This window comes from Haplochromis burtoni, unplaced genomic scaffold (assembly GCF_018398535.1).
Source record: "Haplochromis burtoni strain Fernald_Lab_line unplaced genomic scaffold, NCSU_Asbu1 Contig_5, whole genome shotgun sequence".
NCBI lineage: Eukaryota > Metazoa > Chordata > Actinopteri > Cichliformes > Cichlidae > Haplochromis > Haplochromis burtoni.
The window spans coordinates 3324832-3395649 of NW_024582366.1; the positions used below are offsets into that span (position 1 = coordinate 3324832).

General features: G+C 41.0%; 1 protein-coding gene across 2 annotated transcripts; it reads right to left on the bottom strand.

Annotated features, from left to right (window-relative positions):
• Positions 1–9755: 9755 nt before the first annotated feature.
• Positions 9756–59572, bottom strand: LOC102296768 (arf-GAP with coiled-coil, ANK repeat and PH domain-containing protein 2). 2 transcript variants are annotated; one of them, XM_014333189.2, is made up of 26 exons: positions 59138–59571; positions 43117–43174; positions 39529–39648; positions 38796–38849; positions 37067–37125; positions 36024–36207; positions 33476–33520; positions 32461–32556; positions 28949–29023; positions 27720–27731; positions 26222–26284; positions 24112–24224; positions 23585–23636; positions 22517–22617; positions 22251–22356; positions 21797–22005; positions 20933–21002; positions 20664–20758; positions 20304–20506; positions 19557–19658; positions 18915–19007; positions 18515–18747; positions 17735–17844; positions 17533–17643; positions 17383–17444; positions 9756–12988 (listed from the first exon to the last, which is right to left on the bottom strand). In XM_014333189.2, exons 1-26 carry the CDS (start codon positions 59188–59190, stop codon positions 12909–12911), a joined length of 2559 nt encoding a protein of 852 aa, XP_014188675.1. In that variant the 5' UTR covers positions 59191–59571; the 3' UTR covers positions 9756–12908. The 2 variants fall into 2 exon arrangements, with proteins under 2 accessions (XP_014188675.1, XP_014188674.1); XM_014333188.2 differs by lacking the exon at positions 9756–12988 and having other exon boundaries at positions 12996–17444; positions 59138–59572.
• Positions 59573–70818: the final 11246 nt, after the last annotated feature.

A 70818-nucleotide genomic window follows, 5' to 3' on the forward strand; every position in this document is an offset into this window, starting at 1 on the left:
CTGTCTCCCACCACCTGCACTGGGTCCAGGGTGCATCCCAGAACAGAGCTGGCCTTCCTGATGAGTTTATCCAACCTCTTCCTCTCAGCTGCCGATAAACTGCTGCTCCAACATACCACACTGTAAAAAATGACAGATGCCACCACAGAGTCATAGAAAGTCTTTAGAAACGCTCAGTCGCCTCAGCAGGTGGAGTCTGCTCTGATCCTTCCTGTAAAGAGCATCAGTGTTGTGGCTACAGTCCAGTTTATTATTCAGGTGAACACCCAAGAGTCCAATATCTCACTGTCCACTCCCTGGATGTTCACCGGTAACAAAGTATTTGTACTTTGTTTCACCCCTCCTCTGTTAAGGTCAGAGTTCATTATTCAACTACAAAAGAGAAAATAGGCAAAAATGGCGTCCGTGGGAGAAATCCAAGGAGAAAACCACTGCTGACCAAAAAAAGGACAAAGGTTTGTCTCATATTTGCCACAAAAATACCTCGATGATCTCCCAAGACTTTGGGGGAAATATTCTGTGGACTGATGAGACAAAAGTTGGTGTTTTGGAAGGTCTGAGTCTCATCATAAAGTCCCAGCATAAAACTAACACAGCATTTCAGAAAAGGCCCATGGATGTAGTAGCGTGATGGTCTCGTGCTGCTTTGCTGCTTTAGGACGACGTGCCATAACTGATGTAACCATGAATTTTGCTCTCTGCAACATTTAGCCCTGAAACTCAAGCACACTGCAGCAGGATTGTGATTCACAACACACCAGCAAGTCCACCTCCGAATGGTTCATTCCTCTTTAATAGAATAGAATAGAATAGAATTCAACTTTATTGTCATTGCACATGCACAGGTACAGGGCAACGAAATGCCGTTTGCATCCATCCAGAAGTGCTTTAGAGATATAGATATATTACAATATATATAGATATGTAAGTATATTACAGAAATGGGTCTATTACGGTATGTTATAATGTACACGGTATGAAGTATGTTGTGAATATTCTATAAGTATGTACAGGCTGTAGTGAGTAACTGACTAATAACTGACATCATCATTTTTACTCAGTACATTTGTATTTAATCAGATTATCTTTGTGTAATATTAAACCCTGTTTGATAATGTGAAGCATGGATGTGTGACAAATGTGCAAAAAAAAAAAACTAAGAAATTATGAAAGGCTTTCATAGCACCATATGTGCAGTTGAGCAATTTCACAAAATTGCATAATTTTTCAGTGTCAGCTACAGAAACAGGCCGTGCTTGATAAGAGCTCACCTAAGTGCTAGAGTGCTGGAGTTTACAAGAAATCTTGTGTAAGAAGTGCAGTTGGCATGAACCACGACTCAGCGCAGAAAGACCGACTGAGCAAATTAACAGGTTGCTGCACAGGATACCCGTGTGGGTACAGCAAGTTCTGGGTCTCGTTGTCACGTGCCATGCCCGATCCACTAAAGTTTACCGTGTTGATACTCGTTTGGCCCTGCTGGACCCCAATAGGTGACTCATGTCAAAACAGTTTCAAGAGTTATACAATGCTCTCCAACATGGCTGGAAACCGTCAGCAACAGCTGGGCAGGACAAGTAGCAAGTCTCGGCTCTGCATTTCATCCCTGAGCAACACTTCACTGATTAATCACCCTCTCCGAGCACACTTTCCACAGCTGATGAGAACTGCATGAAGCTCCGGATCCTGATCTGCTGAGGTGGGGTTACCCCCACTCGTAACATGGGCTTTCCTCCCAACAAATACTCTGATATCAGGGAAGCAGACACATCACAGTGTGTGTGTTTATATGTTTACAGAATCAACAGGCCTCGACCCTTTTTCATGGATTGGTCTTTAATCTAATGGATTAAACAATAAATGTACTGTGATGTTGCTCTCCAATGGCTCGGGATTTACTGCAAAGACAGTACAAGAAGCATGGATTCATTAAGGTCCTGATTTTGGATTTTTCTTGCAGTGAATTTTGTTTAAATATCCGCACCAGTACCTGTTTACTGGGAAGAGCTTGGTTACTTTGCTCCCAGCTGCTTTTGGGAATTCAATGAGTATCTGGCCTCTTTCCTCCCACTGCCTAAACACTCACAGGCTGAGCACCCTTGCACCGAGTTCCCTGCAGCTGTCCTCTGGGTGTCAGAACAGCTGGATACCAGACCTGACGGTGATGGTGGTGCTGCGCTAGCAGCAGCAGGCGGCTCGTATTCCCCAGCTGCTGGAAAGCCCGACTGCTCACTGTGCCGTCTCTGGGGAAGCTTCACTCAGGATAAAAAAGAAAACTGAACTGAACATAATAGGAAGGAAAAAAAATCGAGCGGAGGCAGCCGGGTCAGCTCACTCTGGGAACGCAGGCTGTGGAGACATAACCTAAACAAGCACAAGCTCTGGAGAGTGGAGCGCAGACCTGCAGGCCGGTGAGGGTGGTGCATGGTACAGCACATCACTGCACATTGTCTCACACCTCAGACACCACCACCTCCTCCTCACCCATCCACCCCCTGCCCCCCTTTGGTCATTCAGAGGCGGTGGAGGATTTCGCGGTATGACCATGTGCTTATAACACTGAGCCTATTCATGCCGTCTGCTCATTCATCATCAGCATTTAGGGAATACAGGCAGGACTGTTTGGATTCTCAGCACAAGGCCGCTCAAAATATGAAACCTGAACCCCCCCGTCTGTTCAGTGTGAGCACGGGTGGAGTAAACATTTAGTGCTCATGCCTGAGGATTTGGAGACCACAATTGTTCTGTGCAGCACTGAAGTATTTCTGGCGGAACGATGGCTTTCCTTCAGCCTACTTCAGTTTGAGAAGCTTTCTTTTCTCAGAGGCTGCCAAGACGCATCTCTCAAACATTTTATCCTTCCAGGCAGCTTCACTGTTCAGAAACACAAAAGAATAAATGCGATCTACGTGACTTTTCCAGCCTCATGCTTCTTATTTTTCTGGTCTGTTTCCCAGAGATTTTATAAACCAGAGGTGGAGCCGAAGTGTTGCAACAGTCACCGCAGACTGAAATCAAGTCACTAGAAAAACTTAAGTAGAACAATTTCTTTGTGTGCATTGTTTCCACTGGGACATAATTTAAGAGCGCAACAAGACATTAAACATCTGAAGACTTGATCCCAGTGTCCACACTCACAGATCTGTCTGTTGTACATTGGATACTTTATCAGGTACACCTTGATGCTGTGTATTTGTAGCATAGATTCAACAAGGTGCTGCAGACATTTCTCAGAGATTTTGCTCCATAGCATCACACAGTCGCTGCAGATTTCAGATCATGCACCAGAAGCCTTTGATACAAGGCAAGATAGATCCATACTGTACTTTAATGTTGTATACACCACGTTCTGATCTAAATATCACAGCAGAAATCTTCTAACATTCTACTTTGGTTAGTCTGTGTAAATTTTAGCCACAGATTCCCATCCTTAGCTAACAGGAGTACCACCAGGCGTGGTCTTCTGCTGCTGTAGACCATTTCTGTGCATTTGGAGATGCTCTTCTGCAGATCTCAGCTGATTTGAGTGGATACGTTACAGTTGCCTTCCTGTCAGCTTGAAGCAATCTGGTCATTCTCCTCAGACCTCTGGTATCAACAAGGCATTCTCACTCAGAGAACAGGATGTTTTCTCTTTTTCAGACTGTGCTCTGTAAACCCTGGAGATGGTTGTGTGTAAAAATCCCATCAGACGAGCAAGCCTTTCCCATTCGGATGCTCAGTTTAAACTTCAGGAGCTCATCTTAACCATGCCTAAATGCACCGTGTTGCTACCATGTGACTGAGCGATCAGATATTTGAGCACCCTGATGATGCTGCTGCTTCTTTCCTGTTCATCGTCCTCTTGTTCCACAGCAAAAGCTCAAAAGTGATGTGATGGAAAGGAAAAACAGCTCAAAGAAGCAGCCTCAATAGTCAGTTGTTATTGTCATTAAAGTGTCAGATAGAAGAGACGCAATCACAGCCTATTGCTTAATTCAACACTTTGGGGATTTTTTGCATTGGAACTGAATGACTCACTCTACTGGCGTTTTCCACTTGTTTCAACAAAATAAGGCTTCAGTCACCACTGGTCCTGGTGACTTGTTAACATGAATATCTTCACAGGTTCAGTCCCTGGCAGCGTTGATGGCTCTTGGCCTTCTTAGCGTTTGTTCACATGGTGTTTTTATAGAGGGTAACGTCTCCAGCGGCGGCTCTTCATTTCCCCACAGGCGAGCAGACCGCAGACTTCCTGGAAAAGGCTCAGTGGCACGTTTGCAGATCAGTGAGCCTTGCACATAGGCAGGCATTAGGTGACCTTTAAAATCAAGTTATGTTTGTTAACTGCAACAAGTAGATGGATTAAGCATCTCTTGACGGCTTAATGGGAAAACACACAATGCTAAAATCTCCATCCACATAGCTGTGAGCTAGTATATTAGAGGTAAGGCCCTATGATCCCCTATGACAGACCTTCCCAAAGTGGGGGGCGCAGAGCCATTGAAGGGGGGGGGGGGGGGGGTATGAAGGAGAAAAGGAAAAGGAGTAGCCAGCACGGGGCTCCCACACAAATGCAAAGCAGGAGATGAAGCATCGCTGAATATGTTTCCAAACCAACTTCATTCTAAGCCTAGAAAATCTGGTGAAGCAAATCTTCCCTTTGGCTTCACCTTCACAAGTGCTGAGGTAGGTCTCCCTGCAGGATTGGTTTTCCCTGTGTAGGGAGCAGCGCTGGGCTGTTTGAATCACGGACAAACAGGATCCCACATTCTTGATTTTCTACTCCTGACATTTTGGAGATGTTAGCGCTTTATACAGTAAAGTTACAGCGGGATAATATCAGGCTGATCCTGCCAGGATTTGTTCCCTCGGTTCAAATCACGGACAAACAGCATCCCACAGCTGTTTATGTTTTTAAACCCATTTTGGACAGAGAGACATTTTTGAAAAATGTATTGACAGCAATGTTGATTATTATTACACAGGAACAAAAGAACTACACGTAAAATAATCACACCTCTGCCTTTGTAAATGAAGGGACAGTAACTGCATGTGTGTGTAAGCATGTAAACACTGCAGACAGAGACAAAATACTGTTAATCTGACTATCTGCCATTCTGCAATTCATCTCATGTAAACAATAACGTGGCGCACAGCGTGGCGTGAAAAAGGGCACATACCTTTGACGTTGCATGACGAACTCTGTATTCCTCGTCCACACATAAACCCAAAAAAGGGGGTTTTAAAAATCTCCGTTTTCGGTGATTCGAAACGCTGTTTACGTGTGAACGAAACAGCTGCGTTTTCAAAATCACCCGTGTAGGTGCGGACGTAAAAGAGTTAGTAGTTTATTTTCTTACTACCTGAAATTTATTGCAGATTACTTGTATTTGCTTAATTGTTTACTAAATGTTTGAGGTGTGAAATAAACGCAATGGAGCAAAATATGGGCGTGTGTGGTTGGAGGAGGTTTTTGTGCGTGTGCATGCGCGAGGGGGAGGGGATATTTTTCTTGTAAAACAAAGGGGGGCCCAGCAAAAAAAGTTTGGGAACCACTGCCCTATGAGCGCTCTCGGCTGGAAAGGAAAACTCCCTTTCCAGAGGAAAAAACCTCCCAGGTTCAGGGAGGAGCAGCCTCTGGGGGTTGAAGGGAAAGAGGAGAGGGTGAAAAGAGATAAGATAGAGACAAAACCCACAGTATGAGAGAGAGGATAGAGTTTAATGACATGCAGCAGGGATTTATAAATATACAGGAAGCTATCAACTGGGATTTTCCCACACTACCATCTCTGGGGTTTATCATCTAACCAAGCAGCAGTTCTCTGGGTGAAAATGCATCGCTGGCGCCAGAGGCCAAAGGAGGGTGGCCGGACTGCTTTGAGCTGACTCAAATAAGTCCTATTTTCCTTTAGTTTGCTGTGGTGGTGTGTTTATACCAGGACATTGTGGGTTTACAGAGACAGAGAGTGGGTGTGGGTAGGTAAACCAATTCAGAGCCACCTAAAAGAATGTTGTCTATACAAGAGATGAGTGGGAGGGGTGCTAATAAGAGGTGAGATGCAAAAGGGTCTGGTCAGTGATTATGGGGTACCAGGCTACAAGCTGACCATCTCCATCCCTTTATGTCCCAACTTCCCGCCCTCATCCCAAACCGGTCACAGCAGATGGCCCCGCCCCTCCCTGAGCCTGGTTCTTCCAGAGGTTTCTTCCTGTTAAAAGGGAGTTTTTCCTTTCCCCTGTCACCAAGAGCTTTCTCCCAGGGGCTCGTCTGATTGTTGGGTTTTCTCTGTATTATTGTAGGGTCTCTACTTTACAATATAAAGCGCTTTGAGATGACTGTTGTTGTGATTTGGCTTTATATCAGTTGAATCAATTGTAATTGAATCAAATCTATTGATGGCTGCTTCCAGCAGGATAACGTGCCATGTCACCAATCTCATTAATCACAAACTGCTTTCTTGAACAACACAGTGAGTTTGTACTCAAATGGCCTCCACAGTCACCAGATCTCAGACCAGTAGAGCCCCTTTAAAATGTGGCAGAACAGGAGATTCACATCATGGATGTGGAGCCAAGAAATCTGCAGCCACTGTGTGATGCCATCATGTTAATGCACCCTACTGAATCTTTACTGTAAATACTTGTCTTTACTGAGTGCACCTGTGCTATAGCTGTGCAGTGGTAGATTTTAATCCTGAAGAAGCTGCATAAAAAAAAAATGTACAGCTTGGAAACAACAGAAATGTCACCTGCAGCACAGAGTTACAGCCACTATCCACATCCACCTAGTCTAGCATGACTTCCAGGTAGGAATAAGAGTTTTGTGAGGCTTCTACTCCTTTCTGAAAATTAACTGCAAGGTTCACAATGCCCACTTTGGGAATATGATTCACAAATAAAGCCTGCTGCAGTCTCCTCCTACTCCGCAGCGACAGCCGAACAGCATATTTCTATCATTCACCACCGTTTCACCCTGCGTTATAAAAGGTGTAGGAGTTTCTCTGCACAGCAGGCTGATCCTTTAGAAGAATCAGGACAGCTGAAGCGAGGTGAACCTGGGTCAGCGGCAATATTGAAAGGGACTCGTGCACTTTGTTCCTCAGAGATGTTTAACCGAAGAGTGTCTGGTACAGTGGAGTTAAATGATGGTGGTGCAGACACTACTGAAGAAGCAGGAACATTAGTTTGCAGCAGACTAAACACATAGGTTTCCCTATCTCACACACACTCACACACACACACGGGTACGCCTATAAATCATCTGAAGTGGTGGGCATGACTGGCCTGCACGCCTTTCATTTAAAGCAGCTGCAGAAATAAACGTGCTGTAATTATTAAAGGTGGACCGAGACAGTAATGGACTTGTGTTGAGATTGGCACCCGGATGGATTTATGACTTCACTGAAGGGGCAACTGACAGCATGAAGTCTTTATGTGCTCTGAATTTAGGTGATAAAGTAACCAAACACACTGAGACTCGTGTGAGGATTAAAGCCTTCAAATCTGGTGCAAATTAATAAAGTTAATAAACTAAGAGACTCAGACCTGCACAAAGACCATCTGAGCTGCTTTTTCAGGTCAAGTGTTTAACCTCTGAGTAAACACCCAGAGCAGCCCTCCCTCTGCTGGACAGACAGATTAGACCCTTTATTTTGATTTTCCAGGGAAAACCAAATCAACTCGGTTTTTCAGTTAAGAGACTGAAGAGAGAAGAGAAATCACGATAGCTGCGTCTCTTACCATCAAAGGAACATCGACAGATGTTTATTAACAAGCTGTATCATAAACAGAGAAAATTATTTTAGGATTTTTGCCGTTTTCAACATATTCGTCGTCTTTTGAAATTCTTGTTTCTTTGACACTTGTTTTTTGTAAAAAATAAATAAATAACCGAAATCCAGCATTTGAAAATCAGAAAATTAGCATGTGTGATTATTTTTGTCATTGACTGGCACCCGCATTCAGCGTGAAGTACAAAGCAGCTGCAAATAAGCTGAAATTATACATCAGAAGACAAACGAGTCAAAGCCTCAGGGCCCCAGCTCTCCAAAATCAGTTTTAGACCCCCTTCATTATCTTGTAATCAAGCTGTCTCAAATCACAGATTATCCTCTTTACAGGAAGCAAAGTATAATAGGCCAAAGCAAAGACAGCGTCACGATAACGAGCGTACAACAGCCGAGAGGAGCGTCTCTGTCGTGCTCTTTAAGAGTCCCTGAGAAGGAAGAAAAGTCCTTTGGGCTTGAAGTATTGTTGTTATTTATTACATTTGTCTGTTTAAACTTTTTAAGGACATCTTCAATCACTTTATAGGTCCCTTACTAGTACTGGTTTGGACCTGCTTCTGTTTCTGAGCTGCTGTAATTCATCACGGCAGAGATTTGACAAGGTGCTGGAAACATCCCTCTCAGGTTTTGATCGATGTTGACATGATGGCTTCACACAGTTGCTGTAAATTCATAAGGAGAATCTCCGGTTCATTTGAAATCACTGTAATGTTATGGGGTGGTGTGTTATCCAGCCAGAAGGAGCCATGGGACACGCGGTCTTAACAGCTGGACGTGTTTAGCAACAACACTGAGGAAGGATGTAGGATTTAAACTATTCTCAGCTGGTACTCAGAAGCCCAGTGTGCTAAAACTACTTGTTGTTCCTAGAGTATTTAAAAGTAGAATGGGAGGCAGAGCCTTCAGTTTTCAGGCCCCTCTTCTGTGGAACCAGCTTCCAGTTTGGATTCAGGAGACAGACACTATCTCTACTTTAAGATTAGGCTTCAAACTTTCCTTTTTGCTAAAGCATATAGTTAGGGCTGGACCAGGTGACCCTGAATCCTCCCTTAGTTATGCTGCAATAGACGTAGGCTGCCGGGGGATTCCCATGATGCATTGAGTTTTTCCTTTCCAGTCACCTTTCTCACTCACTATGTGTTAACAGACCTCTCTGCATTGAATCATATCTGTTATTAACCTCTGTCTCTCTTCCACAGCATGTCTTTATCCTGTCTTCCTTCTCTCACCCCAACCAATCACAGCAGATGGCCCCGCCCCTCCCTGAGCCTGGTTCTGCTGGAGGTTTCTTCCTGTTAAAAGGGAGTTTTTCCTTCCCACTGTCGCCAAAGTGCTTGCTCATAGGGGGTCATATGATTGTTGGGTTTTTCTCTGTATCTATGAAGCGCCTTGAGGCGACTTTTGTTGTGATTTGGCGCTATATAAATAAAATTGAATTAAATTTAATTTAAAAAAAAAAAAATGCCCCACAGTACTAACACCACGAGCAGGGGCCTGAACTGACGACACGAGTAGGATGGATCAGTGCTTTGCATGACCCTACCATATGAATATTGTGTAAATGGTAGCCTCACTCTCCTCTTGTTAGCCGACAGGAGCGGCATCTGGTGTGGTCTTCTGCTGCTTAAGCCCATCGGCTTCACAGTTTAACCATATTGTGTTCAGAGATGCTCTTCTGCATATCTTAAATGTAAGAAGTGGCTATTGAGATTGCTGTTGCCTTTCTAGAGCCATCTACTACCACTGACTGGATACTTTTTCAGACCGTCCCCTGTAAAACCCCAGAGATGGTTGTGCAGAAAAATCCCAGCAGATCAGCAGTTTCTGACACACTTGGACCAGCCCCCCCGTCACCAACAACCGTGAGTGGAATTTAGGATTGTTGTCTAGTTTGATTTTAAAAGGAAAGATTTTTCTTTCTTCATGAGCAGGCTGTGAGTTAAGAAAACCTCTCTGTCGTACAATAACCTGTTAACAGTGTCAAACGGCTGTTTGATGATTTTAATGAAGTCAAATGAAGAACTCAAAGTAAAAGAACCAACACTGAGCTGAATCCTCAAGTCTGTATGTATTGAAATCCTTCCATATTACAGGTATAACGTACAGTACATGTATATTGGTGTACAGACAGGCAATTTAAAAAAGGGGGCTAAAATTATTGAACGATACAAAGAACAGCATATACAAAAGCTTATTTAATGATTCAAGTACCTTTAACTTTATACTTCAGTCCTCTGGAGAATTCAAAAGCATCTGTACAAAATGTACAAGAATTGTATCCCAAGTTTCATCAGCCCCAGGTTTCCTCTGCGATTAACATCTGACTGTATGTCGTGTAACTTCCAAAGTGAAGTGCAGGAGAAGCGAGGAACACAGAAACTAACAGTACAAAACTTCCATCAGTGAAGTTGCAGAAGTCGAATTTGAAGATTCCACTGAACTCACCCGGAGGCGTCTAAACTGGATCCATCAGGTTAATGTCTCAGCTCAACACACGAGAGGACGGAAACAACAAATGTCTCACAGCAGGTGCATTACTCACTAACACATCCGGTTACTCTGCATCGCTCTGAGTTTACAGGTCTGTCATTTTCAAAACATTCCCAAAAACCTGCTAACAAATTTCATTGAAGGGTCGGTGTAGTTTGCTCCTAATTAGCTATGAGAGACGGTGTGCACCATTTACATGTCTGAGTAAACCTCGGCCTCTGTGCTTCAGCGACAGCCGTTCAGTGGATCTATATTTAATCTCGTCTTCTGTATAGTTAGAGGCAGGAAACAGCACAGTGCTGAATTCAGCTGGTCTGAACACGCACACAGCAGATTAATTGGACAGAAAAGCACTGATATTGCTTATAGATTCATCCATGAAATAAGAAGATGCTCATTTTCAGAATTTTTAGTTTTCTGCTGCTTTTTAGTTACGCTGTCAGGGGCAAATGTGTACTTCCCAATGAGTTGCCGAGCGGTTTCTGGCAGTTGTGAGTTGAAATTGACCACAAATGCGTATTATATAAAGTTGCTTTGGTTGCTAGCGGATTGCCACAGTTGTTGAAGTCTGCACAGCAGATGCTAAGTACTTTTGAAGTGGTAGTAAATCTTGAAAAAAGTCTGACCAAAATAATGAAACGATGATAAGTCAGTGGTAAGGCACAACTTCCATATCTAGTTTGTGTCGCACTTTTTCAAGCTTCACTAAAACTCAGCGGTGTTTGCAGATGACTGTACACCGCCCATGCAAACTATAGGCGACAATTGCAATCTACTAGCAACCAAAGCAACTGCAAGGAGCTATCTGATGCCTTTGCGACCGCCAACAGCGACTCGTCAGCCGGTCAGAGAATTCACATTTTTCAGTAACGACCAAACCGAACAGCAACCTTGCACAGAGGAAAAAACAAAGCCAACAGTTGTGCGTTGATTGCACTGAATTTTTTGGTGTCAAAGACCAAGCGTGCAATACCCTCAACCTTTAGGTGACCACGTGGGAGGGAGCGTGTCTCCAAAGAAAGCCGGGACACGGACTGACTGCATTCGCTCTCAGACAGATTGCTGAGAGTTTGCAGATAACTGTTGATACAGTCAGTCTGCACCGGTGAGGGCGACTCATCTGTGATGCACATCTTACAATAGGAAACTTGACTCACCTGGTCTAAACCGGTTGTACCGTGGTTATATTCCTACATCAAAGCAAGGCTGATGAGCACCTGTGTCATTTTGCAGTTAAATTGCCGTCCTGCAGCAACTACATCGTTATTTATGGAAGAATTACTGCTTCAAACGTAAGCGATTTCATGCAACTGCCAACGTGACCTCATTCAATCACAAACTGATATCAGACTGACTCCAGCATCTTCTTCCTGTCCTCAAAGCTACACCTATTTCAAAGGCAACAAGTTTATTGCACACAGTCGCAGCAACGTTTTGGTACAGCCACTGTATTTTGTGTGACTGCAGCATTAGATACGTTACAGACAACTGCTAAGCTATAAAACACATTTTACCGCGCGCTGCTGTCGTCTTATTAAAGGGCTTGTATAACGATCGATAGCCGTCTGGTTTACAACAGCAGGAGGATGTTTTGTTTTTCTGACGAGCTGCTGTGAATGTCGAGCCACTCGACTATGACAGGATTGATCAGCATTAACTGTTTTCTTTTAGTTTTTCATGGATCTACTCTGGGAAAATGCCATTATGATAAAAACAGCGTTACACTGTCACACCGACAAACACCTGGAAAATTATTGACCCATAAAATAAAGCGTTGCCTGTATCTACACAGTGAAATCATCCCAATAATGACCGATGGTTTTTCAAACCACTGCAGGTACTTGTGAGAAATTACATTTCTAAAAAAGAAAAGCATTTAAAAATCAAGTCAAATCAACTATTTAACCTTACATGTGAATTGATTCTGGGTTTGCTGCTGTCAGAGATCACTGTACACTTCAAAGCCACCATCCAAACTGGTAGACGTCTGTGGTGATTTAACATAAAAGCATACGGACACTTATACACTTACTGATGATTCTCTAAAGAAAAACTTACATTAAAAAAATGCTGCAGCTCATTAAAAGAGTCCCAATGAAAAGAAGAAGCAGTTAACAAAAAGCATGAAACAGAGCCTTTAAAAGTCTGCCGTGGGCTTACTTCTGTGCAGCTCTGATGCACCACAACTTTAACTTTATTAAAAAAAAACAATAAGTGTCCTTCACCGTCACAAAGTGTGACAGCAAACATTTAACTCAGTCAAAGTAAGCGACAGCCTTGACGGCATCTTTACATTCAGTCTGAGTGTAATTATCATTGGATTTAAGACTATGTGAATCCTTCCAAAGGCTTTAACACTGTACCATTTACTTACTGTTATACATCCTATTAACATGCACAGTTTAAAAAAAAAAAAAATCCACTGTTGAAGCTCCCCTTCACTTGAACGAAGCACTCGCCTTGGTGAAAACGAACTGATGAAAGGGAGCTTTGGCTACATTAGATACGGTCGCTGGCTTTGATGGGCCGTTTCTGAATGAGTGTGAATGTGAAGTGGACATCATTCCAACTTTTGTTTTTGTGAAAACAGCCCTTCTGACCGTGGGTGGACGGCGCTCTGCAGTGTCACGGCTGCTGTGAGTCGTACTGCTAGTAGCGGTTCAGCTTGTCTGGGTCATTGGAGGCCATGTGGGTGAAATCCTGGAAAATGTCCTGGTACGTTTCGTCTCCTGTAAAAACACGGGGGAGAAAAGACATGAGTAACAAAACTTGTCTTTTTTTATTTTCTTAGGAAACAGTGTAAGACCATAGACTGTATATCAAAGATGGACATTTTGACCTCTTTAAAAAAAAAAAAAAAACAAAAAAAAAAACTAGACAAACAAACAAAAGGATTATAATTTACAAAAATACATCATTTTGTAATTAATAAGATTTAAAACTAGCGACTGAAACCATCAAGTCAATTATCAAGGTCACTTCTGTACAGTCGTGTTTTTTGCAACCAGAGGGGTCGCCCCCTGCTGGTCATTAGAAAGAATGTCAGTTTAAGGTACTTCCACAAAGCAGATGAATTTATGCTTCAGAGTTAAATCTGCACCGCCTTAAGATATGATTATACGGCTCTGAAGTAATGAATCCTTCTTTGAAGACCACTTTAAGTCCACTCCCTGGGGGGGCGCACGTGCAGCTGGTGCACTGTAAAGTCCTTGTTGGTGAGTCTGTGTGGTCACAAAAAACAGACAGAAACGTGGCATCCCCACAGACCCTTGCGGTCCAATCTATATCGCTCAGCGTCTGTGTTAAATCTAGCCGTCAGTAACCTGATGTGCACCTCCAAGAAATGCATCTGTACATCGTGTTAAAGCAGCTGCAACGATATTTATTGGCCTGTTCAGTACAGTAAATTCCTTCTGTGCATTTGCTGCCACTTTTATTTGTTTCTATTGTAGCTGGCACCGTATCTAAAACACAGAGTTACTGTAAAGTAATCACAACATAATCCCCGAGCACAGGTCTGAATACTGGCAATCATGCCGGCCACTTGGTGGGCTTTACAACGATTCACCAAAGTCGTCTAAATCAACCACGAAACCCTACGCTGTAACCTGACGTGCCTCTCCCTAGAAATGCACTGTGATTGGCCCGTTTAGTACCATCCTTCCCTCCTATTCACGTCCAGCTATTTCTTCTGTCGTTGTATCGCAAATCAAATGAAAGAGAAACGATCAATTCAGCAAGAGAATCTTAATTGCCAACGTAGTGGCAACAATGTTACCCCGAACACAGGTGCCACTTAAGTGGTTTTTGTAATTTCCACGTTTGCAGTTCCACTTTCAGCCTCATCATCGGACAGTTATCGCAAAGGTACGGCCAGACGTCTGCGAGCCTGCCTGTTTTTGTGACTCCAGCTGCACAGACTCTACATAGGACTCAGACGTAGACGTTTCAATTAAGCTCACGCTTCACCCAGACAGAATTATGGAAATTATGCACATCTTTTATATACAGTCTATGACAAAAACACTTCATTGTAGATACGTTTAAGAAGGGAAAAAACTGTTTACTGGACTGCTCATAACTTATGTTCACTACAAACTAAAGTATTGACGGGGCTGCATGAAATAATAAATCCTCCATCTCGTATCTTCTGCTGTAGCACAAATGTTTTGTTTCCTGCGTAGAGGCAGGTGTTTAAACAATGTTCACAAATAGCTGAACTTTTCCCCATATTCCCCTTCATATTCATATTCTGCCAAAGTCTTCAATTTGTCAAGACTACAGTGATCATAAACCCCAATGCCCTCATTGTGCAGATGTAAAGCAGGTAAAACATGCACAGAGTTTCATGCAAAGTGGGGAGGGGGCTCATGCAGCGACAGTGTCATCAGTGTCAACAAGAGTGAAAAAGAAAAAATAATTAGCCATACCTGTTAAGAGTGCTGGCGTGGTTGCGAAATATGAAACAGAACAATGTAGAGGGGAGAAAAGAGGCGAAGGACAGAAGAAGCAAAAGGCAAATGTTTGAGGAAACAGTCAGCGAGGCCCTCGTTAGCAACGGGACACGGACTCGGAGAGGAAAGACAGCCCACAGACAGCAAGTTTGTTTCATCAACAACTGTATTGTGTTTAAAGTGCAGGAGTTTATGTACAAAAATACAGTTGTGTTGGCCTCAGCACCCCAAAGAAAGAGAGAAAAGAAGAAAGGCACAAACTCTGGGGAGGAGAGTGAGAAAAGCAAAATACAAAAAGTGACAGAACAGATTTACATAAAAGAGAACGTGAGAGTGTGTTAGGAGGAAGAGAAGAAAATTCCACCTTAATCAGATCAGTGGTTCTCAGTCGGTTTTAAGGGTAAATTTCTTGTTTTGGGGGGTTTTAAGAACACGACATGATGTTGTAAAAGAATAGTATTTAAAAACATCGTAAAATTATTTTAAAAAATCATTTAAATGCCAAGAAATATTAAACCGAGAACCACGGCTCTGCACTTCAAACACTCGAGTCAAGAGAACTTCTTTTAAAGAGAAAAGAAAAGGAACAGAGGACTAATGAGGTCACCTCTCCCTCACATTCATTAACCCTGAATATCCCTCATCACTCTCAGCACTCATCAGCTGATTGGAGGGTGCTGATGAAGAGGCGCTGGAGTACCAAACATGTTTTTAAATCTCCTTTTCTGCTCAACACAAACATCCTCTCACAATCACTGCTAACAAACCTGCTGCTGACCTGTTCGGCATCAGCAGCAGTTTCTAAACCAGTCTCTATCAATAACCATTAAATAAACAACAACAAGACAAAAGAACTTCTAGTTATTTGTTGTAAGGTCCAAACAGTTACTAACAGTGCATCTTCCTCCAGCTGTGCATTTCGCCCTTAGTGTAAACGCTCCGTTCTTCGAGAAGAAATGAGCTCAGCCCTCCTCTTCCTGTGTGTCAGCACACACAAATGAATAAATCCTTTTGCTCCACAATCGCACACAAACATTTCATAGAGAACTACTAAACACCAGATCTCTAACATCCAGGGACATCCACACAAATCAGCGATTAGAAACGTTGCATTGACGCTCTGCCTGCAGCAGGGGGCGCTGCTCTGTCAGTGACCGTTTCATCAAAGTGCTTTGGCGCCCTCCGAGCAGTCGGGGCAACATGAGAGAGACGATGTGGGATGAAACTGGGGTACAGTTCAATCATTCATTGCCTGTCAGCAAACCTCACCCTCCTCTCCGTCTACATTCGTTTTGAAAACCTAGATTGTTTTTCAATTTCTTTGCTTGTTTTTTTTTTTAAATAATAAAGCTCCCATAATGATTAACGTGAATATAAGCCAGAACAAGCAGGCGATCAAAAGCTATACATGGTTACATGTGGATACGTTTCTAGACTATTGCACTATTGCTGCTTGAGATGTACCACCTTCAAATCCACTAACATTCAGGACGATTAGTGCAAGGGCTCTAAAAGTCCTTTTGTCTTACAATTCTGGATTTCCCATGATTATGGGCAATGAGCAAGCACACTACAACCAAGACACTCAAAAGAAAAGTATGCGAACACAAGAGTCCTCATGGCACTTACTGCTGTGCAACCAGAGTCACTCTAAAAACATCATTTACAGCATGTACAGTAAGAATACCTAGACTTACTAGAGTTATCTCTATAAAAGAAAACTGCTCTAAAAACATCTGTCATGTAACACCAGAAAGATGCGTCATTAAATAAGTAAACAGGACTTGACAAGCAGTTAAGACTTCAAATAAGAACCATACAGTCATGGGAAAAGGTACAGCAGTTGCATAACCATTAACAGGAAGGTGCATAAATGACTTCTGAAAGGTCAGTTGAAAGGAAAAAGATTACAGACACGCCTCTCACGACGATTTTAAAAAGCATCATTCAAAAAGTCTTGATTATTGCCAGATACTGTAGTAGAGACTGCCCTCCCTCTGAGGTCTGAGTGTCACTGGATACTGGTGGCAGTTACTGGGCAGATTTTTTTATTTTTTTATTTATATATATATATATATTTTTTTTTTGCAAAGATACTGTGACTGCTGGCAGAAACACAACAGGAATTTAAAAATAACAATTACTTTAATCAAAACAAAACAAAAACCTACCTTCTAATCACCTCTAAAACCGAGGAAAAATATTTTTGTGCTATCAGTAACTTGACATGAGTAACAGTCACTTAAATGGAAAAGGTGGCTGTTCCAGTTTGGAACAAAAACTCTAATACTGCCCAGAGTCGATGGCTTTAACCCTGCCGCTGAGCGACAAGGTGCAGAGCTGGTGGAGCACCTGGCAGGAAGTTGTAACAGCAGGACACACGAGCACAGCTGGCAGAGTTAGGCTCAGCTCACTTAAATAGGCCAGTGGATTAAATTCCTCTCAATAAAGAAATCGCCCAAATTTTTAACAATACCCCTGAGAATGGATGATTGGGGGCGGTGCTCTTTTAAGTCAGCTGACCCCAACTCCGACACTTTATGTTTCCTAGGCGTCGTTGGCTCAACACGCAGCGGCTGGTTATTCAGATTCATCCAGCTGCAAGCTAATAAACTCCTGCATGCACTTCCTGTACTGCATCTCGGTGGGGCTGTTGGAGTTATATTGACCTGACTGGCTGTAGGGCCCCTCCGCCTCCCGCATCTCCTCGTTCATCTTGGCTAGTCGCAACCTGGGGAGCGAATAAAGAAACAGGGAATTAAAGGTAACAGCACATTTCAATCCACTCTGTAATCTAAGATTAGTACCACGACACTCACAGGGTGACAATGTCTGCGTTGGCCGCCTCCACCGCTATGGACAGCGGTGTTTTCTCCTCAATGTCTGCAGCGTTTTGATTCGCTCCTCGTTTCAAGAATAAACACACTTGCCTGCAACGGAAATGCAAGTTGTTTTTTTGAGTGTAAAACATAATCCGCGTTGCATTTGTAGTAATAAAGGTGGGGAGAAGTGGAAACAAACCCCGTGTGTCCCAGCATGGTGGCATGATGGAGGGGTCCTCGGCCCTGAGCGTCCTGTTGGTTCACATTCGCTGCATTTTGGAGCAGAAACTCACAGGTGACCAGAGACCCCTGAAATTTACAGGTGTTTATAATGACACATGCCTTTCTTTCAAGAAGCACAACACATTAGGTCTGGATTTGTTTTAATTCACACACTATGCTTTTAACAGGTAAATATGGAGGAGTATAGATATTAGTATCTGCAAATGTCTCAAACCCAAACTAAAGGACAGCTGGATTAAACTAAACAGGTGTGATATCGTTTCCATGAAGTCAAATGCTCGAGTAAATAAGAACGTCTCTGTAATTTTTAGAGTATCTTTAGATAATACTGGCGTTCATCACTGCTACCCTGCAGGCTCCTAGTCGATGCATGTATGGCATTAATATCCAACTTCTAGGTGGCTTCCTTCTTGAGTTATCGTACAAGATATTCATAAAGCTTGACCTTAAGATCGATGTTCAGTGAGATTCTAACTCCTCACAGATTATTAAGTAGATATTTAGTAAATCGCAACCCCCAATCCCGCCCACTCTGCAGGCAGAGGAGCCTTTTACGACCGAGAGGAAAAAGCTACGAGTTTATTATTTGGCTGAAACTTGACGCAGACATCGAAGACAGGCAACACCTTATTTCATCCACCTGTGTGACATAAAACTGGTGAAAAGGTTTTAAATCTGCCGACCACTGAGTTTAGCGATGTATGGTACCAAGCTGAATTACTGTAGCCATACTGACCCCCTGCACTGCCATGATCAGCGGGGTCCTCTTTTCCTCCTCCGTATTGACCCAGTTGACCTCGGCTCCGTGGGCTAGCGCCTCTGCCATGTCCGGCAGGCTGCGGGCGCAGGACGCCCAGTAGAGCTGAAGACCCGGGCTGTACTCCTTGGGTTCATAGAAAACCATCTCCTTACAGGGTGACGGAGGAGGCAGTGTGGCGGGCATGGGCATGGGTGGAGTCTCAGCGGGTTCTGAAAATGAGAAGATGGGTGTGAGCGAAGTCAAAGTAATTTTCCTTCTAACTGAAAAATACTATACCTTCTACAACGCAAAGCATGTATGATTGCATAATGCCCTATTTCTCTCTCAGAATCTCAGCGTCTCAGCACAGAAGAGAGCAGAGGTGAGTGCGTCTTACCTGCATCTGCCAGGCTGTCATTGGAGGGGGTGGTGGCCAGCATCTCCCTGCTCCCATCAGCACTGTTCTGGATGCCGCTGTCTGCACTTTTTACTGTAAAACAGAGTCTGAGTCACTGCTTGTAGAAGAACGTGAAGATATTTGCTGAGCGTATGAAATAAAAGGAGCACTCTGCTGCTGCTGCTTGTTTCTGGCAGTGGAAAGTAACTCTTATCAGAGCTTGTTTGTAGCCAATCAATGTGTTCGGCCTCTCAAACTTATTTCAGCCTGATTAACAGAAACAGCAGGTGTTCCTAATATTTTTTACTCAAGGTGCCGACAGTGTGGGAAGAGAAAGAGAACCGGATGACAGATCCCCGCCTTCACCTTAAATTCCAGGTCCCTAAAAACCAAAAATATGACACAGATATATGCGAAAATACCAACACACTAAACAAAACCATGTGTGAGAAACACTCCCCACCCCTCAGTCCAAAAGAAAAAATGCAATACGGAAAACGTGACTGGATGGCTCATTAGCACGGTCCGTATGAAGAAGGAAATGAGGAGGATGAAGAGTTGTTAGTCCTCAGCCCAACGCCGTGACTTCAAATGGACACAGGGGATGGAAAGCAAGCGAAACACTAAGCATTCAGTACTTACTGCTCCTGAGCTTGGAGGAGGTGTCAAAGTAGGAGAAGAGCGAGTCAAGCTCGTCAGGACAGAAGAGAGAGTCCCGGCGGGCCTCGGCGCCACTGGCAGCAGCTACGCAAGGGATGATGGGAGTTTGGAGAGCGAAGGGTGTAAATTGAGTGGCAGGGTGGGGTTATAGGGAGAGGCAGTCAGGGCAGGGGTTAGTTCGGAAGCACAGAACAGCCAGAGGGGGAGGAAAGGACAGAGAGATTTAGGGAAAGGGGAAAAGCAGGGTGGAAGCACAGACAGTTAGACTACTGGCTCGGCTGACGCTGGAAGAGACAGACTCTACGGAAAGCAATGGGAGGCAAAGAGAGCAGAGACATACGCTATTCACAAAGAACATGCAGTATGCCGATGGGTGGACACTTCTTCATGGTAGGAAGCGTCGCACGAGCAAATCCTTCTTCGTGTGATGTATTTATTTAGTTTGTTTGTTTTTACTGGAGAAAGTTCTGATTCTGAGGGAGAAACAACCAAACTCTGAAATCAGATTAATTAATTTTGTTTGGGTGCTCTAAAAAGAAACAAATTAAAACATAAAGATACATTTAAATGAAAAAGAAAACAACAACATGTAAAAAAAAAAAAAAAGTATAAAAAAATATTACAAAATATGTTTTGGAGGCAATGACCCACTAACAGTTCGAATCCCGAGGCTTGCAGCGAAGCTAACTGTCGGTTTAAAGCTGTGTTTCTCATTTACTTTGAACTGACCTGACTGCCCTGAAGCATTCGAACCAGGTCGAAGTTTTGGTGTGGGTGGAGGCGCTTTTGGTGGCATGTGCTCAGAGTTGCCGCTCAGCCTCTTCTCCTGTTTGCTCAGAGAGACCACTTTGCTGCGAAGCTCCTCGTCTGACGGCCGGCGTACAAATCGACGATCCACATACTTGGCTTTGATGTAGGCCTCGACCTCGTGCCTGTGAGCGAACCAGAAAAACATTTCATTTATGAATGAAGTGAAAATGAAAGTTGGCCGTCAGTGAGTCATAAGTACAATTTACTAGGAAACAAAATAGGTTACAAAAGCAATTTTTTGGTCTGAAATTACAAGCATGCTCTCTTGTAACTCGGTACCTCGGATCTCCCGGCTGTGGTTTTCTTGCTCCAAGCTCCTCTCGCCGAGCTTCATAGATCTGGTTGATTACTTTGTTGCCCAGTTCACACATTAACTGGAAAACATGTAGATTAACATCAGTGGACTGATGTTACTCCAGCCATATGTTACTCTTCCTGATCCTTAATGGATCTTATTAAAAGGCAGAGTGATAACAAAATAAAAACTGTGTGTGTAACCAAGGCAGACCATTCATGTGCATTTGTTTGTAAACCTTCTTCTTACTCACCTTTAGCAGTTCTGGTTCCCAAGTGTCCAAAGTCAAAGAACGAACCTTGGAGAAATGCACTCCCAGACTCCTGTAGGTGGCAGAAGCAGGAAAAAAAGCAAGACAGTGTCAGCTCTGTGTGCTTTAAATTGTGAAAGCGATAAAATGTTTTTGTTTTAGCTTCGTGGTGAAAACTGTGGTCTCACATGTTCACTCACAAAAACCCATGCACAGTATGGAGAGAACAGATTTACAGACAACACAGTCCCACTGTCTGTGAAATATACAAATGCACGTAGTGGGAAAGGAAAAAATTGTTTTTGATGTGTCCTCTAACAATCTTACTAAATTCACACAAATCAGGAAAATTGCAAAAAGGCCCAGTGTATTTTTGGGTTGGTATCCTTGATGATCAATGCTGTACCGTGAAAGCGTGGGAAGCGACCTGACGCTTTTTATCTATATTAAACTTTAATTACATTTACCCAGGAAAATAATTAAAGGTTATCACAACATCTCAGTTCACACACCAGTGAGTTTACAGTTCAGAAACCCCTGAAGACATCTGTGATCCCGGAGGATTTTATATACTGGAGCCAACATACTTTGCATAACTTCTAGTTTTCACAGACCTAACATGAACTCTTAATGAACTGCATTCCTGCAGTGTGGTAGACAAATAAATAAAATGTTCCAGAAATGTCCAGGTTTTCTTCTTTTTTAACTTCTTTAAATTTTCTAAGCAATTAAAAGTTGGTTACTTAAGAATTTGATATTTTCCTTTAATCCTTTGTTATGTTTGCTTCATCTTTATGTAAGAAGTTGCTCACAGCAATAATCAAAGAGCTGTTATATGGATTTGCTTATGAAAATATAGCATTGTACCTGTGGATGCCAGAGCACTGTATACACAGGGTGATGCCCAGGTTGATGCTGGCCCAGCGGGGCTCCGGCTGCCCACAGTCGCAGCAGCAAACATTGCCTGGGATGGCCAGGACTTTCTGCAGGGCACTCTCTCCTTTCAGTGATCTCTCCTTTGGCTCCCCTCCAGAGTCCAGGCTCCCTGTTGATGTGGACGACTTCCTATCCAGCTTCTGACAGGAAAGAAACAGGGAAGGCGCACAGACAAAAATAAAGGACAAAGCAGACGTATTAAAATGAGTAAATAGAAACTGATCATCAGGGAAAAAATGCAAGAAGCAAACAGTCAATGAAAAACTCTGTTATTTGCATAAATCTACACAAATAAGTGTTGCAAAATTAACAGAAATCCTGCCACATTAGTTTTGAGTCAAAAGACTTTGTATCTTGGCTTTCTGGTGTATGTGTGGGTTTTTACCTCGCTGTCATCTCCCTTGTCGCGGAAGGCGGTGGCGATGCTGTTCTGGACAGCTTTGATCCAAGCCTGTCGCAGCTTCTCGGAGTCTGCCTGCATCATACAGCTCCTGTGGGGGCAGACAAGCGTCACACAGCTGCTGTCAGCTCAGAGCAGGAGTGTCGGCACCAGAAGGCGGGTAGGCTGGTGCTCCACCTTGCCACCTTTTTAAAAATACTCATGTGCTCATTAAGCTGACAGAGGGCGTAACGTCACTGACTCAAACCTACTTGGTGGGTGACACGACTTCAAAACAGAAGCGACGCTCTATGTCCTCGCAGTGCTTGACTGTGCATAGCCTCAGGTCTTCTACCACCACTGTAGGGTTGTCCTGCAGGCACAGCAGAGGGACTTACATCCAGCAACAGGCGCCCACTTCTTTTACCACAAAGGTTATTGTTCGCAGAACTATATTGTCCAGTTTCCTTAACATTTTTATTAAGTTGGTAGTGACAAGTTCTGTCGCACTAATAATAATTACAGTTGGGGTTATTTTGTTGTAGCATGATGCAAAGCGCAGAGTATGTAACAAAGCCCCAACTGCTCTTGCTCTTTTGACTTTGGTACTATAATCTGGGACAAAACTAAATGTTAGGCCTCTGTGACACAAGCCTCGAGGCCGGTCGGCAAACACCTGGCAACCACAGGTTGCTAAGGACAAATGTGCTGATTGGAGAGTGGTTGCTGGCAGTCACCAGGTGAAAACAGCTGCATGGAGGTATATGGTGCTGCGCTGAAACCTTCCTTGCAATTGCCTTGGTAGCTAGCACACTGACCTGTCTGCACACATGCACCAACTCTTCACTGAGCAGCAGTGAAACTTTGAGACTGTAAGCCTTCAAAATAAAAGTTGTGTCTCACAGCTGCACCCAGCATGTTTACAGAAGCACGACTCTTCCTCGGTTTGCTAAAGCTCAGTGACTAGTTTTTGGTGCAGCACCCTCTTTCTGATCAATTTCATTAGCAACATCCAGCAACCGCTCTCCAACTGGTCATTGAAAAGATTTTTTTCCCTAGCAACCTGTGGTTGCAGACTTGTCTCTAAACCTGTGTGGTTGGAGGGTTTTTAAATTCTGACAAGGATAAATGTACATAAAGTAGAGATTCATTAAAAAAAAAAACAACTAAACTTTTCCAGTATATAAGAGGACTTTATTGTGAGCTCTTTCTATCAAACACACAGAAACCAGGGGCACAGCTGTGCCGTCCAGTTAAAAATACACAGAGAGATGTTTGCGCTGGAAGTCAAACGCGTGCATGACTGTCATGGTGGCCGTGCAGAAAGTCACTTGACATACCTTAAATTTCTTCTGGTAAACCAGCTGATTGTTTTGGATGGTGAACCAGCGCCTGAAAGGAGATCACAAGTTTATTAGAAGATAAAGTCACATGCAAGTGATGCTCCTAAAATAAGACGCTTTGATATCTTCTGATGTGGATGAGAGAGAGTAATCCTAAGGCATTTGAACACAACACACACAAAGACAAACTATGGTGTTCTGCAAAAGTATATGTTGGTTTGATTCATAACATGTTTATATCCACTTGGGGGAAAAATGGTCAAGAGGAAGCAAAAACTTGAGTCTGTATGTTCTCGATTTCATTTGTGTTGATTTACAGGAATTAAAACACAAAGATGACAAGATGAATGGAAATTCTTCCAAATTATTAACACTTCCTGTGAATCTTAGCTAGCTTTACTCTGCGTCTGTGATTAATAATCATTCTTAAAATGCACTTGAAGCTTTTCCTAGGATATCAAAGTATATAAAACTCTGCAATCAGTCCAAAGGAACCACTTCAAAATAAACTCTATACATTATACCTATTCCATGTCTTGAAGGCATTGCTGGCCCTCTTAAACAGATAACCCTCCATGGCGATGCCGTTGTCTGTATCCACATTGTACTCCAGCTTTGTGTCGTCATTCGAGAAATCCTGAAAAATAATAAGGAAGGAAGAGAGGAAAGCAAACAACAACTGAATTAAAACAGGAAAAAACACATTAAATCTTCTGATGCTGGTGAGTTTCTCTTGTTTGTCTATATCAGGGTTTATCTGTATAAGCTAAGTGAGTGTCACGGCCCCGCTGACCTGACTGACGATTCGCGAACCAGGAAAGACAAACAGCAGCCACAGCGTACGAGCACAGGCCAATAATCTATAGCTACCAATGCAATGTAATGTAATGCTTGAGAAAGAAACCTAAGTGAAAAAAAAGTGTGTCGAGATACACCGTATTTGTTAACAATTAACAAAAATCCAGCAACAAGGCAAACCAACATTTGTTATTTAAAATACTGGAGACACGTAGAAGTATACAAAGCAATAAACGTGGTGTTATGAAGCTTTTATTGCATAGCTTCTTACAGCACTAGTGACGCACTGCTCTTCAACGTGTAACGCAGGAAAAAAAAAACAACCTGTCATGCATCCCATCTCTGATTGACTCTCAGTCGTACGTGTTGTCATGTGACTGCCCTCTCAGTCTGGCTTTAACTACCAGAGCAGCTGCCACACTCCTAACACCCTCCCAGCTTTCTCAGCTTCAGGTGACACCGGACACCAGAAGCATGCGCGTGCGTGCATGTGTGTGTGTGCATGTGTGTGTGTGCATGTGTGTGTGCGTGTGTGGACTCATTTTACATCAGGTGTCACCGTCTCCAAAATCAATTACAGCTCGATACATCAAGATCTGTTACTGTGGCGAGCTGGGGACTCATCCTCTCTGTTGTCCTTCTAGAAAGATCCACAGTCTTTTTTGTAACTCAGACTTGACTCGTTCAACCTGCATTAGAAAAGCAGTGATCGGCTCTCAAGCTAGTTGAAGCTGGTGGAAATAAAGTGCTGGTCACAGTCTTTCTTATCTGCTTTGGAAGTATATGTATATACACACATACATATATACATACATACATATTAGTAAAATAAATAAATAAATAAATAAATAAATAAATAAAATAATCTGGATTCTTTTCAAGGAACATCTGGGATTTTCAGGAGCAAACACTGAATGATCCACGAGTCTCTCATGGTAACTTCCTGAATGTACAACCCCTGTTACAGCCCAGAGATGTAGATGTAACCCATGAAAAATATGTCCTATTCCATGTTGTACCGAAAGGATATGCACACATGCACACACACAAACACACTGGCAAGCACAATTTTCCAGCACGACATACACTGGAATGAGTCGAGTTATTTTTGTGCACAAGGGGAACAAAACGTGTCTGCGTTTAGTTTCTGACTAGGGACACAATGGAAAGTCCAGGCATTAATAAATCCCCGTCTTCCTGAAGGTGGGACAAAATTTAAGTCCCATAACTTTTAACAATTATTCTTTAAACTTCAAACACTAGAAATAGCGGCCCCTAATTTCAGCTTGATGTGTGGTGGCCGTCACCCATACATCAAACAAATGCTACAAATGTTACTATTAAAGAATGACAGAGTTTCAGCTGCTGCTGTCACGTGAAAAAACTTTCCAGTTCTTGGTTTCAACTACTGGTTGAGAAACCTGACGTGACCACTTCAGCTTGGGAAAGTATCGTCAAACCCATGACATAAACCTAAAAACAGGTAGTGGCTGAAACAAAGCTCATAGGGGCTTGTTCTTAGTTCCTGATTTTAAATATATTATCTAAGAAGTAAAGAAAAAAAAAAGTTATGAAAAACCGCAAAACAAAACAAATATGTAGAAAAGAAAAAACCCCGGCATTAAACCAGAAGACTTCAGTGACGCAGACACTGACAATAACGATGACACATCAGAATGAAACGAGCTGCATTAGCAACACTAATGCATGTGCTGCACTTCAGAGTAAGAAAACAGACAGAGATGCAGATAACTGCACAAACACTGTAATGAGGTCCTGCAACGCATGCAGGGGAGGAGATGAAAGGCCGAGAATCGATGCATTGACTCTACGTACAGAGGTCGACCTCCAAGCGCAAAAGTTGCTGTAGTCTGGTAAAAAGTGGAGCTCTGTCACCTCCTAAAACACCACACACAAACACACAGCGAGAGAACGACACACAGAGAGAAGAACATTGCTTTTGCTAACGCTAACACAGAAGAATCGGTCACGGATGTAAGTGTAAGAAGCCACAGACACAAACACATGCTTTACAAGTTCTTATCGGATGCACTCACCAGATACCAAACGTAGTGAAAGCGACTGAAAATCCTCATTTTCCCCAGATTATTGCACACAAATCAATTTGAATGTGTGTTTGCTTACGCGCGTCTCTGTGCAGCATCCCAACAACAGAAGCTACCTGAAGCAGTGTGGCCTGTCTCGTCAACAAACCCTCGCCACCTCCTCTCCTGTGGCTGTGCGTCTATCAAAACCTCCGTCACAGCCTCTGCTGCTCCTCCTTTAAGTGAAGGTCACCAGTGTGTCTGTGTGTGTCTGTGTGTGTGGCTCTTGTGACTGCTGGGTTAGAATAATCAAGTGGACCACGCAGAGGAGTTCGAGCATCAAACATTTATAGTGACTACAGTTTAACACTCAGTGCGCTCAGCTTTTCCCCTCGCTCTCTCATCTCCCTTGGGTGTGTGTAAATAAAGTAGCCAGTCTTTCAGGCAAACTGAATATCTGTAGCATTTGACCCTTTAACATGAACTGCAACCAATAAATAAATAAATAAACGTCTTCTGTAAATGCCGGCTGAGTGTAGGCGTTTCTTGCACAGCTGTTACAACTGCAGTCACTTGTTATTTGCTCACTCTATGAGATAAAACAGACATCTTCAGCCCATCTCAAGCTTTCATGTAGCTACTGAAACATGCACTGAGGTGTCAGTGCTTCGAGTTATGCACACATTAGCAGAAAGGAAGTATCCTAAACACAACCTCAGGACCCCCCTGAGGACTGAAGCCTCCTTCCACACATAATGATGGGAAAGGATTTCAACTGAGATAAAAGGCAGTTACCAGTAGCAACGACTCATTTTCTTTGGCAGACATCAAACACATAATTCAATTCACCAAAAAAAACTATTTTAACTCCTGAGTAAATGTCTGGTTGTAACAAAGTTGGGGAGCAAAAAGTGAAGCGCGGGTGTGAAAGTCAGAACTACTACTCAACTTCTTAATCCCATAGATCTGACTCCTGCAACAGCAGATCAACAAGCGTCAAGTCAGGCCTATATTTGATTTAAGTACAGTGGCCTATCTTATCAGACTAATGTCATGTTAGGGATATTTAATAAAGAAATACCAGCTCTAGAGGTTCTCTAAAATTATAGTGGCTTTTATCAGTGCGCTTTACTTCATACAAGTGTACTACACTCTGCAAATAACAGAACCTTATTCAGGATGACAAAATCATGTGCATGTTGTCAAAAAAGCTATTTTCACTAAAACGATGTGAGCTGAAGATTACAAAAACGCACAGTGCAGGAAAAATGAAGAGAAACACTGCTTACCTGCAGTGCAGCCTGGAGGGAGTAGAAGAAGAAAAGAGGAGGAAAAAAGAGCAGAAGCACAAGAAAAGAAGAGACAGTTGGTTAGGAGTGTCCATGTACAGCCAGACAAGAGAGCAGGGTGGGAGCCAGACCACATAAAAATAGCATCTAGATAAATTGAGGGAGGTGAAGTGGGGGATAGGTGCTCAAGGACAGGCGGGAGCTGGCACACGTACCATCAGTGACTGGGTAAAACAGGAAACAAGGCTAAATAATGAGACTGAGGGGACAAAAGGAAAGATGGAAAAAAAAAGGATGTCAAATGAAAGACGGGGCAGAAGAAGCTTTGCACATGCAGAGACTGAAACGAAGGTCACTGACAGGCAGACAAATGAACAGAAGCCCAGCAAACAACAGCTGGGTAAGGACACAGGCTGTCTGGAGTTAATGATGCTGTGGGATGTTCAATTAAAGTTAAGAGCAAATTTACTGCCACCACATAATGTAATATAACGACCCACATCCTGTCGAGGTTTTTGTCTGCTGTGGGTTTGTACTCTGCTATCGGAAAAATACTAGGATTAAAAGCTAAAGAGTTAAAAAAAAAAAAAGATCTCATTTGAGAAGCTTATCTTTACTTTTGCCAAATTTACTAATTATAGGCGAAATATGAAAAGCATGACTCTGGACAGAGACATCGAAACCAAACCTTGTTTGTTTGGAAATGGGTTTCTGTAAGCTATCAATATTGCACGGGTGTGTGGCTTAGATGCTCCACAGGGATCACCTTACACCTGAGGGTGGAGTCCTACCTCCATTCATTCAAATGATAAACATGTTTCTATAAATAAACCAGCATATTAAAGTTGTTTTGGGAAGAATTCACTTTTTTAAATTGACTCCAACTCCAATTATAAATCCAATCTAACCATTTTACTGACCAAGAGTCGCAGCAGGCCTATTAGAGCTGAGGGCAAGAGGTAAGTGTAACCACTCGATCACAGGGCTCTACCTCAAAGTGTTTTTATACATTTCCCCCAAATGTTCATATTTGTACATAAGTTACCCTGAGAATAAGGCTGGACGCCTTCACTTGTCATTCGTGCTTTTCATTCACATTAGTGCAGCTAATTATGGTGTTCTGTGGATTGAAGGTTATTTTCGTGAGCAAGTGCTGCAAACATTTTTGCACAAAATTGAGGGAACAAAATAAATAAATAAATAACACCAGATTTTGAGTGTGTTCGCACCTTTTGTTGGATGGTGGAGTGCTTCTGCTCCATGTCCCTCTTCTCTTTGGCAGCATCCACCACCAGCTGGTCCAACTGCAAGAGACAGAACAACCAGTAAGCCAAGCACACCGAGCCGACCGGTGACAAGCGTTTCATTCAAAACGACAAAACTAAACACTAATTAAGAAAAATATCTATTTATTTCGAATTAAGGATTGAATGATCCAGTGCCACCACATCTTTAAACTGCACCTAAAAGGTCGCGTGAGCATGCGTGCGTTGATGATGCTAACGCCACTTTCCACGGGCCAGACCGAGAGAAACATGCTTTTTCTCCTCTAACCAAAATGGACTGCTCTGAGGAGAAATTAGACGGGAGATGATTAATTCTCTTTGTCCCTGTGAGCAACCGACACATGTGGAGAGGAAAACAAAAAATCTTTTGAGCTGTGAAGGAAGAAACATTTTTTTTCTTATTCTTAAAGGCTTCAGTGAAGCTCTGGAGGTCACTGGGTGATGCCGAAAATATGCCAGTTTGCCTTGCAGCACTGAAATTCTGCTCTGTGCGTCTTTATAGTCTGTCGCCGCAACGTGACCTAAATTGGCATCACCAGCCTCAAAAACAAAAGATTCAGTATGTGATTGCAGGGCACCGATTTAAGGGCGAGCGGGGTTCAAAGTTTCATCAAGCAAATTTTGCAGCAATTTTCTGCTTTGTATCAATAAACTAGATGGAAATTCATACATTTGTTTCCTTTCTTAAAGCAGAGTATAATAAACGTGTGGTTTCTTTTACAAAATACACACAAACATGTTACTATCACACAGTTTCAGAGACGCTTTGAGGGAGCTGCGTGTTTTGTTGTGCTCAGAGAGGAAATGGGTGGATGGCTGAGCAGCAGGCTGATAACACAGATGGGAAATGTTTTCCCTGTTGCCTCTGCAACAACTAGTCCGGTCCGGCTGGAGCTCATGCCATCTATCGAGGCCTGTCTTTATTTTCAAAGATGCATCTGTGCGTAGCTCTCCTCACATTTTGTGACAGTGACTCATATTGCCTTTAACATCTTATCTTCTCAGGCCGAGACAAACGTTTGTCTCTGCTAACATCAGTTTGTCATTTACGGACCACAGCCGTCAGATTAAATCACTCCTGACATGTAGCTGCAATGACAACGTCTGTGATTCATGGAAAAGATATGAAACATCTTTCTGAATGAGCATTAAGCTCACGTGTGTTTGATCCTGAGGCTCTGTGTCACGGAAACATGAAGTCAGCAGTACATTTATGTCTAGAAGCAGCATTACGGTTTCAACTAGCGGTGGAAAAGCGGCATGTTTGACACGAATCACTGTGAGCTGTCAACCGAAGCCAACAAAAAGAGAACATCAGCAATATCAATTCAAACTCTAAGTCATGTGATCTTGATTTCACCTCCCTGTGAAGCTACTGTCTACACACCAGCTCACATTTTCAATAAGTATTTAAGTCTTTGGTTTTCATCCTCCTCTGTTGTTCCATTTTTCTTTTTTTTTTTTAAGTTTCTAAACGTTTCCAGGTATCAACGCCCCCCCGCAGCTGCTTTTACTCCAGCTCAGGGTTTATTCATCTTTCTAATAATTTACTCGCACTCTTGATGACTTTCTCATAGTTTAGAAGCATCGCGTCATATTATCAGACCTGTTGGCAGCTCCTCCACACCTCCCTGCACAGCCTCTCCACCTTCTTCAGCTTCATGATGGAGGTATAATGCACCGTCCACGGCCGCTGCTTTCTTTAGCACGGCCTTTGATCTTCCTCTCCTTCTGGTTTGTGCTGCCCCAAATTCAGCACGACAGGCTTGTAATCCACAGCACAGTTAAGCTCTTCCTTGTTCATCCACTTGAAAACAAACCCTCTGTCTCTTTCCCCCCCTCCCTCTTCAGGGTCTTTTTCAGTTCTGTCCTTTTTTCCCCTTTTCCTCACACAACACTCTCTTCTCTCTCCGTCGGTCTTTCGAGTCCATGCCTTTCTGTGCTTCTTCAGTCACATTTAGCTTCAAGAAGATTACACTCTGCCTCTTATCCTTTCCTAAAATCTGCTTTTCAAAGAGGTCCAGCCTTCTTCGCTTCTCTCTCTTCTTTTTTTCTGTCAATGAGAATTTTCCAAGTTCAGAACACAAGGGTAAGAAACCACACGCTTCTTCCCAACCCAATTAAGAGCTGCTGAATGGGCTCCTCAGATCTGGCTGTCAAAAAAGTCCCCCAAAAAATCCACACTGCATTTCCTTCTTTCACAGTTTGGCTATACGTTCAACATGCTCCTTATTTCTCTACTGCTCTGCCTCTTGTAACTGCACTCCTTTCTCCTTGGTCCTGGTCCTGTTCTGCTGCTTCAGCCTCTGAGCAAACAGCCTATATATTCCACAGCCCTGCTTCTTTCACTCAGCTGACTGTCAACCCTCCGAGTCGAACTGTGGGAAAACCCATTCCAGCTCACAACCTTCTTCCTCATTCCCGCTAAATGTAAAAGCTTCACTGTGATTACAATCTTCAAGTAACATTCGGGCTCAGAGGAAGGGCTTTGTTTATGAGAGGATGCACACAGACACACACGAGGGTGGAAACTGAGTTGACGAAAGTACTGCAGTACACACAAACCCACACATATACACGGACGAGATAGAAACACAAACACAGAGGGAGAAGAGTGGCGACCTCAATTTGCAGCTGAACTTATGGCTGGGCAGATGCCGGCATTTTCGCATTGTCATTACCAGAAATACTAGTTTAAAAATACACACACACAAGTTAAAATGAAAGGTGACAGCAAAGCAGATGAGCATGACAACAATGTGAAGAGATGAGTTTCAGAGTAAAGTGTTGCAACATCTCCAGAGGCTTGGTAATGAACTAATCATTTGATTCAGGTGTGTTGATCTAAAACCTGGAAGACACCGGCCCTCGAGGCCTGGAGTTCCCCACACCTGCTCCAATGGAAAAAGAAAGACAAGCAAACCTGTTTCTTTAAGCACCAGTTTCACTTTAGCCAATTAACGCCAATCATAAAAATGTAAATGCAGGACCGCATGCAGGAAAACTGAACAGAAAAAAATAATGTAAATATCAGTCTTTCCCTCATAATATAAAGCGTTTACTCTTTACAGTGCACTGTTATGTAAACTTGGAAAGCAATTATTCTGCTGCTCTTCTAAAAATAACATCACGAGTTTACGATATCTTCCAATTAATCAACAGGCGTGGCTGAGCGACGAGCACTGCAGCGGATTCGTTTTATGCAGCGCATCAAACTAGAAAGAATAAAACCAAAATAGCAGCGAGCTGTACGTACGCAAGCCGAAGGAACAAAAGGGAACAACGGCAGATAGATATATTTATGTACAAATATGAGCGCCTTTTTAACTGTGGCTGTGTGTTTGGATCCATCAGTGTCTGAAAGTCCTGGAAGATTTTTATATTTGGATACAGGTAACGTAGGAACACACCAACCCTAATTATGGGTGCATGTGTGCGCAGAGTGTAGCCTGTACCTGCCCTCCCAGCTGTTTCATAAGAGGCTGCAGTTCACTGAAGAGGTCATAACCTTGGTGGAAAAACGTCAGATGGGCGTACATGAAGGACAGCATCTATAAAAAAAACAACAACAATGTGTTTATTAAAACACTTAAGAGGAAGAAGGGTCTTTCCATCTCCATTCATCAAATTTAAACAGAAAAAAAACCCCAAGTGACCATCACAGGTTTGTCTTTCTACTGGAAAAAGCTCATTCTTAATAGGAAGCATGCAAAATTTCCCTACTGTAAAAGGTCCCTTAAAATCCTTTGTCTAAAAACACATCATTTTTTAACTCTCCCTTGGACACCAAGTAGGAGTAATCATGGTTTCTCTTTTCTGAACTGAGCAGTTTCTGTTTCAAGCCTGCTTCAAAACACAACGACTGGCTGCGATTTCTCTCTACAGCTTACCGGGGCTACCCTTGGAAAAGCCTGGACTCTATACTAATAGTCATCAAACACCAGCTTTATTGATATATCTCGAGGTGTTAAATCTCATCATTAAGAGTGCAGGAGAGGTCCTCAAATAATGGAGGGAAAGAGCTAAAGGAGGCATTTTAAATTTTCATTATCTAGAAAACTATCTGAGCTCAGTCCTTCGAAATCATTTAGGCCGAATATCTCATCTTATGGCTCTAAGAACTAAGGGCTATAATGAGTTAACACAGGAATATTTGGATGTATTTGTCTGATCTCTGACAGCAGATTAGGAGGCCTGAAAAAACCAAAAGTGTACAGTCAGGGGACTGAGAGTTTATTTAATGATAATGAAGCTTACACATTTTCATCTGTCTTGCTCCTTTCACTCAGAGCAGGTTTCTGTTAATATTACATGTAACATTTGGGATTTTGATGAGTCATTTTCCCAACTTGAATCTTCCTATTTGAATTTTTCCAGGCAAATCTGGTCATGTGGGAGGCAGTTGATGAACCGAGAGTGAACGACCCAGAACAGAAAGCTCATTTCATTTGAGAGAACGAGTAAACTTACTGATTTTAGGATCTCCGACCTTCTCTTGGACTGTAGCACGTTTATCTGAAAGTTCATAAAAACCAAAACAGTGAGAAGTAGGGATTATTATGAGAAAATATCTGGGACAATGCGGTATCTGACAGAAAAATGCAGAGAGAGAGTAAAAAGTGGAGTGGAGATGGGGGGGGAAAGACTTAAAGAGCGTGAGACTGAACAGAAAATGAGACGAGCTGGTGGAGATGAAACAAAAAGAAGTGCCTGAGAAAAATCAAAGAAAGCTGACAGGCGTGAAATGACTACTACTGAGGCTGGATAAAATCGCAGCGTTTCATTATACCAGCACCAGGGGGAGCCCTCTGCCTCATGTTTAGGGATGTGGGTTGAAGCCTGTCTCACTTTTCATCTTCGCCTCATCGCCTCCTGTCTGTCCGTCTCCTTCTGTGTGTGAATGTTTGTGAAGAAGGCTCTGCCATTCGTCCAGACTAATTACCGTCGTCCTCATCTGGCCTTGGATTTTCTCATAGCTTAATGCTGCAGAGCAGGGATGTGTTGTGGTGGATTGTAAAAACAGATGCTGATACTTGGCTGTTTCATGTTACTGTCAGTGAGTCTGCTGTGTGACAGCAGAGTCACTGACTGGGTGTGGTAACACATTTAGCTAGTGGGGAAGGAAGGCCAGCTTCAGAAGTAATCCCACACTTCGCTTCATACTTCTGAATTAACCTAAGTCCAGCGGCCCCTTTTTGTTTGTGTAGTGAAAACAGGGTCACCATGCTTCAATACCCCGGAGAATAAAAGTAAAGGAAATGTCTTTTATGGTCAGCAGTAATTTCATGGCTGCAGGTTTTAAGGCAATTTTCTCAAGCGACTCTAACCACACTTGTGTTTATACACAGATGTTAACTCCCATCCTGGGGAGGAAGCTTATTTTTTTCCATCCCCAAACCACAACAGTTGACGCATCGCGACTTTTACAAGCCCCCCTCCTTCTCGATTACAGTCAATTAGTAGCTTTGACCAAAGCAGCACCTCTAAACGATGGTTATTTAACTCTCAGTGTGCAATATAGTGTCAACACTACAGCCGCAAGCAAACTATCAGAGCAGTTATTTGGAAATTGGTTGGTAAAGCTGCAGCAATTGCAAACTTGTGGGAATGTAACATTCAATTTGTCACGTTTGGTTTGTCAAGTTTTTACGCACAAACAACTTTCACTTATCTCTAATAGTGGTGAAAACAATAGAAGTGGTAACATACGGGGGTGCGGGGTGGGTTACTGAGCGAGATGCTTTTCCATTTTTCCAGACTAGCAGCACACTTCGCCATCAGTGAGCCAGGAAATCCCTGAAGTTTAATATTTTATGCTGCAGCTCTACGTGGCACAACATAGTAAAAGAGACATGCTTCACTCTTAAACCGCCGTGAATGCGAGTCTGGCTTACAACCTCACTCATATATTTTCCTCTCCCGCTACCATCTTGCATGTCACTATAAACTGCGTACTGTATAATCAAGCACAAATGCCACAAAGATGAAAAAAATGAACTAAAAAGCACAAAAAATAAAATAAAATACAGTTAAAGTCTGTCTCAAATGTTTCCTGCAAGCACTGCTGCAGAAGTTAGTTTTTAAAGTGCTGACAGCACTGCCCAAATGTGAAACTTTAATGGAGACCCATTTAAAAATCAGCTGAGCTAGCTGCTAGCTTATAGATTTCCTATAAGCACACTAAAAAGCGAGATAAAAACCAGACTCGTTTCTCACAGCCAGGACTCTTTTTTTATGAGATGGTGATTATAGAGTGGGCCACTGGAGCAGACTGCCAAACCTATATTAAAACCTCCAGTTTGGTTTCAATTCACCATCTCATTTGCTCAAGGAGTGAAGGGTGCCCATACAGCATTGTCTGTTCTTTTGGGAGGGAGTTTCAATAACAGGGCCGCCAGCTGCCTTATCAGAAACCACAAAGCATTCATCAGCACTGCCGTGGCCGAGAGCAGAGCTGATGCATTCAACGGCACAAAAGCACTGAGTAAGGTTACAGCAGAAAATATCTAAGTGGCTTTGACAGAGAAAATGAGAAAGAAAACGAGCAAAAGGAGACGAACAACATTAATTCAAAAATGGATTTTGGAAACTGAAGAAACTTTTCCGACTAACCAGGTTATTAAACCTCTTTCTGAGTACTTTTTTTGTTCACTTTGGATAAAACAGAATCAAACACAGCATTCCTGTGCAAAAATAGCATTTTTTAATTAAATGCTGAATAATAAGTTCTCATCCAAATTCTGAACATGACAGCGTGCACCTCAGCTTTTTTTGAGATCCATACTTAAAAGCTGAATGTCAGCAATCTGTTGCTATATATAAATATAGTCTGACTGAAAACTGCCTCAGTTTCAAGTCAAAATCTCCCTGAAATAGCACCGCATTTCTTTTTTTAGATCATCCTACGTGTAAGCATAAAACCCTGTTACTGCTATTTAAAATGCACAGTAGGCCGCATGTCAGTGCAGCAAAACAAACTTGCATCCCTTGCTGTCATTCAACATCCAGCGGGCCGTACCTGTAAGACGTAGTCGAGGACAATGTGCCGGAAGCACTTGCGCGTGGCAGTGAGGATGTTGGTGGCCTCCTCCACCTCGTGCTGCTTGTTACGGGGAGCTTGGGCATTCTTGATCAGCGCCGTCTCCTTTTCCTCGCTCACTTTGTCAAATTGCTTCTTGGCTTCTTTGAACTTACGCAGGTCACTTCAAAGGAAGAGAGGTTTATTAGTATAAACATGACAGCAGATCCTGGGTTTTTCTGCGTCTCTCAGGGCACTCCGGCTTCCTCCCACGGTCCAAAGTGAAGCAAAGCTTTGGGTAAACTGGTGAATCTAAAGTGACCATAGAAGTGAATGTGAGGTTATAGCCTGAACTGTATGAGCATAAAGCCAAAGGAGCTCAACATTTAGTGTCAGAACTCAAGAGACACGACAGCTAATGTCACATTTTAGACTATTTAACATGAGAAAGACGAAAGCTTGCACTGAAAGACTGAATTCTTACCCTAATTTAGGACAAACTTTAATGAGTTTCCACAAAGAGTGGGACTTCAATAATCTAAGGTCCATAGTTACAGGAATCTCTGAATATGAATGAGCACGAGAACGGTCAGGCAACAGGAACATGTCAATTTAAAACAAAGGCAAACTCCTTGACCTGCTTCTTGTTAACCACATGCCCCACACTTATCATTTGCAGCCATTTTCCTGAGTGAGATTAAGTCACATTTGAGCACCACAAGATACTGAGTAAAGTATAAGTGCTGCTGATGTGGGTGTTTAGTCCTGATGTGCCAGAGGCAAAAACTGCTAATCCTTATAATGAAATAAACCAGAGAAGCAACTCCTTCCTGTAATTATACAAGCTGCCCAAATTTCTGAGCTAAATTAGGAGAACTGAGGAGGATGTTATGAAGCCTACATAGAAATAAAAATATTCTCTTATGCAATTTAATGACAATGCTGTCCGCATCATCCTGTAGTGTATTTACTCCTGAATATTTTGTGTTTGAAGCTGTGAAAGGTAAGTTAACCAGTTTTTACTGTGGTTAATTAATACTCACTCTTTGACAAAGGTTTGAAGCTGCGTCTTGATTGATCTCTGGGCCTGATCGAACAATATCTGTGAAACAAAAACAGACAGAAAGACTAAGAAAGACTGAGTGACTGCTTCTTCCCATTTGAAGAAAAGGTTTCTCTCTAAACATGTCGAGGAACTTAAGAAACAAAAACCTGACAATTTTATTCTCTTTCTAAGCCCCCGTGTGATTTCTAAGTTAGTTTTCAGCATCTGCTTAGGAGGACGTTTGTTAACATCACAGGGTGCAATTAAGCAGCTAAATTTACTCAAACGCGCTGACTTTGTAAACTCCCCTCATAAAGACACAAACACGAGAAATGACGTGACTCGTTTATTCTCGCTCATGAGTCATACCCTCATTAACCTGCATCCTTCCTTAAAAATGAGCTGAACCAAGCAAAAAAAAAAAAAAAGCCAGACGAATACATTAAATAAGGCTTCGGCGCATATCTGTAGTCAAAAACAGACAATATGAGCAGTGTGATGTGGAGAGGCCTTCACTGACAAACAGATTGAGCACTGTGAGGAGATCACGTGCTGAAAGATCGCTGAGCAGCAAAATCCTATCTGACAATCAGCTGATGTGACCGCAGTCTCCGCCAATGAGTAACAGTCTCAGGCTGTTAGGGAACAAGGCAGCTAAGTTAATATCTCTACTAACTAGTACTAAACATCCTGGAATTGCCGTCTGACCTAAACATAGAACTAAAACTGTGCAGAAGCCAGTTTAACCAAACCTGAAAGGCAACAAACATCTCACTGAGGTGACAACATCTACATTAGATGTAAAGCCTTTAGAAACTATGTAACCATGTTACTTCTATTCAACTGTAAATTTTGTATTTCAACTAGCAGTAACGATCACAGTGCAACGCTAACGCCTGGAGGCTCAATCAGGACATGTTAGGCAGAGGTAGTGGAGATAATTCCTGACAAGGGGAATCTCTAAATTCACTGTAGAGAAAGTCCTAATGAGAAGCCCAACAGAGGAAAGTTTCAAGCGCCACCTTAATGCCGACCAGAGACTGACAAGTAGGGAGTTTAAGAAGGAAAGGAATAATCACATAATTAGATCTCTCCTACTGGGCTCCTTGAAGAGTGGGGAAAAGGCATCATGTTGGCTTATTTTAAATGATCTAGCATGCAACACATCTGTTATGGTCAACATTATACTAAAGCTCTTCACCTGTCTGCGGGATGAACTAAACACACAAACACTTTACACCAGTTATGGATGATTTATTCCAACAGATGGATTTCAACCCACACACACAACCAGATCTGCTTATGACATCATGGACAGTTTTACTCCAGGAATTATTTTTATTTTGTAACAAAAGACAAGAAATCCCGAAGCGTTTGTGACTAATGATGGCTGACAATGAATAAAAAAGGAATTTATTGCAGCTGACCCAAGGAGCTTTTTTTAAAACCACTGTTTACAATAGGCATTGTTTCCTGTGTGTTTTTAGCAACACCCTGCTTCACATATTTTACAGCAATATGAAATCTTCCCCCAGGAAGATGCTTATTATAGCCACTTTCTTCACATTCAGCCACCATAGTTCAGTTCTGTGCTAAGCTTTTAAAACATGTTCACTGGACATTTTCTGCTTCTCTTTCTCAGCACAAGGATTTTTTTTTTTTTAAACGATCTGGATTTTATAGTCACTTGGGGGAAAAAAACATGCATCTGGTTTTGGTCAGCGTACCGTGTGATAGTTGATCATCTCCTGCAGACTCTCGGCAAACTTTGTGAGACTGGACTGTGAAGAGAAGGAAGAGGACAGCCATGAAGGCAGGCAAAGAGACAAAGCAAGAATAAAACACAAAACAGCACAAGGTCAAATATAATTAAAACCAGTGGTTCAAAATGCCTGCTAAGCCACAGCTGCAGGGACAAATGCTCCTCAGGTATGAGAGAAAGGAAACCCTGGTGTTTTTGAAGCAACAATAGCACTTTGGGAAAGAATTCTTTTGGCTAAGTTACACTTTTCAGATACACGCAGTGGCTCAGCTTCAAACCTAAAGGGAGAGGCGGTGAACAAAATACACAAAGGCAGCCAGGAAGTGCTTGCCTCGGCATGCAAAATTTATAAGAGAGAACAAAACAAAACATCTGACCTCTGCGAGACCCAGTGGACAGTGCGAGGTTCTGCTAGCCCTCAGTTTTCAAACTTGGATAAATCTCACCATGGATGCAGAGTGAAGCCCATTTAGAGTGATCAAACAAAGAGCTAAAGGCTTCTTCACATCTGGGGACTCTCATGAAGTCAGTAATGCTTTTACACCATCTGTGATGTTTATTTTACTGAGATGTAGAGTTTTCAAAGTTTTACTGGATATTACAGGAGGACTGTCACAACACAAGCTGGAGAAGAAGCAAAAAAATACTTCAAAGCATTTTGTGCAGATAAGATCGAGCAAAATTATATTTTTGTTTACCTCAATGACCTCATCTTTGGTGGACTGCTGTGCAAGCTCCCGGATCCCATTAACAAACTGTTTGTTAGCTGCGTTGTAGGCTTTTCCAGCATCAATCATCCCGATACACAATTTCACCAACTAGAAAGGAAAGCGGCAGACGTCAGTGTTCGAGGGGGTAACGGAGAAATGAAGAAATGCATTAACAATAGAAACACTTCAGTGAACACAAACTAGGAACAGTGCTAGAGATTTCTTCAGGGCATTGTCTCTTATTAATAACAGTGGAGCTCTGCTGCTGAAAATAGATTTGGGATTTTTTGTGGAAACTGGAAACGCAGAGAAAAGGACTAAAATATAAGATACTCAGTGCTTACTCAGTTTATTGGTAATTAACAACAGCCACTTCTTTCCCTTCTGACTCATTGAGGGCAAAGATAATTCCAGGTTATGTAAACTCCCAACAAATTCTGGCCACTCTCCATCTACTCCCACACAGCTGATGACACAGAGGCTGAATGTGCATCTACAGCCAAAGCAGCTACATGACACGCTAAGAAAATGCCAATTTTAAGCAGCTTCCTTCAACAATTACTAAATGTTAATGAACACCTAAAAGCTGATCAAACACAGACTGACCCTGCTTCACGACTAATTATGAGTGAAATTTGAGTCGGAAAGAGAATAAGCAATGCTGTCACTCAAAATGAAGCATTCATTTCGCTTAATATTTAACCTCCTAAGACCCGAACTCTTTCACAGCAGCATTTTTAATTTCTCTTTGATATTTGGGCTGATTGGGACACGATGAATGTAAAAACAAAGAATTACCAGATTTTTTTTTTACCTGATTTTTGTTTCTAAGAAAAATGAGAGCCACATATGAGGATATTAGTTTAAAATTTTGATAGAACGGTAGCAGTATAATGTCCTCGTACGTGGATATCAGGCTCTTGTAGAGCAAAATTGAGTATTTTGGCCTAAATAACCCAAAATGTGACGTCCACATATGTGGACGCCAGGTCCTGGGAGGTTAAAAAAAATGCTCTTTTCCCCCAATCATATAACCGTCTCAGCAGTGAGGATACAAAAGAAAAAGACAGGCTCAAAGTGGAAAAAAGTGAAAGTGCTACAAAACATTAGAAGCACAAGACAAGTGGGTCAACACCTTACTCTCACACACATTTACACACATTTCCAGCATGCACACGTGTCATTTCCTTCGCATTTGAACAAAACACTTATCTTTAAATATGATTACACTACAGCTGCCTCAGCCCTGCTGCATGTTGTTAGGGTGTTTTCACACTTGTGGTGTTTAGTCTGCTTAAATCCATTGTGCAGATGTTAATTTGCGCAGATGTAAACGAGGTAACCGCACACCGAGACCCTTTGGAGGAGGTGGTCTCACTCTGGTTTAAAACAAACTTCGAAGCAGTTCAGTAGTTCAAGGTTTGCATTTTGGGATGCTCCACGTTCTCCAATAATCCAAGTTTTTAAAGTCACCAACTGATTGTTCTAGAGAAAGCAAACTAGACGTGTAAAAAACACCCATAGATCTAGAGATGTATTCGCTTTCTGTTGTTGCTCTGTAAATAATTTCTTGTAGCACTTCAGGAATGCTTCAGGTAGACATGCTTTTTCATTGTTCTCTTGGTTCATTTCCAGAACATAAAAAGAGACTTAACACTGATGAGGGAAGCAACAGTTTCACAGAAACAGAACCACAGTGACACCATTCAGAAGACATCAGTATGTGAAAGGTTTCTACTCCATTGTTTGGAAACAGGATGTATGAGAGCAGATGTAATGTGGACACTGTCTCTGTTGATTTACTTCTGATCCAACATGGCTGTGCACGTTATGGTCACACAGGTAAGCAAGCTTGAAGGAAAAGCTGAACTCTGGTATCTGAAGACAACTTCACTCCACCCAAGTCAACACATACACACTCAGACACACACACACTATCACAGCCATACTCACGCAAACACACCCACTCTCTGGCAGATCCTTCCTCTCCACAGCAAGAGGGGAAGTGAGGCTGAGTCACGGAGGTGGAGTGAGGAGGAGGGTGTAAGAGTAACGCTGTAAGACTAAGTCGAGGAATAAAGAACTGGATTCTTCTACGGTCTCACTCTAAGCAAGAGAACAATTCTGGGGGGCTCTGTGGCATCAAGACGGTACAACCGTTGATAAACATGACTCTGTTTGGTTGGTTTAATGTCAGTTACACAGGAAAAAACCCAAAAGGCACGAATTGATTGTTGGGGGGAAAAAGAAAAATCTGCACGAAAGCTGGGAAAAGTACCAAAGGCACTCTTCAGGACTCAGGACTATAAATAACACTCCCAAAATATCTCTGCACACAGAAAGTTATTGAGCCAATTATTTTTTAATTTTAATAAGTAATCAAGTGTGAAACAATTCTGTAGCTTTAATATGGATTTCATCAAGTGCTTAACAGTCTGTACTAGGGTTGGGCGACATGTAAAAATTTTACGTTAACGCGTTAACACTGACAGCACATAAATATATATATAAAGTCGCCAATTTGGGATGAAAGAGGTCAATTTAAGGATGTAACCAAAGCGGTGTCCCGCTTGTGCAGACCTACAGTGCGAGCAAACTACTCAAACACAGCTAATTTGCATGAGCATGCATGTGACCACCATCCGGCTGAGTATGCTAGGCTATCACCAGCTTCTGCAGCTCCATCAACAAGCATTTGGGCGCTCTCTGAGGAGGGTGCTGTTAAAACAGCGCTATAATTTTTTTTTTCCTTTCTGTTGACTGGTTCTATTAGCTCCATCTTTATTAGCAAACTTACTCATGGACGAATAATTAAATTGCCCCTTGTAAAAATGATGGCCGATGGGCTCAGCCTATCATTGATAGTCGATATATTCGTCCAGTCGTCCAACCCAAGTCTGTACCACTAAATACGACTGTAAATACCATACTACGCATGAGTATTTCGTATTAAAAATAAGCAAAACAATAAAAAGCTTTGATAAAAGAATAAATATGCTGAATGGTGAGTAAATGCTGAGCCAGGCGGTAGAGTGGGTCGTCTACCAATCAACGGGCTATCCTCGGGCAAGATACTGGACGGAGTTGCAGCGATGCATGCATCAGTGTGAGTGTGTAAATAACCCTGATTTTGTTTGTATACTACTTTGCATTACTTCATCCAGACCTATTACAAAAACTGGAAACTCTACTTAAAACATTAACCTCGTCTTTCATCATGAATTCATTTGGCCCCTCCATGAAATCCATTTTTCAAATCCCTAATAATAGGCACACATCCCTTTTCATGATTTTACAAACGTATGATTTTGATCAACAAAATGTCACAGTTACAATAAAAGACTTGGCATATAGATAGATATTTAATCTGGTCCAAGTAAACCATCACATTGCTGGAAGGGTAACGAGTGCGTTTGCTCGTCTGCTTTCATTCAGTCTTGCTCGAAATGCCAAGGAATACAGCGAGGACAAGTCCGAGGACAAACCTGACCTGTTACAGGATGGCTTATGTTGCTGCTGGCTCACACGGTGGAGAAAACGAACAATTAAACAATGTTTTTCATGGGCGGTACTCACTTTGTCAAGCTTGGATTCCAACTCGCACACATCCCCCTCCACTTCCTCTATGGTGGCTCTGTGAGGACAGAAAATGTAAAGGTTTGAAGTGAAGCGCAACCATGACTCAATACTTCATTGACATTCGGATGCATGAACTGTGAAACAGAGAAAGAAGGTGTACTCGGAGGCATTCTGCTGGAAAGCATGCATACCCTTCATCTTCATCCCATTATCACGGTTCTCCTTATAACCCTCCTGTGTCTGCAGAGCAGTTAGGTTAATCTCTGTTCCGCATTATGGCACTTATGTTGATCATAAGTAAAAAGGAAGCAATATACTGCATGCCAATATAAGCAACATAATTTATAGCCACACAGCTTCATCTTTGTCACGTATGCAACTGAAACTGGGTCAAATATTTGTCTTTTATTTCAACATCTTGATCATTTTCAGACAGAGAAGAAGAACTTAATTTAATTATAGCAGTCCGGTTCCCCCAACATTCCCATATTCCACAATTATAGTTTCTGAAAGCGGCAGCTGCAGTAAATGACAATATCCTCCCGTTCGAGCACGTGAGACACACAGACAGACGTCTAGAAGCAGACAAACTGAGAGCTGCCATTTTGGGCCTGAAATCAGGTCTGGCATCCTGCCCTCTAAAATGTGACAGAGACACAGCTCGCCTCTCCACAAGATCGACAGCCTACGAGCTTCAGGATACCACAACAGAGGGAGAAGAATATCAAATATGTCATCCCAGCAAAGGATCTGTGGATTAATCTCCCCTTGATGTTAATTATCGCATTACTAAGGCTTTTTTAATGCAGGATAGACAGAGAGTATTTTTTCTAAAACTGCATTTATTTATGCTTAATCTGGAGTAAAGAAATAATAAGAAATAACATGGCAAATGCCAACACTTGATAATGATATATGGATTTATTAGACATAGATGTATCTGCAGAAAAGCAACAAGGTCTTTAAGGTGCATCTAAAACATACAACACAACAGCGCCTTTAGCATTAAAACACCAATTTAAGGAGTGCACTGCAACGATATAAGCCCACATATCCTAGAAAAACACATTTAAAACAGGAGAAAAGCTGAAATGATGGTGCTAGTGGTGGCACATTATGAAAACTTAATGAATGCGCTGCTGTTAAGTCATGTATCATTAGTTATGCAGTGCAGCTCAGATGTGGCCTTTAGATAACGCATGCTTCACATTTATAACCATTTAGCAGCAGTAATCAACACTGAGGCAAGTTTATTCTTAAGACAATAGCAGCATTAAAACTGTTTACATCTACTAATACAACAGTATCTGTTTCTTATCACGGCGATTCTCTCGATTTCAGGCCTATCAGCCAATCGCCCTTAGCATAAACTCACTGAAGATAAGAACAACAGTTTTACATTTCAAATACAATTTATTCTACTGAAGGAAAAAATGTGTCCAACATCATGCAGTGCAGTGCATGAGTGCCATGTGTCAGTGTAAAGCAGAGGGATTAAGAACGTCACCCTGCAGTAGCAGCGGACGGCTTTCTCCAAACCCCCTGTAGCTGTTTGTTCTCCCATATGGCATCAAACTAAGTCGTGGACATCTGGTCAGTGCCGGGGATCCCTCAACAGGAGAGGCTTGGATGTATGCGCATACTGAACAGCAGATACTGTGAAGTGCAACTGTATGACTTAATTTTATTGTTATTTACATGTCCTCGTCTTTCTTCTGTATGTGAAAGGGATTTTGTTGTTGTTGTTTTTTAATGCAGGATGCACGGATGCAGCAGTCACAATCGTTAAAACTATAAACTAGAATTAGCTTGAGTTGCTGGCTATGCTACAAGGCGCATAGGATAAACCTGGTGGTAAGGCTAATCTGAATATCATGCATGAACAGCAAATCCATCACTCAGTAAGTTCAACTGTGGGAATGCCAAAATCAAACTGCTGAGCTTTCAGAAACTGATATATGCCTTATTCAGCTAAATGCTTGAAGAACCTGCCACATAGAGAAGTCCTTTGCTTTGCAACATGTACTTTATTGCGCAAGTACTATGATTAATACATGTTAACATAAATTACATTAGCTGAATAGATCTTTTTTTGTCTTCTGTGCTTCATAATAAGTATAGGAGGAAGGCTTTTGACTTGAAGACAGCAAAGTGCTTCTTTTTATGAGTCTTAAATAGCAGTCCAAGTAAAGTCTGTGAACTGAGGTCTTAAGTAGTCCAACAGGGCAGAAACAGGGTCAAAGGCAATAGATGACTGTGCCTCTCTCACACAGATATTAACCGTGGTCAAAAGAACATGCTACAAGCCCCGTTTGTCTTTCTCCGCTGCCACGGGCAAAGGACATTTCTCCAGTGATTCACACAGAATCACCACTGCTCTGCCGACCGTGTCGAGCGTCCGACTTCAGGAGGATTTGACTTTTGCTTGGTGATGTAGTTAGTGATGTAGTTAGTAGCAAGTGTTTGTTGGAGTACAAACACTTGCCAACACTAAAAACAGAGGGAAGGAAGAGTTAGTTAAAACATGTTTAAGGAAAGCTTTAGTTGTACACTTTACAAAAAAGTGAATTGAATTATTACAATAAAATTATCCAATAACAGACTGTGTTTGTCAGTCAGTCAAATTACTATCTGATTATGTGTTATCTAACATCTTGTCAGGCCAGTTCTTACTTGATAAAAGTCACTTGATCTCTCTGCCCAGGGGCTAACAACAACATTTAGTATCCAGGTCACAAGTATGAACTATAATAAACATCACTGAAATGAAAGAAGACTGGAAAACTCAGATACAATCTCAGGAACAGACCTAGAAACAATTGTTTTAATTGTCAGTCAGTCAGTCACTGTCATGCTTTCCAAGTAACCGCAAGAAGAAGACCATTTCCTTCTAATCTGAAAAGCTGAGCCTGCAAGCTAAACTTGCAAAAGTGCTGACAGGATAAGAAAAGGAGGGGCTTTGGCAAAACGAACATTTGGGCTATTGCCTCATAGCTCTGAACTTGGAGCATATCCAGGCTGAAACTGGATAATGAGCAAAAGAGGAGAAAGCAGAGGAAAGAAGAGCCACAAAGCTTTGGAAACACCAAGATCGACACTGAAGAGTCATAAAATGTGGTCCCTACTAGACTAAAGTCACCAAAATAGACAAAGAAAACTCTCTCTAAAAGATACCTGAATGCAGGTATTTAAATTAATGAGCAAACTCTAAGTGTGGGTTGTACAAGTGCTGCTCTACATAAACAAAGTGATACAAAATCCACTAAGTGACAAAGCCCTCTTTTCTGTAGTCTGTAGTCAGGACAGTGTGAACCACGGTTTTATCACAGCCTCATAAGACTCCTTTCAATAGAGTTGTCACCAGGTTAGTTTCATGAATTCTAATGAGTGGGGTGACAGTCAAATTTCACACTGCTTTACATCATAAATCAGCAGGAAACAGGGAAAAAAAAATGTCAAAACAGGTCATCTGGGGAAAAAAGGCCAACAACAAAAACAAAACATCATCCTAATTATGAAGCACAGTGGTGGGATCATCATCATGGGGCTACTTTGAAATCTCTCAGAGAACCAACTGGTTTTAAAGTGTATCAAAAACAATGTTTATAGGTGAACGTCAGAACAGAAGTTCATGGCCCGAAGCTGAGGAGAGGTTAGATGGCTCAATAAGATTATGTGCTTATCAAACAAATCAACAACAGAAATATTGAAAAATCAAGTAAAATTCAGAACCAGCCCTTAAACCAAGAAATATTGGGGCATGACTTGAAAAGGGCAACACTAATGAACTGAAGCAGCAGAAGTTGAAAAGCAGTAACATGAAAGGCAGCATTTTCAGCTGGTTTGGATATACTGACTGCTGACAACTCTGTTTCCACTCCTGGAGTGAGCCAAGCTGAACAGCTGGTTCTAGCAAATGAGACTGAAAGTATACTTGTTGCAGGGGAGTCTGAATACATTTACAGGAGAAAGAAATCCATTTGAAATGTGCTTTGTAGATAGTTGTTTTCTTCTTTTTCTTAAAAACAATATACATTTATATACATATATATACACATGGTATCATTCACCTGGAACCTGCTAAACTAAAGGTGGCATTGTGTGGCCTTCACTCTAGATTAAGTGTACAAAGAGCAAGTAGATATGACAGTCATGAGAAATGCCACATATGCACAAAGTTAACTACACTGGATTTATTATTCTGATCCATTTGATCAGACAAAGTTAAGATATCTATATGGCTTACTTTTATCTGTCATTCTTCTTAAACCCTGTTTATTATAGCTCTTTCTATATTGACTTGTTTCTCTCTTACGTATTTTGGTAAAATGCTTTGTTGCTTGAGACCATGTCTGCGCAGTCTGGTTTCAAGCATTTTACGTTTTATCCTGATTGTTGACTTAAAACTGTTAAATTAGCATCTGAGCAGGTGACACACTGACATTCTTCTTCAGCACTTGATATGGATAAGAAAATACAAAAAACCAAAAGCAAAAAGAAAACAAAAATCTCACGCTGTCTTTCACAAGTATGAAAACATGGCAAGTAAGAAGTATATACGGTACAAGTTGTTTAAGTGTTTGTATTTATTTTTCCTGGTATTCTGAGACAGAAGATACTGCACAAATATGACGACCTGGGTTTTAAGCAGCTGACTTTTGGGTGTAAAAGACTATCCGAGAAGAGATTTAAATCATCGTACATCAAACAACTACAAGGATAATTACATAATAATAATAACAACATATCTCGTGTTTATTCACAGCACTCATTTTTAAATGTCATAGGGATGATATTTGAACAATTTGTCCCATTTAGGATGCATTACCATGGACTGGTGAGAAAAAAAGGGGGTTGGTGTTTATGAGCTTTATACCAACTCTTTGCTGATGTTTTTTTCCATATCTACTCAGGAAGTTGGAACACCTTGAAAAGTAAAATGTACAGTTTGTAATTGGGCAGACCAATAGTACAATTTCAAATTTGGGAACTGCAGCCCTCCTCTGTCATAGGGTAGATATCTGAGTTTTTTTCTGGGCTTTGTATTGTTCCAAATACTGAATGAATCATGTTAAAAAAATGATTTCAATAACGGCAAAGGGATCAACTGAAATAAGTAAAGAAATTTTGCCAATAGAATTAAATAGTCATTTTTATCATATTGACACATCCATTAAAGAGATGGGCATCGTCCTCCCCCTATCCAAAGTTCTTCTTATATACAAGTTAACATTTACAATTGCTTTTATATCTGTAGTAATTTAGACTCCTAAATACACGAATCCTTCTTTTGCATTTATAAACAGTGATTTGATTATTGGAGATTCTCTTTCTCTTGATTTAAATAAAGCACTGATGGTATCGTATAACTTATTTAATAACCTGAAAACTGTCTAAATTTATCAATTTGTTTAATGAGATTTACCTGCCAAATTTGACAAAAAGAGGAGAATATCATTAGTAAAGAGATATAAAATGTTCTTGCCCACCAATTTGGATCACTAAGGATCTACATTCTTAGTCCAAAAGGATTCTGGTCTCCAAAAACAGAACAAGAGAGGTAGTTTGTGCAAAAACAGCATTCACAGAGTGTAACCAGTAGATAAAACAAAATGCAAACTCTCCGAACTATGGTTTCATTCAACAACAGAAAACTGTGCAAACTATTTGGAAGGGTTAGGATGCATAGAGATACCAGATCCCTGCTGGTCCATAGCTGGTGCTGCTCATTCAAGATCTAAAGAAAACATATCCATATTCCAAACCATTAAAGCTTAAAAAAAGCACTCTCTTCCTCCCTCTGTGACAAGGCATCCAAGAATAAATTCCAGGAAATATCCATATGACTACTAGCTTTTTTATTACATGAAACAATAAAAATTAGGGAACTAAGCCTGGTTTAAGTGCGGAGTGGGTGTGAGGATCAAGCCAGAGCTAAATAGGGAGAGACATGTGGTATAAGACAGACTACAGGCCATGAAGAAGTAAAACGGGGAGAAAAAAAAAGTCTGCTTTGTAAACCACATCAGAGGCAATTTCAGCTTCAGCGAGGCCATGTTTATGTCCTGCTTCCCTTTATGTTGACCCAAAAAGGCACTGATCCAAAAGCTTATGTCAGATAGGACTCCACACCACTGTACATCAAAACAGAAGCCTCCTGCTTGGAACATAAATGCCAATATTACAATATTCTTATATATCTTATAACACGATCCATCTTCCATTTTGTAAGCCAGCAATCTAACAACAGTAGACAGTAAACCATAGCTTGCTTCCATACTTTAGGAAATTAATTCAAGTCATTTGAATCAGTTCTAGTTAGTCGCCTGACATTCTGCCTCTTAAAGCTTTTGAGTAAACATCCACATAAAAAGGTTATTTTAGCAGGGGGTGACTAAGACTCTAAACACTGCCAACAACACTAACAGCAGCTCCGGACTTTTACTGTGCTAGTCTACAAGCACTAGAGTCAATGATTTGTCTGGATAGTAAAATACTGTATAAAAAGAAAAGGAGACACCTAATTCTTTAGCAGCGATTCAGTGACCACACTCCAGAAAGCAAATAATTCCACCCCTGGAGCTCTGTGAGGCAGCTGGCATCTGCCTAGCTGCTTGTGTCTACTCTACATAAAGAAGTCAGGCGGCCGAACAGGTTTGTCATTCATGTTGCTACCGAGTCTTCTTCAGGCCTGCGGTACGGTCCTCAACACTTCAAAGACAAAAGGAGACATCAAAGAATATACTTTACATGTATTTCTGTCTCACTGGAGAATATTGTGTAATGCAGAAGTACCGGTTTGGTTGAAAATCTGTTCCCCCGTTGCACAATATCGGAAAAACTATTTATCATGTAATGGTCATACAGAAGTAAAACGACTTCTCGGTTCACCAATTATCTGATTTCAGGAAGTTAATATGCACTGTTGACACAGAAATACCGAGCTCCTCTACCTCCAGTGACAATAAGCCGTTTAAAGCCATATTCAAGAGAATACAGGGAAGTTTCCCTTAGGGCTGGGCCATATACCGTTCACGGTAATACCGGTATAATGTTAGGCAACGATAGGAAAATGAAATATCGCGATAGAATGGGAGTAAAACGCGCATGCGCAGTGCCTTTGTTTTCATACGCACATGGCCGATTGTTGAGTGAAACAGATGAACCAGAATTGGTTTGTAAAAATGGTGCAACTTCAGTGATGTGGAACTGGTTTGGTGTTTGTCCGTCAGATACACAACAAAGCACATTTTTTTGCAGAACATGCAAGCGGCCGTTGTTATTGTCGTATTTGTCGGACTAAGATGCTCTTAAATCTGGGAGTAATCTGGGTCCTAAACTCCGTATGCTTCAGGTCAAACAACACTGCAGCATCACTGAGCGTTAAAAACTGTCTAAATTCTTTCATCTTTAATAAAACGATCAGCATTGCTGCTTTACCAGGTGTAACTATAAAGTTTAACTTCCAGGCATCCATGAAAACAAAAGTTATTACATTTAACGGAATTAGAAGTTAGCAGGAAGCTAGCGGAAGTTAGCTCGCTAGTTTTGCTAGTTACCTAAGCATGATATAGCACTGAGAGATTTCTGAAAAAAATCAAACGTACAGCTCTGCTGTCACTTCCAACATAAATGAAGACAGGAAACTAAACAGCAGTGACGTTTGTAGGGTTACTGAAGTTGGGCTAGCTGGTATATAATCATGTGCTACGTGATCGCTAGCGACACAGCTATGTTAGCATAACATAAACAGTGAAGCTGGAGGACGAACACTAACACTTTTCCACTTATAAAAGTTAACGTTAAAGTTCCTGATAGGTAGAGACAAATGCAATCGCATGGCAGGATGCTGTAAACGGACCAAACTTCAGTCAGGAGAACAACTGAGATAATCCATCCACAATACGAGGTTAGTCATTAATATACTGCAACAACATGGGAATAGAGCAGCTGCCAGAGAATTCAACATTAATGAATCAATGGTACAGAAGTGGAGGAAGCAAGAAGAATGAGTTTAATAAAGTTTGATTTATCTGACTGCTTTGTTTCGCTTAATGTGCCTTATAATCCCGTGCACCTCATGGTCCGAAAAATACGTACTGAACACTGCAGTTTAATGTTGCAAAGCACCTCTTTTTAACTTCAGTGGATATTATACATGGTTATGCTCAGGATATGTCAGCACGTTTCTACTGGAAATGCCTTTTGGTTAAACTTTCAGCAAGGAATTTGCATTTGCACTGTTACATTTTTATAAAGCTTTAATGTACATAAAAACCAGCTTCTTGTTTAAGTGAAAATAAATGGAAGGTTGTCTTTTTGCGCTAGTAATGTTGTGGAGCTGTATTTTGTCTCGCATCAATTATATCGTCGGTTATATCGTTATCGCAAATTTTCAAATATATATCGTGATAAATATTTTTGGCCATATCGCCCTGCTCTAGTTTCCCTAGTTGATAACAATATTATTTTCCAAATAAAATAGCTCAAACTTCATAGTTAGCCCCAAGCAGGCTTACTTCTAAATTACTATTACTAATCCAATTTAGATGTGTCAGCCTGGCATTACATCTTTACTTTGATGTCTTCCAAATATATCTAGCGTACTGTCCTGCAGCCTCCCTCGTTTTGTCTTACTTCTGCCAAGAACTTCTTAAAATACAGGAGGAAGATTATTTTACACAGTCTGCTTTTTTTTTTTTTAACTTCATTACTTCTCGCAGAAAAGCTGACCACTTTGCATGAAAAGGGTTTATTCCACTGGACTGAAATAACAGTGGTGGTAGAGGCAAACAGTTGGAAACATGAAGAATAGGGTGAGATTCAGTCCCGTGACGTAGATCCTGTAATTGTTAGAGAGTGGAGCAGTGTTGTCACAGAAGGGGGTCCTCCAGTGGTAAAAACCCACCATTAGACACATACACACAAACACGTGTCGGCATCGTCAACTAGATGAAGTCATTATTTAAAGATAAACGTTTACTAGCTTTTGGAAATTCTGGTGTGGGATTGACTAAACATCAAGGCCAGCTTCACATTTGGTCTTCCTATGTCACAAGGAAGTAGCAGGAAGGAAACGCACTGATGAGAAAGAGTGGAAACTCCAGCATTTTCACTAGACGGTGGCGTTAATGTGATCCACAGATTAATGTGCTCACACACAGTTAGGTCAGTAGGTTTTTTGGATAATGACTAGTGGTGCAACGGATCACGGTTGATCCGAAATCCGAACCGATCCCACTCCACGGTTCGGTACGCATGTGATCCGAAGAGTCGAAAAAGAAAAAAAAAGTATGTGTATGGTGCGCGTGTTGGGTCTGTCAAGCGGTAGTTATGGTCAGCGCTAGCGATCCAAGTGGTGGTGCAGAGGAGTTTGCTGTATTTAAGCAGCCCTTTGCTGCCCAATCCGACCGGGCTAAAGCTATTACAAAAGCTATTGGGGTGTTTAGCTGCAGACGGGAGGCCGTATTCCGTTGTGCAAAACAAGGGGTTTAAACTGTGACGAACGTGCTTGAGCCACGCTATGATATCCCATTGCGCGTCCACTTCAGTGTGACAAGATTGTTGCAGAATGTGAGCAGAAATACACACATATATAAATACAGAGTATACAAAAGGGATAAATAGAATAAATAGGAATAAGAATACAAGGGGACGGCACATTTCAAGTATTGTGAGTCTATTACACCGTTGGATATTAACAAAAACTACTGCACAGTGAGAAGGCACTACAGCTTACTTGTTCCCCCCTCCTTTGTCCCCGTTTCCCCTCCCTCTCCCCTCCAGCAAGGAGTTAAACAGATTAATGGCGTGTGGGACAAAGGACTTTTTAAGTCTGCTGGTCCTTGACTTTGGGAGAAGCAACCTGTCACTGAACAGACTCCTCTGGTTGCTTATGGCCGTGTGCAGAGGATGCCCAGCCTGGTCCATAATGTCCATATTGCACCTTAATTTGTTTTTATATAAGTGCGTGGAATGAGTCTTCAGTTGAATGTTTTCTAATAGGCAAAAAATACTTAAATAAGTAAATGGCGAGTCGAATTTGTCTTTTTTTTTTTTTTAATTTTTGCTGATCCAAAAATTGATCCGATCCGTGACTTGAAACCGTGATCTGATTCGAACCGTGAGATTTTTGATCCATTGCACCACTAATAATGACACATGTTTAGGAATTAAAGTCAATCCCCATTTACATTTTCAGTAACTAACATAATTGTTGATCAAATGATTATTTTTTAATACTTAGATAAAAAAAAAAAAAAAACGTTGCAGTCAGCAACTGCCGGAGGTGTAGAAACCATGGACATTATCCCTATGACTGTGAAGTGATGTACAATCAGCTTTTACAGCATTTGGCTGAATCTGAGTAGAGAGTATAAACCTGTACACTTCAAAGTTAATCCTGCTAATTCTATCAGCAGTCACATCTCCAATAAACACTAGTGACCTGGTTCCACTAGCAGCCGTACATGCCCATGCCACAGCATTACCCTCATGATGTTTGACAGACCACTACTTTGGCTCCTTCTCCATACTTTTTTCTTTCCATCATTCTGGTGCAAGTTAACCTTCATTTTTTTCAGGCTCTTTTAGATGTTTTCTGCCAATGTCTAAACTGGTCTTGTTGATCTCGAGTGTACCCAGAGGTTTGCACCTTAATGTAAACTCTGGAAGTCACAGATCACCCACAATAGTTGTCTCACAGCTGGCCAGTGCATTCATTCTTTTAAAGAATGAAATAGATTGTTAATGTGGCCACTCCTTAATTATTTACTTTAATTTTTAGTTTGGATTTCAGCCTAAAGAATACTAAAAGCCTCCTGTGAAGATCCCCTTTACTTGCATTAACAGCTCACTGAGCCGTGAATTAATTATCCAATCAGTTTTGAGCCACTGAAAATAGGGGACTGTGTATAAAACTAGCTGTGAACCCCTAAACAATTACTACAATACTAACTCCCTAATAGTAACTGACTAGTTTGCTATAATCATATGTTGATTGTTTGAATTAAAAATCTACTTTAATGATGTAAAGATGGCAACACTACAAAAATTGTGCCCATGTCCACAAAGTTACAGGCTTAACTGTATTTGCTGTAGACGAGGGGAAAACGATATCATCAACAATCATTGTTCAACAATATTATGTATTTGGAGAGCTATCAATAATAATTACAACAAAAGTATTTTCTTAATGACTTACACAATATTCTCTCATTTAACAGATCAATCACTTATAGACAGGGAAAAGCCTGCCTCATAAAAAAATCCAGAGTTAATAATTATATACCGACGGCAATGTGTAAAATCCACAAAATCTGAGGTTTTGAAAAAGCGTTTTTAGAGAGATAAATTTTCTTAATTAGAAAAAATTAACAACAGTTTCTCTCTGCTTCATCCTCTCTGATAAAATAATTGTATACTTGAAAGTTAAAGTATTTACATGGGTATTTATGTGATATAAAGAGCAGCCTCAGTCCTCACATTTCATTCATTTTAATTGGCTTAATAACCATTAAAAGGAAATGGACCAGAGCTTAATTAAATCAAACTGCAAATAGCCCAGATAACAAGCCCACAGGTGGACTCCCATGGGAAGCTAATCAGGATGTATCGCACTGCATGGTCACACACCCAATCAGAAGCACGTACTCGCGTAATAATGATTAAAAGGGACGCAACAACAAGGAGAACTTTTCTGCCACTTACAGAAATTACCTCACCTCGACAACTAGTCTGAAAACATTTCCATCATACTATAATTTTCTTGATGGGATAATTTCTTGTGTGTCCTATGTAAAAAAACTGGAAACATTTCAGTTTTACAGATGTTATGATCAGTTTAATAAATGGAGCCTATAGTATCCATAACTTTCGAGGTCCTTAAGCTACCCCCACATTGCTTATTTCATATAAAAAGACACTACAGATAATTGCTTTTGTTGGGGACATTGCAGAGTGGAACAGCATATAAAATATGTAAAACATCTGTTCCTATACTTGTGGAGAGAAAAGCTGCTGCACTCTGGAGGGAATTTTTAACTATCATACTTGAAGAGGAGCCAGGAAGCTCTCGAGTCCAACATCTATTCTCAAGTGGAAAACTAGGCTACTAGGGTTTACTGCCAAAAATACATAACTTTTTTGCACTAGTGAACCTCTCATGCAGCCCGAACACATGGTTTACAACCAAAGACAGTTTCTCCAACAAAAATGAGGATGAAAAAAAACAAAAAAGGTTAGTGGGGTGTGCCAAAATACCACTTAAAAACAACCCTCTCTACATTTGGGGGCTCCATATTCTCCCGCACCAAGTTGAAAGCGAACACCAAACTGGAAACAGATGTTGAGCAAGTGAGAGCTAATTCACGCTGGTGCGTATTACATGTTTTTATCCATACTCTGTGTCTCCTGCGTCGTCGTCGTCTTCCCTGGCCAAACACAACGAGAGGGGGGTTGGATAAACGGCAGCAGAGCTGCGGTGGTCGAAGTGGAAAACTATGGTGCAGTAATCTCTAATAACTATGGAGCAATGATGAACCTACAGCAGTGTTTAAGTCAGGAAATGCTAACTGATGACTCATCCAAAAGGGGGGCAAAGGTCACAAAAAAGCACAAACAGAGACAGGGCTATATTGTTACCTTGCTCAGACAATCATGGGAAGTGGATGTGAATTAGATTAACAGAATAAAACACAAACTGGAGTTTTTTGACAAAAAGTAACGACAACCTTTGTCGAGTTCTATGTGTTGTATCACATCTGCCCATACAGTGGTGTTTCCTACTCATAGATTTTACCTCATCACATACATTTGGTAACACATTTAAAAACAATCCTCTTGCTCTCATTCTGAAAGTTCAGTTGCTGCTAGCCAACTAACACCGACCATTCCTGTCTCATGTTACCAGCTGACTCACGGGCCAGGTTGCCGTGGCGGCCCTCAATATGATTCAGCTTTTTCTACTGCAAGTCTCTCATCCCACAACCTCCAGCCCCGCCAGTCTGAGCTGCAGCTCAGCTCTGGAGATCCACTGTCAGCTGGATGCATGGGCGTTTCCATAAGTTTATAAACCAGGGTGGGACAGAGCGGGCTAAGAACAAAATAGAGGTGCCGAAAGGAAATCAGAATATTTGATGAGAAATACAATCAGTGTAAAACAAATTGGGATAGAAATTGTCCAACTGAAAGTGGTGCTGCACGAAAGTTTAAACGTAACTTTATATTTGATAATTGTTTGTTTGTTTGATTGTTTTGCAAAGTGGAAAAAAAGTATGCTGGCTTTTTACTTAAGTAAAAGTTAGAATCCTGCTTAAGCAGCTTAACAGTGCACAGGCTGTAATATCAAAACACACTGCCCTGACCAAAAACAACCCCCCACAATCTCTAATATTTCATTGGATCACCTTCAGCATTTGGTGTGCTTATGCAATGTCAAATGCCTGAGTGTGTCAATGTACCATTTCCACCAGGGAAGAAAAAAACTGGTCACTCAATATATTCAGCTATTCAACTGACCTCAATATTTGGGTGGTACATGATGATGCTGATCCCACACCTAGACCAAAAGTAACAGTATCCTAGACCAATGTAAGGCTCTTACACTTTGCTAAGTAAAATCCAGGTGTTGACCCAAACTAAATGTGTTTACCATTTAGAATGGCACTTGTCCAAATCATTATGACTTTAATGTTGCAGCTGTTGACTTATTATATTTCATAGTTTGATCCATAGTAATGCAATGCTTTGGTTTTAGTGTGGATTATAAAGCTGGCATCCAACATGTAGAACAGTAGAAGCACCAAGCAGCATAACATAGAAATAACTGGAGAAAAAAACCTGCTAGAAAACTACTACGAGAAAAAGTACTATAGTGAAATCATTGAGTTAAGCACTAAGTTACGTTCCTACAGGTTCTATCCATGATGTCCTTCAGTGGTGCAAGATTACATGTACTCTGGTCAAACAGCAGCGACATCGGTGGCACCGGCAAGTTCAGTGCAACCGATGGCAAGTTCAGTAGTCCTGGAGGAGAAACTCACTGCTTGTTGTTTATTTGTCACAAACTAGGCCTAGTACTTTGCCTGCTGCATCCAAACCCCTCCAAGAATTCCCTCAATAAAAGTGATAACTTTTATACTTTTGATAGGGACAGGCAGAGAAGCAGAGTTAGTTACATTTAAACAAACAGAACGAGAACTACTGTAAAGTCTAATGATTCATTTTGACTTTAGGTTAATGTTTTACAGGATTAATCAACAGATTCTTTGGTCTCCAGAAGTCAGAAAAAGAGCACCTTTTAAAGCCCAAGGTGACCCCAAACGAGTATATATTCATCAAACATCATCTAACTGATCAACAGATTACCACTTTCCACATCTTTTGTGCATTTGTTTTTGGAATAAAGCAAGGACAAGGTAATGGTGTCATTTAGGTGCTGTAACAGGTGCTGCAGCAAAGTTACAGGTCAGAGAAAGGTCAATCACACACCGCCTCAGTGCCGGGAAAAACAAAGCTCTAATTAAGAAAAATAAGTGCCAAGCCTTTTTATACTGCTGCAGCCTTGCAATGAATTACCTTAAAAGATGCTCGGACCTGGCGCATGATGATGACTGTTATTTACTAACATAAATAAGAACAGTCAGGCAAGTCTTGTATACAAATGAGTGACTTTCAGTATTTCAGATTCTGCTGGATATACATCGCAAACAAAGCCTCTGCACTCCCACTGAACAGTTTCCTTTCTTTGTTTGAAAAACTGCCTCGCTGACATAGAAAACTTCAAACTGTATGCAGTGACTCAGCGCTCTGTTATCCACAATCAATGAAAGCAAACGTAAGTGTGATGACGCAAAGAGGTGAGGGCTTCAAAGCCTGTGGCAGCATGCAGCACCTCGAACACCTCAAATACCAATGAGCTGACACACTAAGCAGCACACCAGTTAGAGCGCTTTAATAGTAATAATGTGTCCAATTTAAAACAGTGAGTAAAAGGGAGCAATCGTGGTCACACAGCCTTAAACCAGGCAACAACGGCCGACTGGGACATTTCCCCTTTGTTCAGCCCTATGAATACAATCCTAAAGGAAATGCTCAGTCTCAGAAAAACAACAACTGCAACAACAACTTTCGAACATCTGTTCCTCGTTTTTGTGAGAGAGGATGTTGCAGCAGCAGCAAGGGAGCGCGAGGGGCTGTGCAGGGAGGAAGAGGGAGGAAGAGGGGAAGATGCTTTCTCAAAACACTGGACAGTTCAAGGCCACTGTTAGAGGAGGGAGGTGAGAGCCATTTTTACACAAATTTCAGAAGAAGTGTGTGTGTGTGTGTGTGGGGGGGGGGGTGATTTCAGAAGTGACCACACAGAGAACACGTCACATGGACGGTAACACTATTTTTAAAGTCACCAGTGATTTGTCTTTTTTTCACTGATCAGCTCGTAACTGAAGGAGGAAAGAAGCTTACTGCTTGCGCTACTAATATGTCTTTATATGGAAACGATCATGAATGTGTCAGGTTACTTTAAAAGCAAGATAATGAGCGGACAGTGAAAATAGACATTGGGTCTAATTAGAAATATAAGTGTGATCAAACAGAAAAGTGAATTACTGCGCACAGTAAACACAAAGCTGGCTGTCATGAAAAAATACACTATTAAGCAGGGTCATGCCAGTCAAGGATCCTGGGACAGACTCTATTCTCTGCGTTCATATTTAATGTATTTTACTATGTTTACATAATTTATATTGGGGGGGGGAAACAGGCGCTGGAGCAGCTTTCCACTGCACCACGACTCTCAGCGAGTCTGTTTGGTTTCCTCGTCCCAGCAGCAGCCTCCCAGGCTGGCCCCAGCTCTCTTAGGGACAAAAATAGAAAAGTAGCAGGCGATGAACAGCTAGCTACTTACTGCTGATTGGCGTGAGGGTTTAGCAGGCGGCTAGCTGTATACTTTTACTCCTGAGATAAATAAATAAAAAAGCAGCGGACGGGACAATAAAAAAGCCTGGCTGTCATCACTCACCTGAACCTTGGGGAGTCCTTCAAACACTCCTCGAAATCCACAGTTATCTTCATTTTTGCTGCAGTGGGTGAAGCCGCAGACCTATGCTCTCTTTTGATTAAAGGCAATAATCCAGGCTGAGTCTTTCTCGCTAATTAGCTTGTTTGCTAACGCTGCCGTTTCTCAGTCCGACCAGCTGTCTCCACTCCGTCACCCCCTCTCTGCTAGCCAGCTAGCCCCGGAGGCCAGCAGCTACGATGAAAAAGTGGCGGTAATGCGACCATAAACGACCGTAACGTTGAGTGTGGGGACTGCAGTTTGAGGCGGAAGGGTCAGCGTGGAAAAACGGAAAGTGTCGTCCGGTAGCTAGGTCATAGCAGCCAGCGGGAGTGGAGCGCACACACTACACACACACACACAACTCCGAAGATCGTCTGTCGTGGTCAGAGAGGGATCCACCGGCCAGTGCGCATGTGCCCCATTGCTGAGGACGTATTGAAATGTAATTCACAAAATAGCGCGCAAGGCAGGAATATGACAACTATATAACAACTATATAACTACTCATGAAAGTTCATTACTGACTTTTTTAATAAGGTTTGACCCAACAATCCTTGCTATTTCTACATAAGCGGTAAATGAATAAACTAATTCATAAATAGATCCAGTAATAACTAAGAATATAGGATATTATTGCATCCTTCAAAGTATCTATAATATTCACTGCTGTGGAAAAAGTATTTATCTCCTTTCTACTTTCTTATGTTAATTTATTTTATTTATTTATTATTATTTATTTTGCATATTTGTCAGACTTTCGTGTTTCAGATCGTCAAACACGTTTTAATATTAGACAAAGATAACCCAGGAAAACAAAAAAAATTGCGTTTTTCAATTGTTTTTGTCATTTGTTAAGGGGGTTAAAAAAACTACCTGGCCTTGTCTGACAAAGTAAAACAAAATAAAAGATTTCAAAAAGCAGCACATCGTGCCAAAATCCAAAGAAACTCCAGAACAAATGAGAAACTGGCATTTATCAGTCTGGAAATGGTTATAAAGTCGTTCCTAAGGCTTTGGGGCTTTAGCAAACCATGGTGAGAGTCATAAACAGTAACTTATAAATATAAATAAAAAAAACAATAAACTGTGCAGATGGCAGGCTTGGTATTTAGGATGTGAATAGCAAATGTATTTTAATTTAAATACAACATTTCCAAGGATAAAAGCTTAAATATATTTCAAAAGTCTCATGAGATGTTTTTTATTATATATTTTATTTATTATTAATCTTTTTAACACATACATGTGCTTTATATTTCATCCTGTGAGAAAGTGAAAATAAATCTTTCTCACTTTCCTTTCCTTCAGTTTTCTTGTACTCTGCACTCAAAACATTCTGTGCAGGACATTTGGAAATGAAGAGATATTTTCCCCTGATTATTACCAAAGTCCTTCTCATTTAAAGTCTCTGATATTGCCCTACTTCATACTGTCACGTGCAATGTGTGCCACCCTTCTACTCCGCAGGCCAGTCAAAATATTAATCAGCACTCCGCCATCTGGTATTGTAATTAACAGCTAAGGCACCTATGGGCACTCCAGTAAATTTTTTTAATAATAAACAGTATGTGTTTTGAGTGGTCAAGAATCTTAAAATAATAAAATAATTACTTAAATTCTCCAAAACTTATACTGCTCTTTTCTCTGTATATGTACTCTCCTAAACCGCGAATCGATTATATGCCAATGACTTGGTTCCGTCACGGAGGTGGGAAAACCAACAAATAATGTAAAAAAGGTCGGGCAAGTCTTTTCTCGTTTATATTATCTTCCTTTCATATTTATTCAAGATTTTACTCGTAAACATTTAATCTCTAGCGGTGGCCAAAAGGTAGTGGGGGGTTGGGGAATATTAACGTTAATAATTTAACCCCCATACATGAAAGTCTCTGATCCAAAAATTTTAATTAATATTTTTACTAAAACGATGGGAGATGCGTGAAAATTAGCATTTAAAAGCTAATGTCAGTTAGTAGGTAGCCAATGCCCACAGTGGCGAAGGTAAATGATACTATAATGATTTACTAGCCACATGTGGGGGAAAGAAGGGAGCGCTTATAATCAGTTTTACAGCGTGACAGTGTCCACGTTTCCTATACTTTTTAAATTTCACACCAAATTATATCGCTTCTTGTGATTCAAGATCAACCCAACACCTTATCCAAAGCAGATCCTGGACGGTCTCTTGTTGTGACTGCATCCACCTTTCTGAAAAAAGAGATTTAGTGCTACAGTTGAGTGGAAATTCTCATAGCCATGAGGCCACCCCGTAATCGTGTAAGAGGAAGTGTTCGCTCGAGTGACTGCTGTTTTGATTTTGCCGCTCCAAGATAACTTTTTATTGGGTTTGTCCCACAAATTTAATTTTTTTTGTTAAATTTTCACCAAGATAATATAATCAATGTGCCTGACAAAATGAATTACGACAATTCCCTGATGTCGATGAGTGAGAAAAAACAAAAGCCAAACCAGGTATTGTGTGAGGCAAATAAGATAACTCATTAATAGAAGCAGAATCCCAGAAGTGGAGCTGAACGCCGTCGTACGTGTGGATGGTTCTGTCATTTGGTATACATACTCGTCAACTCAGCCCAGACACATAACACAATTCCCGATTTCATCATCATGTCAGTGTAACCAAGGCGCCCTCAGTCAGCACACTGATATCCACTAGAACGCTAGGTTAAGATAACCTCTATTAAATCATGATGTGTGCTTGAGTCGCTGTGCAACTAGAGACTGCACTGGCGTGAAGCATTGAGCAAGCAATAGAATAAAACTAAATAACCGCGTAGACAACTGGGATCTGTTGAACAGTTATATGGTCATAGTCAGTGTATCGATTTTGTTCCCTGTATTGTCAGCTCTCCAACTGTGATCTTACTGTAAACACACTGGTAAGCGATCCCAAAAGTCGGGCCTATATCTGTGCTATGCTGTTATACGTGACCTCTAGGGATGGTCAAGGCACAAATAGAGCCGTCTCACAATTATTAACAACACGAGCAACTTTTTTGATTACTCATTTGGGCAGCACGTGTCATGTGATAATACAGTTGAGAATTAATTAGATATATACTTAACAGTAGGTGTCAACCACCGTTGAAGAAGGTTAACACAGCCGCAAAGAATAGAAGTATTAACAAGTGATGTAGATTCAGGAGTGGAGACGGCACCGAGGGCTAGACGATGTAGTGGACGATTTAAATTAAAAGGCTAATTCCTTAAGCTCCTCCTTATGTGATCTTGTCGTCTAGCTGAACGAAATCTGGGTAGAGAGTAAATGTTGAATTATGCAGTGGTGTGTACTTGAAAGCTTTCATCACTTCAAGTTGGAGACAGCGTTTGTGATAAGGAGCAGGGTGGAACACAAATTAAATGCACTGGCATCCGATTGAAATCTGCCGAATCTTATCTTAGGGTCAAATGTTTACAATTCTTCCATCTGTAATTTTCTAGAGAACATGGACAACGCCCGCAATGGCATGGTACGGTCTATAATGAGACGTTCGGCAATGGCTTTCGTGGTTTTTATGTTTGGTGGTTCCTTGCAAGCGCTGAGGAAGTCAACGTTGTGACTCGGGTTATAACCTAGAATAGACATAAAAAATATGCAAAACGACCGCTTACTTCCTGGGCCATGTGCCACAAAAGAGTAAGATATTGTCACCCGATTTCATACACCTAGCCTTGTTGTATAAGATTTGCAGTTTGTTTAGGTACACTCCATATAGGAAGACTTGTAGAGCGATAAAATTAGAGAGCTGTTATTGACCAGACTGTGTGAGCAGTCTCTTTTCATCGGCGTATAAGTTAAACGCCCTTGCTGGTCAACCTTCCTGCTTTACTCGGAGTTTTCGAAACTGGAAGATCAGTGCTTGAAGGTTTTTTGAGTACGTCCACAATTCCTCTGACCGATAAGATTATATAGAAGGAGTCAGTAATTATGGAACTTGAGCTCAGATGAGAAAGTTTAACAGAAGTTTTTGAGGTCTTAAACATATAACCTGCTTTATTTGGTAAAATGGCAAAGAGATTTCACTAGAGTGGGCAGTACCTAACCAGAGTATATGCAACAACTAAATGATGTGATATATGAAATAGAAGTGCATGTTCTAGAAGGTCTGTGTCTGGCGATAGGAAGTTAAGGAAATACAGCGAGAAGTTGAGATTTGAAGTGGATGTCAGCGCATTCAATTTCATATTAATTATAAAAGAAGATATAGTATACTGACCTGCGGTGGTGGAGACTCATAGACGTTACTGTTATACTCTAAACCTGTATTCAATAAAGCATGGTGGGCTACTTAAGAATGGACCTAAGGGAATCTCTTCAAGTGCCTTGTTTGAATTCTACGCCATGTGAATTAGTGGCCAGAAGAATTGATATTTCCGGCCTGGTCGTGCTATGATGCTTGACACACCAGCTTAGTTACCTTTACTCTCTCTCCGTGCTGATGAGATGTTAATATGATCTTGCCTGTGTTGTATCAAATGCACCACAAGCTCTAATCTCGTGCGCTCATCGTTTGTATAAGCTGTCACACCGACGTCTCTGCCAGTAATGACCTTGTGATGCTGTGGTATGTCTTAAAATGTGTTTTGATTTTCTTTGTATACTTGAATCTGCTTCTGTCGTTTCATCTGTATGTATGTTCTTGATCACGTACATAATCATAATTGTTCCTTGCTCTCTCTCTATATATTTTTGGCGTCTTTAAATTAAAACACAAAAGGTATTAGAGCAAAACCAAACGAATAAGAGGCTATACTTCTACCCACATTTTTTTAGAGCGGATATGGACTAGATGGAGGATTGTGTAAAGCTCGTGATATCTGTTCAGATTAATAACCCCTTTTCCTCATAATCAACATCAGAGTTCCATTAAGTCATCAAGGCTCAACAACATGTTTGTCGATCATTTCCTTTTTGATCAACGTGCTTTAATAACTTTACTGCCTTATTTATACTTATTATAGGCATTTATAATAAAGAGAAGGAGGAGAAAACTATTAATGTCTCATTCATTATTTAAAAGTTATCATATTTGATCTAACTTATAAATAAAATAACTTGGTTAGTGTGAAGAAAGAAAAATCACGCTAGGGGCTAAAAAAATGTCTAATGGTGACTAAGATTTATTTTTGATACTGATGTTGGGTCCTTTCTCATATTGAGATCCACTATCCAAGGTGTCATCAGTGTCAAGATGTTGCTTCCAATAAAGTGAACAATAACCACAGCTCATGTCAGACAAATAGCCAACATTACTACTGAAAAGCACAAACTTTTCGTGTGTATTATTCGTGCAAAATAGGTACATGATTAACAAAATGGACCCAATTCATGTCATTGAAGCAAATTGCTGAATAGTTGGAAATACCTTTGGATTTGTTTCTCAATTACTAAAAGTAGCTTATATATTAGAAAACAGAAAAAATAATTCCTTTTAACCAATTGCGTCGTCTTCACTCAGGCACTGTATGCTGTGTAAGACACAGTCGTTGGATAAGATGGTGAGAGTGTGCATTCAAGCGCACGATCACAGCTGAACGTAACTCGGACAAAGGTTTTCGTGGTCATGTCACTAAATTAACAACATTGACAATGTGTGGTTTTTTTATGTAAGAATAAGATTTCAGATCGGAACTGATCTTTGTGGTGAGCAGACATAAGGGTAACGGCGTGGGATTCGACTGGTGGACAGTTGTTGAGCATGGATTGTTATAGCAAAACTTGAATGCATTAGTAGAAGGAGACTGAGCAAGATAGTTCTATGTAGTGTGACTCTTTCGTCTTAGTGCTTGAACCATACGTTGTATTACAGCCTAATCAGTGGGGGCAATGAACCCACCATTTGCTCCCTTCACAATGATTTGTAGTGAAGATGACAGATTCAGCAGAAGGCACAAAATTATGCTCTTTGTTAGTGCTGCCAACTTAAAATCATGGCAGAAATTAGCCTTACCAACTCTTTTGTGAATGACATTCAACAGGGCAAATTATTCGGTATATAAACTGCCTGTATTCTACAATAAAACCTTCAGATAATAAGCCTTTAAATACATTCATGCACACATTGACTATTGGGATGTTTAAAAAAAAACCTGCTTTGTAACGCTGTGCTGGTACCTATGAAGGAGATTTTGACCTCCAAATACAGGACACTCATTAGGACAGAGATAAAAATACAAGCATTTAAAAAAACAAAACAAAAACACTGTTATTTAACAAATGGCCAAAAATAACAAGACCATCTCTGTTGAGTAAGGTAACACAGAGTCATTGCTTTATACATTGATACGCAAATGCCAAGCTGCTATGTTACAATGGGTGTAATACCTGAAGCACCCCTTCACAAAAACCAAAGACGTAAACGGTCCATTTTAGAGGATAGAAACCCTGTGAACCTAGCTATAGCTTGTAATAAAGACTCATATATGAGCTCGCACTTCTGAATCAAAGCGTTTCTTATTTGTGCAATGGTGATCATTTTCTTCCTTTGTTGAATTGCGTTTAAACCATTTTGATTTCAGGACAAGACTTATCTATGTGCTGGACTTAATAAACAAACTTGCCAATATAGACTACCAGGTGCTCGTCGACTTTTGGTTACTTGATTTATTGTTTTCAGTGTTGTTTTTTGTTTGGGGGGAGTAGATGACACAGATACCAAAAAGCGGTTTTTTGAATCAATTTGTCCGAAAAAATTGTTGTTGAACGGCGAACATGAGCAATAATGTTACAGAAATTCATCTTACTGTGGTACAATAACTAGTAGTGCCATGGATGGGCTGCTCGCATGTCATACGCGGTTAGACACGGTCCAGCTATCTCTGTAGAAAGGTCTGATTAGTGGAATGTGTAACTAGGTTCCGAGTGTGATTTGTACCGCCCTGCCTTGGTACCCTGCACTGAACACAGAGCGATCCATCCAGAATAAACACAAGCTCTTTTCCTCCACTTTCCTACTACGTCGTACAAAAAAGTGAAGAGGCCTATTTTTAGAACAGTATCAGTGAAAATGTGCATTGATATACACCTTGAATACTTGAATCTAGGTCAAGTGTCACGACCTTACTTCTGCATTGTCCTAAAAGTACTTTAGTATGTGAAAAAAAAAAACATAAATCTCATCATGTGCCTACATGAGCTCCAGATGAGAGCCACTCTCACATGTGTGGCTCTAGACTTGTGAATGAGTCACGGAGATGCCTGTATATAACAGTCAGGCACTTGTGGATATGCCGATGTAAATCAACAGTTTAGCCTACTGACATATAAAAAAAAGATATATGGGTCATGCGTTTACCCTTTGAAAACGTTAACCTACAGCTCCAAGGACATGGGATATGAATAATTCGCGAATGAACTATGGATGATAAATGACTGTTTATTGATAGAAGGTTGTACACATGTGGTGGGAGGGCTGACCCTCTAGTACAAATGTGGAGAGAGTCAAGCATTTCGCAGTCACGTGGTGAGGTTTGGTCAGATATAATATAATTGTCCACGGTATGTAGCCTAATAAGAAGGTGCACACAGAACTTCGCACTAATTCAAGGTGTTAACGATGCTCAAAAGCGCCTGCATATGTTCGTGGTATCATTCAATTTATATTTGGGAATTTGTCATCAAAAATCAACTATGTACCAAGCGTGTATCCTGTGTAGCAGGGTTACATTTTTTATTGAAAGTTTTTTAGCGCCCATACAGGCAAAATGTGCTTATATAACATGAAACTCAAACGTTGCTGCGAGTGAGGTTCAACCTAAAATGAGGTACTATCTGAGAGGCTCCATATCTGCGTATTATAACATCTTGATCAAATCCTGGTGCATAAGCGTGGTATTACTTTTATATGTTCACGCTATTTCTACGCTCCACCTGTCATGCTATGCTACCATAATACCAAAGTGGATAAAGTCACCACTTTTGTACCTCTATTAGTGTAGATTTATGTGTCGCACTCTCTGGTTCAGAGTTCACTATTCATATAGCACATTGATCTTCTCCTAAAAATGTTTTCATATCTTTTTAACCGGTGTGTATGTTTAAATCCAAAATAACAAGCATAAGCCTAATGAAAACCACCTTGAATCGATTATCTCTACATATCTGTTTCAACCGTTATGTTTAAATGGTCTTATTTCTCGGGTTTAGGGGGTAAGACCTATTATTACAAACTTCTTAAATTCAACAGTCAAAAGTATTGCTTACGCAAGTTCGCCATGAGAGAAAACAGGAAAGTTGCTGTGGAAATGAACCTAATTGGGATTTTCAATATAAGTCATTATGGTTCTGATATCTACCACTTTCACTAGCTCTCAATAATTTGCATAACCTATGTTAGTATGGGTATTTAAGTGCTGCTCAGATTTTCAGAAGAGAATAAAGTACCTTGACAAGCTTTCGATTTGTTCACTGTCAAATCCTCAGCTGAGAGGGGAGATATCTAAACAGACGACAAAGTTGCAGGGATGGCATGCATTAAGCAAGTTCCGGATCAAGGATGCTTGCCTCGACTGTTGTCGCTAATCCAGTGAGCGTCTCTCATTAATATGAATGGACCCTTAGCTTATAGTGGCGAAGCTGGATACACACTAGTGTTTGACAAGAAGGCTATAAAATATACGAGATCATCATACCTCCACTATCGATTGTAATTTATGTCCCTGGCATAGAGGTGCTAATTGAAAGGTGCCAAACTGTCATCTGTAAGAACAAGCGCCGACCCCCAAAATACCTTGAACTAATACTCCATATGCAATATAAGACTCGTACCCTTACTACTCAAGGTGGTTAGTCCTCAGCCAAGCGGTCCCGGCTGTTCGTACACAAAGTCGTCCACGATTGATAGTGGATGTTAAAGGCCAGAAATGCAATTGTGAGGGGAAGCTTGAATGTCCATGTACGTAGAAAATGAGTATCTGGAGTAGTCTTAGGTGGGAGGTAAATGGGGTGTCAGAGAGGGGAGTAATAGTGAAATAAATAGAGACAGAGGATAGAAATGGCATTGGGGACTATCTACGCGCGAAGGCCTTGTACTGTATTCAACAAGTGCGCAGCAGCAGGAGTTATCTTGTATCGCACTGTGGAGTAGAAATGGTTGATCCCCCCTCATATCCATTGATTATGCATGTCCCACATATTGTGGTTCCAGCACAATCTGCGTAGTTCGTGAGAACCTGTGAAGAAGAGGCGTATTCTTAACAACCCCATTTTTAAGATGTTTGACTAGTGGAACGAATACTGTCACCTCTTCAAGGTAGTCTCCCACCTTCATCTAGAAGAATCGACTAATCAGGTTGTCGATGACGATGGAAGACCCCTATATTTAACACTTTCGATAGTTATTGTACTCCGCTGAGATGTTTGAGAATCCATCGCATACGTACCTTATTAATGCGCTTGCTGGCTTTGACTAGCAGTTCTATGTGATTATCAGGTTCTAGTTAAGAAGGATTTCAATGTGTTTATTCATATGCCAAACTTATAGAGTAAACACATAAGCATAGAAGCGCTATTGTATAGAGAGTACTGTTGAGAACATAACGAGTCAGAATATTCACCTTTCGACAAATTTACAGGTAATACTAAGAATTATTCCATTTGATTATATTAACGCAACTCCTTCTTTCGTATTAAAAACTCAGTTCTGAAAGGTGTCTCTGTCTTCAGAACGTCAATTTCTGTTATCAAAACTTTATTGCACATCACGTTGGACGGTCTGAGCATAAAGTGAGTTGCTACCTATATCATATAACTACTCTACTCATATTTGCAAGAACGATGAGATTTCGTTATGTCGATTCATATGCCTAGATGCACATACTCTTTCATGGCGATTTTCGATGGAACGAGTTAGATCGCATTCACTAACCTTCTAGTGCCTCGCACATCTGCAGGTATGACTGAGTGATCAGAATAAGTGAATAACTCGATCAAGTTGTCTTTCTGAGATTTTCTAAAGCTTGATGATTCTGCTTTTAATTTTTTGGTTTGTAGCTTCATGACTACTGCATTAAGTGAGTAATTCTATATGTTGCTCTTTTCGTATAAAATAAACAATAATAGTTATATTACCAACTAGATGCTAGGTTTGTTCAAATTGTTAAGTTCAGAATAATGCTCAGCTCGTTTCTATACTAGTACATATTATGTGTGTGAACAACTCGACTCACGAGATCTCAAAATGGTAGTATAGTCTAGAGCAGATATAAACTCAATCACATTACATCTTTGCATACGATCGTTCCATTTCTCTCTCAGATAAATAAAGCTCTATAAATGCTCCGTGCAGTTGGAAGTGACCATATATGGTTAATGTCTTTTGCATGAATATTCAAGAAACGATGAATAATCCAGGACGTCGTTAATGATACTCTGTACCTCGTGTGTCTGTAAAATGTCGTATATGGAATGATTTGAGATCCTACTTTTATTTTATCCTTTTTAACAGTTCTATTTAGTTTTTACTTACTCGGTTGTCTATGGACTCATTCATAACGACATCTTGCATCGCATCTGCAGTGTATTTCTTTTAATATGGCACAGCTAGAGGCTTGTATAGATGCTCATCTCGGTGTCAAATACTCCAAAAGCAATGTGCTCTACAGTGTAACACTCAAGACAACAAAACAGTTTCGTCGTTTATAAGATGACTGACTCGAATCGATAGGTTGATGAAATTTGAAATATGGGGTAATAAGATCTCAAAAGCTTATAGTCAGTCGAATTAATTACCTTACTTTTCCTCGTGCGATCTCTCAAACTGTACCATACACTCTCACTTCGCTCGTTCTAATTGTTCGCTCGCTGTTTCTACATGTACTGTTGCGCAATCTTTCTCTTACCCAAAATTGCCATTTCAGTATTATTACATATGTCGCTTATTAAATGTGAATAAAAGATATAAACGGATCCATATCAGTTCATAGCATAATTCAAAGTGAGTAAAGCCTGCAGCTGGACATTGATCTGGAGCTGTACTGTAAACAACCACTGAAGCCCAGTTTGCCCATAAAAAGGATTTTTTTTCTGTTTTACAAACTAAAAAAATAAAGTATATGTGAGCAGACTAGAGAATCATAATGATTTAGGCTACATTAGCCAAATTTGTTTATGTTATTTTGTCAAATAAAAACATGCAGATGCTTTATAAGTCACAGTGATTTCCACGTGTTATCAGAACAGTTTGTACTTCTGCTATATTCCAGTTAAAGTGTGTTTTAAATCCACATCACTGATTTGTGTCATTACATTACCTCTTCATTAGGGGTGCACTGATAAATGGGTCTAAACTTATTGAAAAAAAACTTCAATTATGTTTAGGAAACTGCCAGCTGATCAGGATTCCTGTGTCGGTTACATAGATTACAAGTTACTGTATCTTTCCATTTAGGGTACTTTGTTTGCTACATCTTTAAATAAGGACTTATTACCTCTTCATTAGGGGTGTACTGATAAATGGGTCTAAACTTATTGAAAAAAACTTCAATTATGTTTAATTTTGCTGACATAAAAGCAGTTAAATTGAAAGTTACTAAAGATACTAAAGTCAGCTTATCATTTGTGGGCTGATGGCTACGTCTTGTGGTGGTTTCCTAAAAGAAAATCAAAAGGAAAAGCTCTTTGGGAT

What these genes read in the sequence shown, in the direction of transcription:
- LOC102296768 (XM_014333188.2), bottom strand. Translation starts at nt 59,190, where the DNA reads ATGAAGATAACTGTGGATTTCGAGGAGTGTTTGAAGGACTCCCCAAGG. An exon ending in GCGCTTGGAGGTCGACCTCT is followed by an intron (nt 24,225 to 26,221) that starts GTACGTAGAGTC and finishes ATTATTTTTCAG; the next exon opens with GATTTCTCGAATGACGACAC. An exon ending in TGACAGCCTGGCAGATGCAG is followed by an intron (nt 18,748 to 18,914) that starts GTAAGACGCACT and finishes TCTCATTTTCAG; the next exon opens with AACCCGCTGAGACTCCACCC.